This window comes from Aristolochia californica, unplaced genomic scaffold (assembly GCF_029961685.1).
Source record: "Aristolochia californica isolate CCGP_79_NKW_82.1479 unplaced genomic scaffold, dmAriCali1.0.hap1 SCAF_3, whole genome shotgun sequence".
NCBI classification, from domain to species: Eukaryota; Viridiplantae; Streptophyta; class Magnoliopsida; order Piperales; family Aristolochiaceae; genus Aristolochia; species Aristolochia californica.
In genome coordinates this window covers 33550767-33622855 of record NW_027181992.1, presented here as the reverse complement: position 1 = coordinate 33622855, position 72089 = coordinate 33550767, and the positions used below count along the sequence as shown (strand labels likewise).

General features: G+C 36.3%; 1 protein-coding gene across 1 annotated transcript; it reads right to left on the bottom strand.

Annotated features, from left to right (window-relative positions):
* Window positions 1–46539: 46539 nt before the first annotated feature.
* On the bottom strand, window positions 46540–52652 carry LOC137959527 (exportin-T-like). Its single transcript, XM_068806890.1, has 11 exons — window positions 50639–52652; window positions 50459–50548; window positions 50132–50221; window positions 49847–49951; window positions 49349–49408; window positions 48882–48944; window positions 48554–48791; window positions 47902–47917; window positions 47745–47784; window positions 47551–47622; window positions 46540–46932 (listed from the first exon to the last, which is right to left on the bottom strand). The coding sequence occupies exons 1-11, from the start codon at window positions 52358–52360 to the stop codon at window positions 46540–46542; spliced, it is 2889 nt and encodes a 962-aa protein (XP_068662991.1). The 5' UTR covers window positions 52361–52652.
* Window positions 52653–72089: the final 19437 nt, after the last annotated feature.

The following is a 72089-nucleotide window of genomic DNA, read 5'->3' as shown; positions in this document are numbered from 1 at the left end:
AAAAGTGGGTTGTTTGGCTCTGGTAAATATCCAACCACTTGAGAATATAATTTTTTCTACTCCCCCTAATTTTTGGCCACTTGCATCCTCAACATGCTTGTGGCATGCACACCCACCACACTTAAAGCATGTTGGGATCAGTTAGAAGTCCCTTTCCTATAAAATTCCACCAAGCTATTATTAGGGGGTTGTACCAGTGGAATTTCCCAATCATGGATTTTGGGGTTCATTTTTAGTGCGTGAAATAATTTTCTATTTAGTATAGTTTTCAAAATTCCCTTTACACATGAACTCTAAAATTTTCATTTTGTTGCGATCTTATATCTTTTTTGTTTACGAGGAAAAATGGGAGAGTAAAAACCCACAAGTTTGGACCTGAAAAAAAATAAAAGTTTGGACATCCAAAATGGGAATGCACAAATACAGGGAGAGATAATTCCAAAAAGTATCTGTGATTTTTAAGGATAGGCAAAAAGTGGGTTGTTTGGCTCTGGTAAATATCCAACCACTTGAGAATTTAATTTTTTCTACTCCCCCTAATTTTTGCCCACTTGCATCCTCAACATGCTTGTGGCATGCACATCCACCACACTTAAAGCATGTTGGGATCAGTTAGAAGTCCCTTTCCTATAAAATTCCACCAAGCTATTATTTGGGGGTTTTACTAGTGGAATTTGCCGAACATGGATTTTGGGGTTCATTTTTAGTGAGTGTAATAATTTTCTATTTATTATAGTTTTCAAAATTACCTGCACACATGAACTCGAAAATTTTCATTTTGTTGCGATCTTATATCTTTTTTGTTTGCGAGGAAAAATGGGAGAGTGAAAACTCACAAGTTTGCACCTGAAAAAAAAAAAGTTTGAAAATCCAAAATGGGAATGCACAAATGCAGGGAGAGATAATTCCAAAAAGTATCTGTGATTTTTAAGGATAAGCAAAAAGTGGGTTGTTTGGCTCTGGTAAATATCCAACCCCTTGAGAATTTAATTTTTTCTACTCCCCCTAATTTTTGGCCACTTGCATCCTGATCATCCTTGTGGCATGCACACCCACCACACTTAAAGCATGTTGGGATCTGTTCGAAGTCCCTTTCCTATATAATTCCACCAAGCTATTATTAGGGGGTTGTTCTAGTGGAATTTCCCAATCATGGATTTTGGGGTTCATTTTTAGTGCGTGCAATAATTTTCTATTTATTATAGTTTTCAAAATTACCGTCACACATGAACTCTAAAATTTTCATTTTGTTGCGATCTTATATCTTTTTTGTTTACGAGGAAAAATGAGAGAGTAAAAATCCACAAGTTTGGACCTAAAAAAAAAAAAAAGTTTGAACATCCAAAATGGGAATGCACAAATGCAGAGAGAGATAATTCCAAAAAGTATCTGTGATTTTTAAGGATAGGCAAAAAGTGGGTTGTTTGGCTCTGGTAAATATCAAACAACTTGAGAATTTAATTTTTTATACTCCCCCTAATTTTTGCCCACTTGCATCCTCAACATGCTTGTGGCCTGCACACCCACCACACTTAAAGCATGTTGGGATCAGTTAGAAGTCTCTTTCCTATAAAATTCCACCAAGCTATTATTAGGGAGTTTTACTAGTGGAATTTGCCGAACATGGATTTTGGGGTTCATTTTTAGTATTTGAAATAATTTTCTATTTATTATAGTTTTAAAAATTACCTGCACACATGAACTCTAAAATTTTCATTTTGTTGCGATCTTATAACTTTTTTGTTTACGTGGAAAAATAGGACAGTGAAAACCCACAAGTATGGACCTGAAAAAAAATAAAAGTTTGAACATCCAAAATGGGAATGCAAAAATGCAGGGAGAGATAGTTCCAAAAAGTATCTATGATTTTTAGGGATAGGCAAAAAGTGGGTTGTTTGGCTCTGGGAAATATCCAACCACTTGAGAATTTAATTTTTTCTACTCCCCCTAATTTTTGGCCACTTGCATCCTAACCATGCTTTTTAGTATGCACACCCACCACACTTAAAGCATTTTGGGATCAGATAGAAGTCCCTTTCCTATAAAATTCCACCAAGCTATTATTAGGGGGATGTACTAGTGGAATTACCCAAACATGGATTTTGGGGTTCATTTTTAGTGCGTGAAATAATTTTCTATTTATTATAGTTTTCAAAATTACCTGCACACATGAACTCTAAAATTTTCATTTTTTTGCGATCTTATATCTTTTTTGTTTACGAGGAAAAATGGGAGAGTAAAAACCGACAAGTTTGGACCTGAAAAAAAAAATATGTTTGAACATCCAAAATGGGAATGCACAAATGCTGGGAGAGATAATTCCAAAAAGTATCTGTGACTTTTAAGGATAGGCAAAAAGTGGCTTGTTTGGCTCTGGTAAATATGCAACCACATCAGAATTTAATTTTTTCTACTCCCCCTAATTTTTGGCCACTTGCATCCTCAACATGCTTGTGACATGCACACCCACCACATTTAAAGCATGTTGGGATCAGTTAGAAGTCCCTTTCCCATAAAATTCCACCAAGCTATTAATAGGGGGTTGTACTTTTAGAATTTCCCAAACATGGATTTTGGGGTTCATTTTTAGTGCGTGAAATAATTTTCTATTTATTATAGTTTTCAAAATTACCTGCACACATGAACTCTAAAATTTTCATTTTGTTGCGATCTTATATCTTTTTTTTTTACGAGGAAAAATGGGTGAGTGAAAACTCACAAGTTTGGACCTGAAAAAATAATAAGTTTGAAAATCCAAAATGGGAATGCACAAATGCAGGGAGAGATAATTCCAAAAAGTATCTGTGATTTTTAAGGATAAGCAAAAAGTGGGTTGTTTGGCTCTAGTAAATATCCAACCCCTTGAGAATTTAATTTTTTCTACTCCCCCTAATTTTTGGCCACTTGCATCCTCATCATCCTTGTGGCGTGCACACCCACCACACTTAAAGCATGTTGGGATCTGTTCGAAGTCCCTTTCCTATATAATTCCACCAAGGTATTATTAGGGGGTTGTTCTAGTGGAATTTCCCAATCATGGATTTTGGGGTTCATTTTTAGTGCGTGAAATAATTTTCTATTTATTATAGTTTTCAAAATTACCGTCACACATGAACTCTAAAATTTTCATTTTGTTGCGATCTTATATCTTTTTTTTTTACGAGGAAAAATGAGAGAGTAAAAACCCACAAGTTTGGACCTAAAAAAAAAAAAAAGTTTGAACATCCAAAATGGGAATACACAAATGCTGGGAGAGATAATTCCAAAAAGTATTTGTGACTTTTAAGGATAGGCAAAAAGTGGCTTGTTTGGCTCTGGTAAATATGCAACCACTTCAGAATTTAATTTTTTCTACTCCCCCTAATTTTTGGCCACTTGCATCCTCAACACGCTTGTGGCATGCACACCCACCACACTTAAAGCTTGTTGGGATCAGTTAGAAGTCCCTTTCCTATAAAATTCCACCAAGCTATTATTGGGGGGTTTTACTAGTGGAATTTGCCGAACATGGATTTTGGGGTTCATTTTTAGTGCGTGTAACAATTTTCTATTTATTATAGTTTTCAAAATTACCTGCACACATGAACTCGAAAATTTTCAATTTGTTGCGATCTTATATCTTTTTTGTTTACGAGGAAAAAAGGGAGAGTGAAAACTCACAAGTTTGCACCTGAAAAAAAAAATAAGTTTTAACATCAAATGGGAATGCACAAATGCTGGGAGAGATAATTCCAAAAAGTATATGTGATTTTTAAGGTTAGGCAAAAAGTGGGTTGTTTGGCTCTCGTAAATATCCAACCACTTTAGAATTTAATTTTTTCTACTCCCCCAAATTTTTGGCCACTTGCATCCTCAACATGTTTGCGGCATGCACACCCACCAAACTTAAAGCATGTTGGAACTTTTAGGAGTCCCTTTCCTATAAAATTCCACCAAGTTATTATTAGGGGGTTGTACTAGTGGAATTTCCCAAACATGGATTTTGGGGTTCATTTTTTGTATTTGAAATAATTTTCTATTTATTATAGTTTTCAAAATTACCTGCACACATGAACTCTAAAATTTTCATTTTGTTACGATCTTATATCTTTTTTGTTTACGAGGAAAAATGGGAGAGTGAAAACTCACAAGTTTGGACTCGATAAAAAAAAAAAATTTAAACATCCAAAATGGGAATGCACAAATGCTGGTGGAGATAATTCCAAAAAGTATCTGTGATTTTTAAGGATAGGCAAAAAGTGGGTTGTTTGGCTCTGGTAAATATCCAACCACTTGAGAATTTAATTTTTTCTACTCCCCCTAATTTTTGGCCACTTGCATCCTCAACATGCTTGTGGCATGCACACCCACCACACTTAAAGCATGTTGGGATCAGTTAGAAGTCCCTTTCCTATAAAATTCCACCAAGCTATTATTAGGGGGTTGTACTAGTGGAATTTCCCAAACATGGATTTTGGGGTTCATTTTTAGTGCGTGAAATAATTTTCTATTTATTATAGTTTTCAAAATTACCTGCACGCATGAACTCGAAAATTTTCATTTTGTTGCGATCTTATATCTTTTTTGTTTACGAGGAAAAATGGGAGAGAGAAAACCCACAAGTATGGACCAGAAAAAAAATAAAAGTTTGAACATCCAAAATGGGAATGCACAAATGCAGGGAGACATAATTCCAAAAAGTATCTGTGATTTTTAAGGATAGGCAAAAAGTTGGTTTTTTGGATTTGGTAATTATCCAACCAGTTGAGAATTTAATTTTTTCTACTCCCCCTAATTTTTGGCCACATGCATCCTCAACATGCTTGTTGCATGCACACCCACCACACTTAAAGCATGTTGGGATCAGTTAGAAGTCACTTTCCTATTAAATTCCACCAAGCTATTATTAGGGGGTTGTACTAGTGGAATTTCCCAAACATGGAGTTTGGGGTTCATTTTTAGTGCGTAAAATAATTTTCTATTTATTATAGTTTTCAAAATTACCTGCACACATGAACTCTAAAATTTTCATTTTTTTGCGATCTTATATCTTTTTTGTTTACGAGGAAAAATGGGAGAGTGAAAACTCACAAGTTTGGACATGAAAAAAAATAAGTTTGAACATCCAAAATGGGAATGCACAAATGCTGGGAGAGATAATTCCAAAAAGTATCTGTCATTTTTAAGGATAGGCAAAAAGTGGGTTGTTTGGCTCTCGTAAATATCCAACCACTTGAGAATTTAATTTTTTCTACTCCCCCTAATTTTTGGCTACTTGCATCCTCAACATGTTTGTCGCATGCACACCCACCACACTTAAAGCATGTTGGGATCTATTAGAAGTCCCTTTCCTATAAAATTCCACCAAGATATTATTAGGGGGTTGTACTAGTGGAATTTCCCAAACATGGATTTTGGGGTTCATTTTTGGTGTTTGAAATAATTTTCTATTTATTATAGTTTTTAAAATTACCTGCACACATGAACTCTAAAATTTTCATTTTGTTGCGATCTCAAATCTTTTTTGTTTACGAGGAAAAAAGGGAGAGTGAAAACTCACAAGTTTGGACAAGAAAAAAAAAATTATAACATCCAGAATGGGAATGCACTAATGCTAGTGGAGATAATTCCAAAAAGTATCTGTGATTTTAAAGGATAGGCAAAAAGTGGGTTGTTTGGCTATGGTAAATATCCAACCACTTGACAATTTAATTTTTTCTACTCCCCCTAATTTTTGGCCACTTGCATCCTCGACATGCTTGTGGCATGCACACCCACCACACTTAAAGCATGTTGGGATCAGTTAGAAGTCTCTTTCCTATAAAATTCCACCAAGCTATTATTAGGGGTTTGTAGTATTGGAATTTCCCAAACATGGATTTTGGAGTTCATTTTTAGTGCGTGAAATAATTTTCTATTTATTATAGTTTTCAAAATTACCTGCACACATGAACTCTAAAATTTTCATTTTGTTGCGATCTTATATCTTTTTTGTTTACGAGGAAAAATGGGAGAGTAAAAACCCACAAGTTTGGACCTGAAAAAAAAAATATGTTTGAACATCCAAAATGGGAATGCACAAATGCTGGGAGAGATAATTCCAAAAAGTATCTGTGACTTTTAAGGATAGGGAAAAAGTGGGTTGTTTGGCTCTGGTAAAAATGCAACCACATCAGAATTTAATTTTTTCTACTCCCCCTAATTTTTGGCCACTTGCATCCTCAACATGCTTGTGACATGCACACCTACCACATTTAAAGCTTGTTGGGATCAGTTAGAAGTCCATTTCCCATAAAATTCCACCAAGCTATTAATAGGGGGTTCTACTAGTAGAATTTCCCAAACATGGATTTTGGGGTTCATTTTTAGTGCGTGAAATAATTTTCTATTTATTATAGTTTTCAAAATTACCTGCACACATGAACTCTAAAATTTTCATTTTGTTGCGATCTTATATCTTTTTTGTTTACGAGGAAAAATGGGAGAGTGAAAACTCACAAGTCTGGACCTGAAAAAATAATAAGTTTGAAAATCCAAAATGGGAATGCACAAATGCAGGGAGAGATAATTCCAAAAAGTATCTGTGATTTTTAAGAATAACCAAAAAGTGGGTTGTTTGGCTCTGGTAAATATCCAACCCCTTGAGAATTTAATTTTTTCTACTCCCCCTAATTTTTGGCCACTTGCATCCTCATCATCCTTGTGGCATGCACACCCACCACACTTAAAGCATGTTGGGATCTGTTCGAAGTCCCTTTCCTATATAATTCCACCAAGCTATTATTAGGGGGTTGTTCTAGTGGAATTTCCCAATCATGGATTTTGGGGTTCATTTTTAGTGCGTGAAATAATTTTCTATTTATTATAGTTTTCAAAATTACCGTCACACATGAACTCTAAAATTTTCATTTTGTTGCGATCTTATATCTTTTTTGTTTACGAGGAAAAATGGGAGAGTAAAAACCCACAAGTTTGGACCTAAAAAAAAAAAAAAGTTTGAACATCCAAAATGGGAATGCACAAATGTTGGGAGAGATAATTGCAAAAAGTATTTGTGACTTTTAAGGATAGGCAAAAAGTGGCTTGTTGGGCTCTGGTAAATATGCAACCACTTCATAATTTAATTTTTTCTACTCCCCCTAATTTTTGGCCACTTGCATCCTCAACATGCTTGTGGCATGCACACCCACCACACTTAAAGCATGTTGGGATCTTTTAGAAGTCCCTTTCCTATAAAATTCCACCAAGATATTATTACGGGGTTGTACTAGTGGAATTTCCCAAACATGGATTTTGGGGTTCATTTTTAGTATTTGAAATAATTTTCTATTTATTATAGTTTTCAAAATTACCTGCACACATGAACTCTAAAATTTTCATTTTGTTGCGATCTTATATCTTTTTTGTTTACAAGGAAAAATAGGACAGTGAAAACCCACAAGTATGGACCTGAAAAAAAATAAAAGTTTGAACATCCAAAATGGGAATGCAAAAATGCAGGGAGAGATAGTTCCAAAAAGTATCTGTGATTTTTAGGGATAGGCAAAAAGTGGGTTGTTTGGCTCTGGGAAATATCCAACCACTTGAGAAATTAATTTTTTCTACTCCCCCTAATTTTTGGCCACTTGCATCCTAACCATGCTTGTGGTATGCACACGCACCACACTTAAAGCATGTTGGGATCAGATAGAAATCCCTTTCCTATAAAATTCCACCAAGCTATTATTAGGGAGATGTACTAGTGGAATTACCCAAACATGGATTTTGGGGTTCATTTTTAGTGCGTGAAATAATTTTCTATTTATTATAGTTTTCAAAATTACCTGCACACATGAACTCTTAAATTTTCATTTTTTTGCGATCTTATATCTTTTTTGTTTACGAGGAAAAATGGGAATGCACAAATGCTGGGTGAGATAATTCCAAAAAGTATCAGTGATTTTGAAGGATAGGCAAAAAGTGGGTTGTTTGGCTCAGGTAAATATCCAACCACTTGAGAATTTAATTTTTTCTACTCCCCCTAATGTTTGGCCACTTGCATCCTCAACATGCTTGTGGCATGCACACCCACCACACTTAAAGCTTGTTGGGATCAGTTAGATGTCCCTTTCCTATAAAATTCCACCAAGCTATTATTGGGGGGTTTTACTAGTGGAATTTGCCGAACATGGATTTTGGGGTTCATTTTTAGTGCGTGAAATAATTTTCTATTTATTATAGTTTTCAAAATTACCTGCACACATGAACTCGAAAATTTTCATTTTGTTGCGATCTTATATCTTTTTTGTTTCTTACGAAATATGGGAGAGTGAAAACCCACAAGTTTGGACCTGAAAAAAATTAAGTTTCAAAATCCAAAATGGGAATGCACAAATGCAGGGAGAGATAATTCCAAAAAGTATCTGTGATTTTTAAGGATAGGCAAAAAGTGGGTTGTTTGGCTCTGGTAAATATCAAACAACTTGAGAATTTAATTTTTTATACTCCCCCTAATTTTTGCCCACTTGCATCCTCAACATGCTTGTGGCATGCACACCCACCACACTTAAAGCATGTTGGGATCAGTTAGAAGTCCCTTTCCTATAAAATTCCACCAAGCTATTATTAGGGAGTTTTACTAGTGGAATTTGCCGAACATGGATTTTGGGGTTCATTTTTAGTGCGTGTAACAATTTTCTATTTATTATAGTTTTCAAAATTACCTCCACACATGAACTCGAAAATTTTCAATTTGTTGCGATCTTATATCTTTTTTGTTTACGAGGAAAAAAGGGAGAGTGAAAACTCACAAGTTTGCACCTGAAAAAAAAAATAAGTTTTAACATCAAATGGGAATGCACAAATGCTGGGAGAGATAATTCCAAAAAGTATCTGTGATTTTTAAGGTTAGGCAAAAAGTGGGTTGTTTGGCTCTCGTAAATATCCAACCACTTTAGAATTTATTTTTTTCTACTCCCCCAAATTTTTGGCCACTTGCATCCTCAACATGTTTGTGGCATGCATACCCACCACACTTAAAGCATGTTGGAACTTTTAGGAGTCCCTTTCCTATAAAATTCCACCAAGTTATTATTAGGGGGTTGTACTAGTGGAATTTCCCAAACATGGATTTTGGGGTTCATTTTTAGTATTTGAAATAATTTTCTATTTATTATAGTTTTCAAAATTACCTGCACACATGAACTCTAAAATTTTCATTTTGTTGCGATCTTATATCTTTTTTGTTTACGAGGAAAAATGGGAGAGTGAAAACTCACAAGTTTGGACCCGATAAAAAAAAAAAAATTTGAACATCCAAAATGGGAATGCACAAATGCTAGTGGAGATAATTCCAAAAAGTATCTGTGATTTTTAAGGATAGGCAAAAAGTGGGTTGTTTGGCTCTGGTAAATATCCAACCACTTGAGAATTTAATTTTTTCTACTCCCCCTAATTTTTGGCCACTAGCATCCTCAACATGCTTGTGGCATGCACACCCACCACACTTAAAGCATGTTGGGATCAGTTAGAAGTCCCTTTCCTATAAAATTCCACCAAGCTATTATTAGGGGGTTGTACTAGTGGAATTTCCCAAACATGGATTTTGGGGTTCATTTTTAGTGCGTGAAATAATTTTCTATTTATTATAGTTTTCAAAATTACCTGCACGCATGAACTCGAAAATTTTCATTTTGTTGCGATCTTATATCTTTTTTGTTTACGAGGAAAAATGGGAGAGTGAAAACCCACAAGTATGGACCAGAAAAAAAATAAAAGTTCGAACATCCAAAATGGGAATGCACAAATGCAGGGAGACATAATTCCAAAAAGTATCTGTGATTTTTAAGGATAGGCAAAAAGTTGGTTTTTTGGCTTTGGTAATTACCCAACCAGTTGAGAATTTAATTTTTTCTACTCCCCCTAATTTTTGGCCACATGCATCCTCAACATGCTTGTTGCATGCACACCCACCACACTTAAAGCATGTTGGGATCAGTTAGAAGTCACTTTCCTATTAAATTCCACCAAGCTATTATTAGGGGGTTGTACTAGTGGAATTTCCCAAACATGGAGTTTGGGGTTCATTTTTAGTGCGTAAAATAATTTTCTATTTATTATAGTTTTCAAAATTACCTGCACACATGAACTCTAAAATTTTCATTTTTTTGCGATCTTATATCTTTTTTGTTTACGAGGAAAAATGTGAGAGTGAAAACTCACAAGTTTGGACCTGAAAAAAAAATAAGTTTGAACATCCAAAATGGGAATGCACAAATGCTGGGAGAGATAATTCCAAAAAGTATCTGTCATTTTTAAGGATAGGCAAAAAGTGGGTTGTTTGGCTCTCGTAAATATCCAACCACTTGAGAATTTAATTTTTTCTACTCCCCCTAATTTTTGGCTACTTGCATCCTCAACATGTTTGTCGCATGCACACCCACCACACTTAAAGCATGTTGGGATCTATTAGAAGTCCCTTTTCCTATAAAATTCCACCAAGATATTATTAGGGGGTTGTACTAGTGGAATTTCCCAAACATGGATTTTGGGGTTCATTTTTAGTATTTGAAATAATTTTCTATTTATTATAGTTTTCAAAATTACCTGCACACATGAACTCTAAAATTTTCATTTTGTTGCGATCTTATATCTTTTTTGTTTACGAGGAAAAATGGGAGATTGAAAACCCACAAGTTTGGACTCGATAAAAAAAAAAAATTTGAACATCCAAAATGGGAATGCACAAATGCTGGTGGAGATAATTCCAAAAAGTATCTGTGATTTTTAAGGATAGGCAAAAAGTGGGTTGTTTGGCTATGGTCAATATCCAACCACTTGAGAATTTAATTTTTTCTACTCCCCCTAATTTTTGGCCACTTGCATCCTCAACATGCTTGTGGCATGCACACCCACCACACTTAAAGCATGTTGGAATCAGTTAGAAGTCCCTTTCCTATGAAATTCTACCAAGCTATTATTAGGGGGTTGTACTATTGGAATTTCCCTAACATGGATTTTGGAGTTCATTTTTAGTGCGTGAAATAATTTTCTATTTATTATAGTTTTCAAAATTACCTGCACACATGAACTCGAAAATTTTTAATTTTGTTGCGATCTTATATCTTTTTTGTTTACGAGGAAAAAAGGGAGAGTGAAAACCCACAGGTATGGACCTAAAAAAAAAATAAGTTGGATAATCCAAAATGGGAATGCTCAAATGCAAGGAGAGATAACTCCAAAAAGTATCTCTGATTTTTAAGGATAGGCAAAAAGTGGGTCGTTTGGCTCTGGTAAATATCCAACCACTTGAGAATTTAATTTTTTCTACTCCCCCTAATTTTTGGCAACTTGCATCCTCAACATGCTTGTGGCATGCACACCCACCACACTTAAAGCATGTTGGGATCAGTTAGAAGTCCCTTTCCTATAAAATTCCACCAAGCTATTATTAGGGGGTTGTACAAGTGGAATTTCCCAAACATGGATTTTGGGGTTGATTTTTAGTGCGTGAAATAATATTCTATTTATTATAGTTTTCAAAATTACCTTTACACATGAACTCTAAAATTTTCATTTTGTTGCGATCTTATATCTTTTTTGTTTACGAGGAAAAATGGGAGAGTAAAAACCCACAAGTTTGGACCTAAAAAAAAAAATAAGTTTGAACATCCAAAATGGGAATGCACAAATGCTGGGAGAGATAATTCCAAAAAATAATTGTGACTTTTAAGGATACGCAAAAAAAGTGGCTTGTTTGGCTCTTGTAAATATGCAACCTCTTGAGAATTTAATTTTTTCTACTCCCCTTAATTTTTGGCCTGTTGCATCCTCAACATGCTTGTGCCATGCACACCCACCACACTTAAAGCATGTAGGGATCAGTTAGAAGTCCCTTTCCTATAAAATTCCACCAAGCTATTATTAGGGGGTTGTACTATTGGAATTTCCCAAACATGGATTTTGGGGTTCATTTTTAGTGCATGAAATAATTTTCTATTTATTATAGTTTTCAAAATAACCTGCACACATGAACTCTAAAATTTTCATTTTGTTGCAATCTTATATCTTTTTTGTTTACGAGGAAAAATGGGAGAGTGAAAACCCACAAGTTTGGACGAGAAAAAAAAAATAAGTTTGAACATCCAAAATGGGAATGCACAAATGCTAGGAGAGATAATTCCAAAAAGTATCTATGATTTTTATGGATAGTCAAAAAGTGGGTTGTTTGGCTCTGGTAAATATGCAACCACTTGAGAATTTAATTTTTTCTACTCCCCCTAATTTTTGGCCACCTGCATCCTCAACATGCTAGTGGCATGCACACCCACCACACTTAAAACATGTTGGGATCAGTTAGAAGTCCCTTTCCTATAAAATTCCACCAAGCTATTATTAGGGGGTTGTACTAGTGGAATTTCCAAAACATGGATTTTGGGGTTCATATTTAGTGCGTGAAATAATTTTCTATTTATTATAGTTTTCAAAATTACCTGCACACATGAACTCTAAAATTTTCATTTTGTTACGATCTTATATTTTTTTGTTTACGAGGAAAAATGGGAGAGTTAAAACTCACAAGTTTGGACCTGAAAAAAAAATAAGTTAGAACATCAAAAATTGGAATGCACAAATGGTGGGAGAGATAATTCCAAAAACTATCTGTGATTTTTAAGGATAGGCAAAAAGTGGGTTGTTTGGCTCTCGTAAATATCCAACCACTTGAGAATTTAATTTTTTCTACTCCCCCTAATTTTTGGCCACTAGCATCCTCAAGATGCTTGTGGCATGCACACCCACCACACTTAAAGCATGTAGGGATCAGTTAGAAGTCCCTTTCCTATAAAATTCCACCAAGCTATTACTAGGGGGTTGTACTATTGGAATTTCCCAAACAGGGATTTTGAAGTTCATTTTTAGTGCGTGAAATAATTTTCTATTTATTATAGTTTTCAAAATTACCTGCACACATGAACTCTAAAATTTTCATTGTGTTGCGATCTTATATCTTTTTTGTTTACGAGGAAAAATGGGAGAGTGAAAACCCACAAGTTTGGACCTGAAAAAAAAAAGAAGTTTGAAAATCCAAAATGGGAATGCACAAATGCAGGGAGAGATAATTCCAAAAAGTATCTGTGATTTTTAAGGATAGGGAAAAAGTGGGTTGTTTGGCTCTGGTATATATCCAACCCCATGAGAACTTAATTTTTTATACTCCACCTAATTTTTGGCCACTTGCATCCTCAACATGCTTGTGGCATGCACACCCACCACACTTAAAGCATGTTGGGATCAGTTAGAAGTCCCTTTCCTATAAAATTCCACCAAGCTATTATTAGGGGGTTGTATTAGTGGAATTTCCCAAACATGGATTTTGGGGTCCATTTTTAGTGCGTGAAATAATTTTCTATTTATTATAGTTTTCAAAATTACCTGCACACATGAACTCGAAAATTTTCATTTTGTTGGGATCTTATATCTTTTTTGTTTACGAGGAAAAATGGGACAGTGAAAACCCACAAGTATGGACTTGAAAAAAAATAAAAGTTTGAACATCCAAAATGGGAATGCACAAATGCTAGGAGAGATAATTCCAAAAAGTATCTATGATTTTTATGGATAGTCAAAAAGTGGGTTGTTTGGCTCTGGTAAATATGCAACCACTTGAGAATTTAATTTTTTCTACTCCCCCTAATTTTTGGCCACCTGCATCCTCAACATGCTAGTGGCATTCACACCCACCACACTTAAAACATGTTGGGATCAGTTAGAAGTCCCTTTCCTATAAAATTCCACCAAGCTATTATTAGGGGGTTGTACTAGTGGAATTTCCAAAACATGGATTTTGGGGTTCATATTTAGTGCGTGAAATAATTTTCTATTTATTATAGTTTTCAAAATTACCTGCACACATGAACTCTAAAATTTTCATTTTGTTGCGATCTTATATTTTTTTGTTTACGTGGAAAAATGGGAGAGTTAAAACTCACAAGTTTGGACCTGAAAAAAAAATAAGTTAGAACATCAAAAATTGGAATGCACAAATGGTGGGAGAGATAATTCCAAAAACTATCTGTGATTTTTAAGGATAGGCAAAAAGTGGGTTGTTTGGCTCTCGTAAATATCCAACCACTTGAGAATTTAATTTTTTCTACTCCCCCTAATTTTTGGCTACTTGCATCCTCAACATGTTTGTGGCATGCACACCCACCACACTTAAAGCATGTTGGGATCTGTTTGAAGTCCCTTTCCTATAAAATTCCACCAAGATATTATTAGGGGGTTGTACTAGTGGAATTTCCCAAACATGGATTTTGGGGTTCATTTTTAGTGCGTGAAATAATTTTCTATTTATTATAGTTTTCAAAATTACCTGCACAGATGAACTCGAAAATTTTCATTTTGTTGCGATCTTATATCTTTTTTGTTTACGAGGAAAAATGGGAGAGTGAAAACCCACAAGTATGGACCTGAAAAAAAATAAAAGTTTGAACATCCAAAATGGGAATGCACAAATGCAGGGAGAGATAATTCCAAAAAGTATCTGTGATTTTTAAGGATAGACAAAAAGTTGGTTTTTTGGCTCTGGTAAATATCCAACCACTTGAGAATTTAATTTTTTCTACTCCCCCTAATTTTTGGCCACTTCTATCCTCAACATGCTTGTGGCATGCACACCCACCACACTTAAAGCATGTTGGGATCAGTTAGAAGTCCCTTTCCTATAAAATTCCACCAAGCTATTATTAGGGGGTTGTACTAGTAGAATTTTCCAAACATGGATTTTGGGGTTCATTTTTAGTGCGTGAAATAATTTTCTTTTTATTATAGTTTTCAAAATTACCTGCACACATGAACTCTAAAATTTTTATTTTGTTGCGATCTTATTTCTTTTTTGTTTACGAGGAAAAATGGGAGAGAGAAAACTCACAAGTTTGGACCTGAAAAAAAAATAAGTTTGAACATTCAAAATGGGAATGCACAAATGCAAGGAGAGATAATTCCAAAAAGTATCTGTGATTTTTTAAGGATAGGCAAAAAGTGGGTTGTTTGGCTGTGGTAAATATCCAACCACTTGAGAATTTAATTTTTTCTACTCCCCCTAATTTTTGGCCACTTGCATCCTCAACATGCTTGAGGCACGCACACCCACCACACTTAAAGCTTGTTGGGATCAGTTAGAAGTCCCTTTCCTATAAAATTCCACCAAGCTATTATTAGGGGATTGTACTAGTGGAATTTCCCAAACATGGATTTTGGGGTTCATTTTTAGTGCGTGAAAAAATTTTCTATTTATTATAGTTTTCAAAATTACCTTTACACATGAACTCTAAAATTTTCATTTTGTTGCGATCTTATATCTTTTTTGTTTACGAGGAAAAATGGGACAGTAAAAACTCACAAGTTTGGACCTAAAAAAAAAATAAGTTTGAACATCCAAAATGGGGATGCACAAATGCTGGGAGAGATAATTCCAAAAAGTATTTGTGACTTTTAAGGATAGGCAAAAAGTGGGTTGTTTGGCTCTGGTAAATATGCAACCACTTGAGAATTTAATTTTTTCTACTCCCCCTAATTTTTGGCCACTTGCATCCTCAACATGCTTGTGACATGCACACCCACCAAACTTAAAGCATGTTGGGATCAGTTAGAAGTCCATTTCCTATAAAATTCCACCAAGCTATTATTAGGGGGTTGTACTAGTGGAATTACCAAAACATGGATTTTGGGGTTCATTTTTAGTGCGTGAAATAATTTTCTATATATTATAGTTTTCAAAATTAGCTGCACACATGAACTCTAAAATTTTAGTTCTGTTGCGATTTTATATCTTTTTTGTTTACGAGGAAAAATGGGAGAGTGAAAACCCACAAGTTTGGACCAGAAAAAAAATAAAAGTTTGAACATCCAAAATGGGAATGCACAAATGAAGGGAGAGATAATTCCAAAAAGTATCTGTGATTTTTAAGGATAGGCAAAAAGTGGGTTGTTTGGCTCTGGTGAATATCCAACCACTTGAGAATTTAATTTTTTCTACTCCCCCTAATTTTTGGCCACTTGCATCCTCAACATGCTTGTGGCATGCACACCCACCACACTTAAAGCATGTTTGGATCAGTTAGAAGTCCCTTTCCTATAAAATTCCACCAAGGTAATATTAGGGGATTGTACTAGTGGAATTTCCCAAACATGGGTTTTGGGGTTCATTTTTAGTGCGTGAAATAATTTTCTATTTATTATAGTTTTCAAAATTACCTACACACATGAACTCGAAAATTTTCATTTTGTTGCAATCTTATATCTTTTTTGTTTACGAGGAAAAATGGGAGAGTGAAAACCCTCAAGTATGGACCTGAAAAAAAATAAACTTTGAACATCCAAAATGTGAATGCAGAAATGCAGGGAGAGATAATTCCAAAAAGTATCTGTAATTTTTAAGTATAGGCAAAAAGTGGGTTGTTTGGCTCTGGTAAATATCCAACCACTTGAGAATTTAATTTTTTCTACTCCCCCTAATTTTTGGCCACTTGCATCCTCAACATTCTTGTGGCATGCACACCGACCACACTTAAAGCAAGTTGGGATCAGTTAGAAGTCCCTTTCCTATAAAATTCCACCAAGCTATTATTAGGGGGTTGTACTAGTAGAATTTCCCAAACATGGATTTTGGGGTTCATTTTTAGAGCGTGAAATAATTTTCTATTTATTATAGTTTTCAAAATTACCAGCACACATGAACTCAAAAAATTTCATTTTGTTGCGATCTTATATCTTTTTTGTTTACGAGGAAAAATGGGACAGTGAAAACCCACAAGTATGGACCTGAAAAAAATAAAAGTTTGAACATTGAAAATGGGAATGCACAAATGCAGGGAGAGATAATTCCAAAAAGTATCTGTGACTTTTAAGGATAGGCAAAAATTGGGTTGTTTGGCTCTGGGAAATATCCAACCACTTGAGAATTTAATTTTTTCTACTCCCCCTAATTTTTGGCCACTAGCATCCTCAACATGCTTGTAGCATGCACACCCACCACACTTAAAGCTTGTTGGGATCAGTTAGAAGTCCCTTTCCTATAAAATTCCACCAAGCTATTATTAGGGGGTTGTACTAGTGGAATTACCCAAACATGGATTTTGGGGTTCATTTTTAGTGCGTGAAATAATTTTTTATTTATTATAGTTTTCAAAATTACCTGCACACATGAACTCTAAAATTTTCCTTTTGTTGCGATCTTATATCTTTTTTGTTTACGAGGAAAAATGGGAGAGTGAAAACCCACAAGTTTGGACATGAAAAAAAATAAAAGTTTGAACATCCAAAATGGGAATGCACAAATGAAGGGAGAGATAATTCCAAAAAGTATCTGTGATTTTTAAGGATAGGCAAAAAGTGGGTTGTTTGGCTATGGTAGATATCCATCCACTTGAGAATTTAATTTTTTCTACTCCCCCTAATTTTTGGCCACTTGCATCCTCAACATGGTTGTGGCATGCACACCCACCACACTTAAAGCATGTTGGGATCAGTTAGAAGTCCCTTTCCTATAAAATTCCACCAAGCTATTACTAGGGGGTTGTACTAGTGGAATTTCCCATACATGGATTTTGGGGTTCATTTTTAGTATTTGAAATAATTTTCTATTTATTATAGTTTTCAAAATTACCTTCACACATGAACTCTAAAATTTTCATTTTGTTGCGATCTTATATCTTTTTTGTTTACGAGGAAAAATGGGAGAGTAAAAACCCACAAGTTTGGACCTAAAAAAAAAAATAAGTTTGAACATCCAAAATGGGAATGCACAAATGCTGGGAGAGATAATTCCAAAAAGTATTTGTGACTTTTAAGGATAGGAAAAAATTGGGTTGTTTGGCTCTGGTAAATATGCAACCACTTGAGAATTTAATTTTTTCTACTCCCCCTAATTTTTGGCCACTTGCATCCTCAACATGCTTGTGCCATGCACACCCACCACACTTAAAGCATGTTGGGATCAGTTAGAAGTCCCTTTCCTATAAAATTCCACCAAGCTATTATTAGGGGGTTGTACTAGTGGAATTTCCCAAACATGGATTTTGTGGTTCATTTTTAGTGCGTGAAATAATTTTCTATTTATTATAGTTTTCAAAATTACCTGCACACATGAACTCTAAAATTTTCATTTTGTTGCGATCTTATATCTTTTTTGTTTACGTGGAAAAATGGGAGAGTGGAAACCCACAAGTATGCACCAGAAAAAAAATAAAAGTTTGAACATCCAAAATGGGAATGCACAAATGCAGGGAGAGATAATTCCAAAAAGTATCTGTGATTTTTAAGGATAGCCAAAAATTGGGTGGTTGGCTCTGGTAAATAAACAACCACTTGAGAATTTAATTTTTTCTACTCCCCCTAATTTTTCGCCACTTGCATCCTCAACATGCTTGTGGCATGCACACCCACCACACTTAAAAGCATGTTGGGATCTTTTAGAAGTCCCTTTCCTATAAAATTCCACCAAGATATTATTAGGGGGTCGTACTAGTGGAATTTCCCAAACATGGATTTTGGGGATTATTTTTAGTGCGTGAAATAATTTTCTATTTATTGTAGTTTTCAAAATTACCTGCACACATGAACTCTAAAATTTTCATTTTGTTGCGATGTTATATCTTTTTGGTTTACGAGGAAAATTGGGAGAGTGAAAACCCACAAGTTCGGATATGAAAAAAAATAAAGTTTGAATATCCAAAATGGGAATGCACAAATGAAGGGAGAGATAATTCCAAAAAGTATCTGTGATTTTTAAGGATCTGCAAAAACTGGGTTGTTTGGCTCTGGTAAATATCCAACCACTTGAGAATTTAATTTTTTCTACTCCCCCTAATTTTTGGCCACTTGCATCCTCAAAATGCTTGTGGCATGCACACCCACCACACTTAAAGCATGTTGGGATCTGTTAGAAGTCCCTTTCCTATAAAATTCCACCAAGATATTATTTGGAGGTTGTACTAGTGGAATTTCCCAAACATGGATTTTGTGATTCATTTTTAGTGCCTGAAATAATTTTCTATTTATTATAGTTTTCAAAATTACCTGAACACATGAACTCTAAAATTTTCATTTTGTTGCGATCTTATATCTTTTTTGTTTACGAGGAAAAATGGGAGAGTGAAAACTCAAAATTTTGGACCTGAAAAAAAAATAAGTTTGAAAATCCGAAATGGGAATGCAAAAATGCAGGGAGAGATAATTCCAAAAAGTATTTATGATTTTTAAGGATAGGCAAAAAGTGGGTTGTTTGGCTCTGGTAAATATCCAACCACTTGAGAATTTAATTTTTTCTACTCCCCCTAATTTTTGGCCACTTGCATCCTCAACATGTTTGTGGCATGCACATCCACCACACTTAAAGCATGTTGGGATTAGCTAGAAGTCCCTTTCCTATAAAATTCCTCCAAGCTATTATTAGGGGGTTGTACTAGTGCAATATCCCAAACATGGATTTTGGCGTTCATTTTTAGTGCGTGAAATAATTTTCTATTTATTATAGTTTTCAAAATTACCTGCACACAAGAACTCTAAAATTTTCATTTTGTTGCGATCTTATATCTTTTTTGTTTACGAGGAAAAATGGGACAGTGAAAACCCACAAGTATGGACCTGAAAAAAAATAAAAGTTTGAACATCCAAAATGGGAATGCAAAAATGGAGGGAGAGATAATTCCAAAAAGTATCTGTGATTTTTAAGGATAGGCAAAAAGTGGGTTGTTTGGCTCTAGGAAATATCCAACCACTTGAGAATTTAATTTTTTCTACTCCCCCTAATTTTTGGCCACTAGCATCCTCAACAAGTTCGTGGCATGCACACCCACGACACTTAAAGCTTGTTGGGATCAGTTAGAAGTCCCTTTCCTAAAAAATTCGACCAAGCTATTATTTGGGGGTTGTACTAGTGGATTTACCTAAACATGGATTTTGGGGTTCATTTTTAGTTCGTGAAATAATTTTCTATATATTATAGTTTTCAAAATTAGCGGCACATGAACTCTAAAATTTTTGTTTTGTTGCGATCTTATATCTTTTTAGTTTACGAGGAAAAATTGGAGAGTGAAAACCCACAAGTTTGGACCTGAAAAAAAATAAAAGTTTGAACATCCAAAATGGGAATGCACAAATGAAGGGAGAGATAATTCCAAAAAGTATCTGTGATTTGTAAGGATAGGCAAAAAGTGGGTTGTTTGGCTCTGGTAAATATCCAACCACTTGAGAATTTAAGTTTTTCTACTCCCCCTAATTTTTGGCCACTTGCATCCTCAACATGCTTGTGGCACGCACACCCACCACACTTAAAGCATGTTGGGATCAGTTAGAAATCCCTTTCCTATAAAATTCCACCAAGGTATTATTAGGGGATTGTACTAGTGGAATTTCCCAAACATGGATTTTGGGGTTCATTTTTAGTGCGTGAAATAATTTTCTATTTATTATAGTTTTCAAAATTACCTGCACACATGAACTCTAAAATTTTCATTTTGTTGCGATCTTATATCATTTTCGTTTACGAGGAAAAATGGGACAGTGAAAACCCACACGTATGGACCTGAAAAAAAATAAAAGTTTGAACATCCAAATTGGGAATGCACAAATGCAGGGAGAGATAATTCCAAAAAGTATCTGTGATTTTTAAGGATAGGCAAAAAGTGGGTTGTTTGGCTCTAGGAAATATCCAACCACTTGAGAATTTAATTTTTTCTACTCCCCCTAATTTTTGGCCACTAGCATCCTCAACATGCTTGTGGCATGCACACCCACCACACTTAAAGCTTGTTGGGATCAGTTAGAAGTCGCTTTCCTATAAAATTCCACCAAGCTATTATTAGGTGGTTGTACTAGTGGAATTACCCAAACATGGATTTTAGGGGTCATTTTTAGTGCGTGAAATAATTTTCTATATATTATAGTTTTCAAAATTAGCTGCACACATGAACTCGAAAATTTTCATGTTATTGCGATCTTATATCTTTTTTGTTTACGAGGAAAAATGGGAGAGTAAAAACCCACAAGTATGGACATGAAAAAAAATAAAAGTTTGAACATCCAAAATGGGAATGCACAAATGCAGGGAGAGATAATTCCAAAAAGTATCTGTGATTTTAAAGGATAGGCAAAAAGTGGGTTGTTTGGCTCTGGGAAATATCCAACCACTTGAGAATTTAATTTTTTCTACTTCCCCTAATTTTTGGCCACAAGCATCCTCAACATGCTTGTGGCATGCACACCCACTACACTTAAAGCTTGTTGGGATCTGTTAGAAGTTCCTTTCCTATAAAATTCCACCAAGCTATTATTAGGGGGTTGTACTAGTGGAATTACCCAAACATGGATTTTGGGGTTCATTTTTAGTGCGTGAAATAATTTTCTATTTATTATAGTTTTCAAAATTACCTGCACACATGAACTCTAAAATTTTCATTTTGTTGCGATCTTATAAATTTTTTGTTTACGAGGAGATAAGGGAGAGTGAAAACCCACAAGTTCGGATATGAAAAAAAATAAAAGTTTGAATATATAAAATGGGAATGCACAAATGAAGGGAGAGATAATTCCAAAAAGTATCTGTGATTTTTAAGGATCAGCAAAAAGTGGGTTGTTTGGCTCTAGGAAATATCCAACCACTTGAGAATTTAATTTTTTCTACTCCCCCTAATTTTTGGCCACTAGCATCCTCAACATGCTTGTGGCATGCACACCCACCACACTTAAAGCTTGTTGGGATCAGTTAGAAGTCCCTTTCCTATAAAATTCCACCAAGCTATTAATAGGGGGTTGTACTAGTGGAATTACCCAAACATGGATTTTGGGGTTCATTTTTAGTGCGTGAAATAATTCTCTATTTATTATAGTTTTCAAAATTACCTACACACATGAACTATAAAATTTTCATTTTGTTGCGATCTTATATCTTTTTTGTTTACGAGGAAAAATGGGAGAGTGAAAACCCACAAGTTTGGACCTGAAAAAAATTAAAAGTTTGAACATCCAAAATGGGAATGCAAAAATGCAGGGAGAGATAATTCCAAAAAGTATCAGTGATTTTTACGGATAGGCAAAAAGTGGGTTGCTTGGCACTGGTAAATATCCAACCACTTGAGAATTTAATTTTTTCTACTCCCCCTAATTTTTTACCTCTAGCATCCTCAACATGCTTGTGGCATGCACACCCACCACACTTAAAGCATGTAGGGATCAGTTAGAAGTCGATTTCCTACAAAATTCCACCAAGCTTTTATTAGGGGGTTGTACTAGTGGAATTTCCTAAACATGGATTTTGGGGTTCATTTTTAGTGCGTGAAATAATTTTCAATTTATTATAGTTCTCAAAATTACCTGCACACATGAACTCTAAAATTTTCATTTTGTTGCGATCTTATATCATTTTTGTTTACGAGGAAAAATGGAAGTGTGAAAACTCAAAAGTTTGGACCTGAAAAAAAAATAAGTTTGAACATCCAAAATGGGAATGCACAAATGCTGGGAGAGATAATTCCAAAAAAGTATCTGTGATTTTTAAGGATAGGCAAAAAGTGGGTTGTTTGGCTCATGTAAATAACCAACCACTTGAGAATTTAATTTTTTCTACTCCCCCAAATTTTTGGCCACTTGCATCCTCAACATTCTTGTGGCATGCACACCCACCACGCTTAAAAGCATGTTGGGATCAGTTAGAAGTCCCTTTCCTATAAAATTCCACCAAGCTATTATTAGGGGGTTGTACTAGTGGAATTTCCCAAACATGGATTTTGTGGTTCATTTTTAGTGCGTGAAATAATTTTCTATTTATTATAGTTTTCAAAATTACCTGCACACATGAACTCTAAAATTTTCATTTTGTTGCGATCTTATATCTTTTTTGTTTACGAGGAAAAATGGAAGTGTGAAAACTCACAAGTTTGGACCTGAAAAAAAAATAAGTTTGAACATCCAAAATGGGATGCACAAATGCTGGGAGAGATAATTCCAAAAAGTATCTGTGATTTTTATGGATAGGCAAAAAGTGCGTTGGTTGGCTCTGGTAAATATCCAACCACTTGAGAATTTAATTTTTTATACTCACCCTAATTTTTGGCCACTTGCATCCTCAACATGCATGTGGCATTGACACCCACCACACTTAAAGCATGTTGGGATCAGTTAGCAGTCCCTTTCCTATAAATTTCCACCAAGCTATTATTAGGGGGTTGTAGTAGTGGAATTTCCCAAACATGAATTTTGGGGTTCATTTTTAGTGCGTGAAATAATTTTCTATTTATTATAGTTTCCAAAATTACCTGCACACATGAACTCGAAAATTTTCATTTTATTGCGATCTTATATCTTTTTTGTTTATGAGGAAAAATTGGACAGTGAAAACCCACAAGTATGGACATGAAAAAAAATAAAAGTTTGAACATCCAAAATGGGAATGCACAAATGAAGGGAGAGATAATTCCAAAAAGTATCTGTGATTGTAAAGGATAGGCAAAAAGTGGGTTGTTTGGCTCTGGGAATTATCCAACCACTTGAGAATTTAATTTTTTCTACTTCCCCTAATTTTTGGCCACAAGCATCCTCAACATGCTTGTGGCATGCACACCCACTACACTTAAAGCTTGTTGGGATCTGTTAGAAGTTCCTTTCCTATAAAATTCCACCAAGCTATTATTAGGGGGTTGTACTAGTGGAATTACCCAAACTTGGATTTTGGGGTTCTTTTTTAGTGCGTGAAATAATTTTCTTTTTATTATAGTTTTCAAAATGACCTGCACACATGAACTCTAAAATTTTCATTTTGTTGCGATCTTATATCTTTTTTGTTTGCGAGGAAAAATGGGAGAGTGAAAACCCACAAGTTTGGACCAGAAAAAAAAATAAAAGTTTGAACATCCAAAATGGGAATGCACAAATGAAGGGAGAGATAATTCCAAAAAGTATCTGTGATTTTTAAGAATAGGCAAAAAGTGGGTTGTTTGGCTCTGGTTAATATCCAACCACTTGAGAATTTAATTTTTTCTACTCCCCCTAATTTTTGGCCACTTGCATCCTCAACAGGCTTGTGGCATGCACACCCACCACTCTTAAAACAATTTGGGATCAGTTAGAAGACCCTGTCCTATAAAATTCCACCAAGCTATTATTAGGGGCTTGTACTAGTGGAATTTCCCAAACCTGGATTTTGGGGTTCATTTTTAGTGCGTGAAATAATTTTCTAGTTGTTATAGTTTTCAAAATACCCTGCACCCATGAACTCGAAAATTTTCATTTGGTTGCGATCTTATATCTTTTTTGTTTACGAGGGAAAATGGGACAGTGAAAACTCACAAGTATGGACCAGAAAAAAAATAAAAGTTTGAACATCCAAAATGGGAAAGCACAAATGCAGGGAGAGATAATTCCAAAAAGTATCTGTGATTTTTAAGGATAGGCAAAAAGTAGGTTGTTTGGCTCTGGTAAATATCCAACCTCTTGCGAATTTAATTTTTTCTTCTCCCCCTAATTTTTGGCCACTAGCATCCTCAACATGCTTGTGGCATGCACACCCACCACACTTAAAGCATGTAGGGATCAACTAGAAGTCCCTTCCCTATAAAATTCCACCAAGCTTTTATTAGGGGGTTGTACTAGTGGAATTTCCCAAACATGGATTTTGGGGTTCATTTTTAGTGCATGAAATAATTTTCTATTTATTATAGTTTTCAAAATTACCTGCACATGAACTCTAAAATTTTCATATTGTTGTGATCTTATATCTTTTTTGTTCACGAGGAAAAATGGGAGAGTGAAAACTCACAAGTTTGGACCTGAAAAAAAAATAAGCTTGAACATTCAAAATGGGAATGCACAAATGCTGGGAGAGATAATTCCAAAAAGTATCTGTGAGTTTTAAGGATAGGCAAAAAGTGGTTTATTTGGCTCTCGCAAATATCCAACCACTTGAGAATTTAATTTTTTCTACTCCCCCTAATTTTTGGCCACTTGCATCCTCAACATGCTTGTGGCATGCACACCCACCACACATAAAACATGTTGGGATCAATTAGAAGTCCCTTTCCTATAAAATTCCACCAAGCTATTATTAGGGGGTGGTACTAGTGGAATTTCCCAAACATGGATTTTGGGGTTCATTTTTAGTCCGTGAAATAATTTTCTATTTATAATGGTTTTCAAAATTACCTGCACACATGAACTCTAAAATTTTCCTTTGGTTGCGATCTTATATCTTTTTTGTTTACGAGGAAAAATGGGAGAGTGAAAACTCACATGTTTGGACCTGAAAAAAAAAAGTTTGAAAATACAAAATGGGAATGCACAAGTGCAGGGAGAGATAATTCCAAAAAGTATCTGTGATTTTTAAGGATAGTTAAAAAGTGGGTTGTTTGGCTCTGGTAAATATCCAACCACATGAGAATTTAATTTTTTCTACTCCCCCTAATTTTTGGCCACTTGCATCCTCAACATGCTTGTGGCATGCACACCCACCACACTTAAAGCTTGTTGGGATCAGTTAGAAGTCCCATTCCTATAAAATTCCACCAAGCTATTATTAGGGGGTTGTACTAGTGGAATTTCCCAAACATGGATTTTGGGGTTCATTTTTAGTGCGTGAAATAATTTTCTATTTATTATAGTTTTCAAAATTACCTGCACACATGAACTCGAAAATTTTCATTTTGTTGCGATCTTATATCTTTTTTGTTAACGAGGAAAAATGGGACAGTGAAAACCCACAAGTATGGACCAGAAAAAAAGTAAAAGTTTCAATATCCAAAATGGGAAAGCACAAATGCAGGGAGAGATAATTCCAAAAACTATCTGTGATTTATATAGGCAAAAAGTGGGTTGTTTGGCTCTGGGAAATATCCAACCACTTGAGCATGTAATTTTTTCTACTCCCCCTAATTTTTGGCCACTAGCATCCTCAACATGCTTGTTGCATGCACACCCACCACACTTAAAGCTTGTTGGGATCAGTTAGAAGTCCCTTTCCTATAAAATTCCACCAAGCTATTATTAGGGGGTTGTACTAGTGGAATTACCCAAACATGGATTCTGGGGTTCATTTTTAGTGCGTGAAATAATTTTCTATTTGTTATAGTTTTCCAAATTAACTGCACACTTGAACTCTAAAATTTTCATTTTGTTGCGATCTTATATCTTTTTTGTTTCGAGGAAAAATGGGAGAGTGAAAACCCACAAGCTTGGACCAGAAAAAAAATAAAAGTTTGAACATCCAAAATGGGAATGCACAAATGAAGGGAGAGATAATTCCAAAAAGTATTTGTGATTTTTAAGGATAGGCAAAAAGTGGTTTGTTTGGCTCTGGTAAATATCCAACCACTTGAGAATTTAATTTTTTCTACTCCCCTTAATTTTTGGCCACTAGCATCCTCAACATGCTTGTGGCATGCACACCCACCACACTTAAAGCATGTAGGGATCAACAAGAAGTCCCTTCCCTATAAAATTCCACCAAGCTTTTATTAGGGGGTTGTACTAGTGGAATTTCCCAAACATGGATTTTGGGGTTCATTTTTAGTGCATGAAATAATTTTCTATTTATTATAGTTTTGAAAATTACCTGCACATGAACTCTAAAATTTTCATATTGTTGCGATCTTATATCTTTTTTGTTCACGAGGAAAAATGGGAGAGTGAAAACTCACAAGTTTGGACCTGAAAAAAAAATAAGTTTGAACATCCAAAATGGGAATGCACAAATGCTGGGAGAGATAATTCCAAAAAGTATCTGTGAGTTTTAAGGATAGGCAAAAAGTGGGTTATTTGGCTCTCGCAAATATCCAACCACTTGAGAATTTAATTTTTTCTACTCCCCCTAATTTTTGGCCACTTGCATCCTCAACATGCTTGTGGCATGCACACCCACCACACACAAAACATGTTGGGATCAATTAGAAGTCCCTTTCCTATAAAATTCCACCAAGCTATTATTAGGGGGTGGTACTAGTGGAATTTCCCAAACATGGATTTTGGGGTTCATTTTCAGTCCGTGAAATAATTTTCTATTTATAATAGTTTTCAAAATTACCTGCACACATGAACTCTAAAATTTTCCTTTGGTTGCGATCTTATATCTTTTTTGTTTACGAGGAAAAATGGGAGAGTGAAAACTCACAAGTTTGGACCTGAAAAAAAAATAAGTTTGAAAATCCAAAATGGGAATGCACAAATGCAGGGAGAGATAATTCCAAAAACTATCTATTAATTTTAAGGATAGGCAAAAAGTGGGTTATTTGGCTCTGGTAAATATCCAACCACTTGAGAATTTAATTTTTTATACTCCCCCTAATTTTTGGCCACTTGCATCCTCAACATGCTTGTGGCATGCACACCCACCACACTTAAAGCATGTTGGGATCAGATAGAAGTCCCTTTCCTATAAAATTCCACCAAGCTATTAGTAGGGGGTTGTTCTAGTGGAATTTCCCAAACATGGATTTTGGGGTTCATTTTTAGTGCGTGAAATATTTTTTTATTTATTTTAGTTTTCAAAATTACCTGCACACATGAATTCTAAAATTTTCATTTTGTTGCGATCTAATATCTTTTTGTTTACGAGGAAAAATGGGAGAGTGAAAACCCATAAGTTTCGACCTGAAAAAAAACTAAAAGTTTGAACATCCAAAATGGGAAGGCACAAATGAAGGGAGAGATAATTCCAAAAAGTATCTGTGATTTTTAAGGATCTGCAAAAAGTGGGTTGTTTGGCTCTGGTAAATATCCAACCACTTGAGAATTTAATTTTTTCTACTCCCCCTAATTTTTGGCCACTTGATCCTCAACATGCTTGTGGCATGCACACCCACCACACATAAAGCATGCTCGGATCAGTTAGAAGTCCCTTTCCTACAAAATTCCACCAAGCTATTATTAGGGGGTTGTACTAGTGGAATTTCCCAAACATGGATTTTGGGGTTCATTTTTAGTGCGTGAAATAATTTTCTATTCATTATTATAGTTTTCAATTTTTTTTTGCACACATGAACTCTAAAATTTTCATTTTGTTGCGATCTTATGTCTTTTTTGTTTACGAGGAAAAATAGGAGAGTGAAAACTCACAAGTTTGGACCTGAAAAAAAAATAAGTTTGAAAATCCAAAATGGGAATGCACAAATGCAGGGAGAGATAATTCCAAAAACTATCTATTAATTTTAAGGATAGGCAAAAAGTGGGTTGTTTGGCTCTCGCAAATATCCAACCACTTGAGAATTTAATTTTTTCGACTCCCCCTAATTTTTGGCCACTTGCATCCTCAACATGCTTGTGGCATGCACACCCACCACACTTAAAAGCATGTTGGGATCAGTTAGAAGTCCCTTTCCTATAAAATTCCACCAAGCTATTATTAGGGGGTTGTACTAGTGGAATTTCCCAAACATGGATTTTGTGGATCATTTTTAGTGCGTGAAATAATTTTCTATTTATTATAGTTTTCAAAATTACCTACACACATGAACTCTAAAATTTTCATTTGGTTGCGATCTTATATCTTTTTGGTTTACGAGGAAAAATGGGAGAGTGAAAACCCACAAGTTCGGATATGAAAAAAAATAAAAGTTTGAATATCCAAAATGGGAATGCACAAATGAAGGGAGAGATAATTCCAAAAAGTATCTGTGATTTTTAAGGATCTGCAAAAAGTGGGTTGTTTTGCTCTAGTAAATATGCAACCACTTGAGAATTTAATTTTTTCTACTCCCCCTAATTTTTGGCCACTTGCATCGTCAACATGCTTGTGGCATGCACACCCACCACACTTAAAGCATGCTGGGATCAGTTAGAAGTCCCTTTCCTATAAAATTCCACCAAGCTATTATTAGGGGGTTGTACTAGTGGAATTTCCCAAACATGGATTTTGGGGTTCATTTTTAGTGCGTGAAATAATTTTCTATTCATTATTATAGTTTTCAATTTTTTTTTGCACACATGAACTCTAAAATTTTCATTTTGTTGCGATCTTATGTCTTTTTTGTTTACGAGGAAAAATAGGAGAGTGAAAACCCACAAGTTTGGGCCTGAAAAAAAAATAAGTTTGAAAATCCAAAATGGGAATGCACAAATGCAGGGAGAGATAATTCCAAAAACTATCTATTAATTTTAAGGATAGGCAAAAAGTGGGTTGTTTGGCTCTCGCAAATATCCAACCACTTGAGAATTTAATTTTTTCTACTCCCCCTAATTTTTGGCCACTTGCATCCTCAACATGCTTGTGGCATGCACACCCGCCACACTTAAAAGCATGTTGGGATCAGTTAGAAGTCCCTTTCCTATAAAATTCCACCAAGCTATTATTAGGGGGTTGTACTAGTGGAATTTCCCAAACATGGATTTTGTGGATCATTTTTAGTGCATGAAATAATTTTCTATTTATTATAGTTTTCAAAATTACCTACACACATGAACTCTAAAATTTTCATTTGGTTGCGATCTTATATCTTTTTGGTTTACGAGGAAAAATGGGAGAGTGAAAACCCACAAGTTCGGATATGAAAAAAAATAAAAGTTTGAATATCCAAAATGGGAATGCACAAATGAAGGGAGAGATAATTCCAAAAAGTATCTGTGATTTTTAAGGATCTGCAAAAAGTGGGTTGTTTGGCTCGGATAAATATGCAACCACTTGAGAATTTAATTTTTTCTACTCCCCCTAATTTTTGGCCACTTGCATCCTCAACATGCTTGTAGCATGCACACCCACCACACTTAAAGCATGTTGGGATCAGATAGAAGTCCCTTTCCTATAAAATTCCACCAAGCTATTATTAGGGGGTTGTACTAGTGGAATTTCCCAAACATTTATTTTGGGGTTCATTTTTAGTGCGTGAAATATTTTTCTATTTATTTTAGTTTTCAAAATTACCTGCACACATGAAATCGAAAATTTTCATTTTGTTGCGATCTTATATCTTTTTTGTTTACGAGGAAAAATGGGACAGTGAAAACCCACAAGTATGGACCTGAAAAAAAATAAAAGTTTGAACATCCAAAATGGGAATGCACAAATGAAGGGAGAGATAATTCCAAAAAGTATCTGTGATTTTTAAGGATTGGCAAAAGGTGGGTTGTTTGGCTCTGGGAAATATCCAACCACTTGAGAATTTAATTTTTTCTACTGCCCCTAATTTTTGGCCACTAGCATCCTCAACATGCTTGTGGCATGCACACCCACCACACTTAAAGCTTGTTGGGATCAGTTAGAAGTCCCTTTCTTATAAAATTCCACCAAGCTATTATTATGGGGTTGTACTAGTGGAATTTCCCAAACATGGATTTTGGGGTTCATTTTAAGTGCGTGAAATAATTTTCTATTTATTATAGTTTTCAAAATTACCTGCACACATGAACTCGAAAATTTTCATTTTATTGTGATCTTATATCTTTTTTGTTTACGAGGAAAAATGGGAGAGTGAAAACCCAGGAGTATGGACATGAAAAAAAATAAAAGTTTGAACATCCAAAATGGGAATGCACAAAATGCAGGGAAAGATAATTCCAAAAAGTCTCTGTGATTTTAAAGGATAGGCAAAAAGTGGGTTGTTTGGCTCAAGGAAATATCCAACCACTTGAGAATTTAATTTTTTCTACTCCCCCTAATTTTTGGCCACTTGCATCCTCAGCATGCTTGTGGCACGCACACCCACCACACTTAAAGTTTGTTGGGATCTGTTAGAAATTCCTTTCCTATAAAATTCCACCAAGCTATTATTAGGGGGTTCTACTAGTGGAATTTCCCAAACATGGATTTTGTGGATCATTTTTAGTGCGTGAAATAATTTTCTATTTATTATAGTTTTCAAAATTACCTACACACATGAACTCTAAAATTTTCATTTGGTTGCGATCTTATATCTTTTTGGTTTACGAGGAAAAATGGGAGAGTTAAAACCTACAAGTTCGGATATGAAAAAAAATAAAAGTTTGAATATCCAAAATGGGAATGCACAAATGCATGGAGAGATAATTCCAAAAAGTATCTGAGATTTTTAAGGATAGGCAAAAAGTGGGTTGTTTGGCTCTGGTAAATATCCAACCACTTGAGAATTTAATTTTTTCTACTCCCCCTAATTTTTGGCCACTTGCATCCTCAACATGCTTGTGGCATGCACACCCACCACACTTAAAGCATGCTGGGATCAGTTAGAAGTCCCTTTCCTATAAAATTCCACCAAGTTATTATTAGGGGGTTGTACTAGTGGAATTTCCCAAACATGGATTTTGGGGTTCATTTTTTGTGCGTGAAATAATTTTCTATTCATTATTATAGTTTTCAATTTTTTTTTGCACACATGAACTCTAAAATTTTCATTTTGTTGCGATCTTATGTCTTTTTTGTTTACGAGGAAAAATGGGAGAGTTAAAACCTACAAGTTCGGATATGAAAAAAAATAAAAGTTTGAATATCCAAAATGGGAATGCACAAATGCATGGAGAGATAATTCCAAAAAGTATCTGAGATTTTTAAGGATAGGCAAAAAGTGGGTTGTTTGGCTCTGGTAAATATCCAACCACTTGAGAATTTAATTTTTTCTACTCCCCCTAATTTTTGGCCACTTGCATCCTCAACATGCTTGTGGCATGCACACCCACCACACTTAAAGCATGCTGGGATCAGTTAGAAGTCCCTTTCCTATAAAATTCCACCAAGTTATTATTAGGGGGTTGTACTAGTGGAATTTCCCAAACATGGATTTTGGGGTTCATTTTTTGTGCGTGAAATAATTTTCTATTCATTATTATAGTTTTCAATTTTTTTTTGCACACATGAACTCTAAAATTTTCATTTTGTTGCGATCTTATGTCTTTTTTGTTTACGAGGAAAAATAGGAGAGTGAAAACTCACAAGTTTGGACCTGAAAAAAAAATAAGTTTGAAAATCCAAAATGGGAATGCACAAATGCAGGGAGAGATAATTCCAAAAACTATCTGTTAATTTTAAAAATAGGCAAAAAGTGGGTTGTTTGGCTCTGGTAAATATCCAACCACTTGAGAATTTAATTTTTTATACTCCCCCTAATTTTTGGCCACTTGCATCCTCAACATGCTTGTGGCATGCACACCCACCACACTTAAAGCCTGTTGGGATCAGATAGAAGTCCCTTTCCTATAAAATTCCACCAAGCTAATATTAGGGGGTTGTACTAGTGGAATTTCCCAAACATTTATTTTGGGGTTCATTTTTAGTGCGTGAAATATTTTTCTATTTATTTTAGTTTTCAAAATTACCTGCACACATGAAATCGAAAATTTTCATTTTGTTGCGATCTTATATCTTTTTTGTTTACGAGGAAAAATGGGACAGTGAAAACCCACAAGTATGGACCTGAAAAAAAATAAAAGTTTGAACATCCAAAATGGGAATGCACAAATGCATGGAGAGATAATTCCAAAAAGTATCTGTGATTTTTAAGGATAGGCAAAAAGTGGGTTATTTCGCTCTGGTAAATATCCAACCACTTGAGAATTTAATTTTTTCTACTCCCCCTAATTTTTGGCCACTAGCATCCTCAACATGCTTGTTGCATGCACACCCACCACACTTAAAGCGTGTTGGGATCAGTTAGGAGTTCCATTCCTATAAAATTCCACCAAGCTATTATTAGGGGGTTGTACTAGTGGAATTACCCAAACATGGATTTTGGGGTTCATTTTTAGTGCGTGAAATAATTTTCTATTTATTATAGTTTTCAAAATTACCTGCACACATGAACTCAAAAATTTTCATTTTGTTGCGATCTTATAAATTTTTTGTTTACGAGGAAATATGGGAGAGTGAAAACCCCCAAGTTTGGGCCTGATAAAAAACGAAAAGTTTGAACATCCAAAATGGGAATGCACAAATGAAGGGAGAGATAATTCCAAAAAGTATCTGTGATTTTTAAGGATAGGCAAAAGGTGGGTTGTTTGGCTCTGGGAAATATCCAACCACTTGAGAATTTAATTTTTTCTACTCCCCCTAATTTTTGGCCACTAGCATCCTCAACATGCTTGTGGCATGCACACCCGCCACACTTAAAGCTTGTTGGGATCAGTTAGAAGTCCCTTTCTTATAAAATTCCACCAAGCTATTATTATGGGGTTGTACTAGTGGAATTTCCCAAACATGGATTTTGGGGTTCATTTTAAGTGCGTGAAATAATTTTCTATTTATTATAGTTTTCAAAATTACCTGCACACATGAACTGGAAAATTTTCATTTTATTGCGATCTTATATCTTTTTTTGTTTACGAGGAAAAATGGGAGAGTGAAAACCCAGGAGTATGGACATGAAAAAAAATAAAAGTTTGAACATCCAAAATGGGAATGCACAAATGCAGGGAGAGATAATTCCAAAAAGTATCTGTGATTTTAAAGGATAGGCAAAAAGTGGGTTGTTTGGCTCTGGGAAATATCCAACCACTTGAGAATTTAATTTTTTCTACTTCCCCTAATTTTTGGCCACAAGCATCCTCAACATGCTTGTGGCATGCACACCCACTACACTTGTAGCTTGTTGGGATCTGTTAGAAATTCCTTTCCTATAAAATTCCACCAAGCTATTATTAGGGGGTTGTACTAGTGGAATTACCCAAACATGGATTTTGGGGTTCATTTTTAGTGCGTGAAATAATTTTCTTTTTATTATAGTTTTCAAAATTACCTGCACACATGAACTCTAAAATTTTCATTTTGTTGCGATCTTATATCTTTTTTGTTTACGAGGAAAAATGGGAGAGTGAAAACCCACAAGTTTGGACCAGAAAAAAAATAAAAGTTTGAACATCCAAAATGGGAATGCACAAATGAAGGGAGAGATAATTCCAAAACCTATCTGTGATTTTTAAGGACAGGCAAAAAGTCGGTTGTTTGGGTCTGGTTAATATCCAACCACTTGAGAATTTAATTTTTTCTACTCCCCCTAATTTTTGGCCACTAGCATCCTCAACATGCTTGTGGCATGCACACCCACCACACTTAAAGCATGTAGGGATCAGTTACAAGTCCCTTTCCTATAAAATTCCACCAAGCTTTTATTAGGGGGTTGTACTAGTGGAATTTCCCAAACATGGATTTTGGGGTTCATTTTTAGTGCGTGAAATAATTTTCTATTTATTATAGTTTTCAAAATTACCTGCACACATGAACTCTAAAATTTTCATTTTGTTGAGATCTTATATCTTTATTGTTTACGAAGAAAAATGGAAGTGTGAAAACTCACAAGTTTGGACCTGAAAAAAAAATAAGTTTGAACATCCAAAATGGGAATGCACAAATGCTGGGAGAGATAATTCCAAAAAGTATCTGTGATTTTTATGGATAGGCAAAAAGTGGGTTGTTTGGCTCTGGTAAAATATCCAACCACTTGAGAATTTAATTTTTTATACTCTCCCTAATTTTTGGCCACTTGAATCCTCAACATGCTTGTGGCATGCACACCCACCACACTTAAAGCATGTTGGGATCAGTTAGCAGTCCCTTTCCTATAAATTTCCACCAAGGTATTATTAGGGAGTTGTACTAGTGGAAATTCCCAAACATGGATTTTTGGGTTCATTTTTAGTGCGTGAAATAATTTTCTATTTATTATAGTTTTCAAAATTACCTGCACACATGAACTCGAAAATTTTCATTTTATTGCGATCTTATATCTTTTTTGTTTACGAGGAAAAATTGGACAGTGAAAACCCACAAGTATGGACATGAAAAAAAATAAAAGTTTGAACATCCAAAATGGGAATGCACAAATGAAGGGAGAGATAATTCCAAAAAGTATCTGTGATTTTAAAGGATAGGCTAAAAGTGGGTTGTTTGGCTCTGGGAAATATCCAACCACTTGAGAATTTAATTTTTTCTACTTCCCCTAATTTTTGGCCACTAGCATCCTCAACATGCTTGTGGCATGCACACCCACTACAGTTAAAGCTTGTTGCGATCTGTTAGAAGTTCCTTTCCTATAAAATTCCACCAAGCTATTATTAGGGGGTTGTACTAGTGGAATTACCCAAACATGGATTTTGGGGTTCATTTTTATTGCGTGAAATAATTTTCTTTTTATTATAGTTTTCAAAATTACCTGCACACATGAACTCTAAAATTTTCATTTTGTTGTGATCTTATATCTCTTTTGTTTACGAGGAAAAATGGGAGAGTGAAAACCCACAAGTTTGGACCAGAAAAAAAATAAAAGTTTGAACATCCAAAATGGGAATGCACAAATGAAGGGAGAGATAATTCCAAAAAGTATCTGTGATTTTTAAGGATAGGCAAAAAGTGGGTTGTTTGGCTCTGGTGAATATCCAACCACTTGAGAATATAATTTTTTCTACTCCCCCTAATTTTTGGCCACTAGCATCCTCAACATGCTTGTGGCATGCACACCCACCACACTTAAAGCTTGTTGGGATCAGTTAGAAGTCCCTTTCCTATAAAATTGCACCAAGCTATTAATAGGGGTTTGTACTAGTGGAGTTACCCAAACATGGATTTTGGGGTTCATTTTTAGTGCGTGAAATAATTTTCTATTTATTATAGTTTTCAAAATTACCTGCACACATGAACTCGAAAATTTTCATTTTATTGCGATCTTATATCTTTTTTTTTTACGAGGAAAAATGGGACAGTGAAAACCCAGGACTATGGACATGAAAAAAAATAAAAGTTTGAACATCCAAAATGGGAATGCACAAATGCATGGAGAGATAATTCCAAAAAGTATCTGTGATTTTTAAGGATAGGCAAAAAGTGGGTTATTTCGCTCTGGGAAATATCCAACCACTTGAGAATTTAATTTTTTCTACTCCCCCTAATTTTTGGCCACTAGCATCCTCAACATGCTTGTTGCATGCACACCCACCACACTTAAAGCGTGTTGGGATCAGTTAGGAGTTCCATTCCTATAAAATTCCACCAAGCTATTATTAGGGGGTTGTACTAGTGGAATTACCCAAACATGGATTTTGGGGTTCATTTTTAGTGCGTGAAATAATTTTCTATTTATTATAGTTTTCAAAATTACCTGCACACATGAACTCAAAAATTTTCATTTTGTTGCGATCTTATAAATTTTTTGTTTACGAGGAAATATGGGAGAGTGAAAACCCCCAAGTTTGGGCCTGAAAAAAAATGAAAAGTTTGAACATCCAAAATGGGAATGCACAAATGAAGGGAGAGATAATTCCAAAAAGTATCTGTGATTTTTAAGGTTAGGCAAAAGGTGGGTTGTTTGGCTCTGGGAAATATCCAACCACTTCAGAATTTAATTTTTTCTACTCCCCCTAATTTTTGGCCACTAGCATCCTCAACATGCTTGTGGCATGCACACCCACCACACTTAAAGCTTGTTGGGATCAGTTAGAAGTCCCTTTCTTATAAAATTCCACCAAGCTATTATTATGGGGTTGTACTAGTGGAATTTCCCAAACATGGATTTTGGGGTTCATTTTAAGTGCGTGAAATAATTTTCTATTTATTATAGTTTTCAAAATTACCTGCACACATGAACTCGAAAATTTTCATTTTATTGCGATCTTATATCTTTTTTGTTTACGAGGAAAAATGGGAGAGTGAAAACCCAGGAGTATGGACATGAAAAAAAATAAAAGTTTGAACATCCAAAATGGGAATGCACAAATGCAGGGAGAGATAATTCCAAAAAGTATCTGTGATTTTAAAGGATAGGCAAAAAGTGGGTTGTTTGGCTTTGGGAAATATCCAACCACTTGAGAATTTAATTTTTTCTACTTCCCCTAATTTTTGGCCACAAGCATCCTCAACATGCTTGTGGCATGCACACCCACTACACTTAAAGCTTGTTGGGATCTGTTAGAAATTCCTTTCCTATAAAATTCCACCAAGCTATTATTAGGGGGTTGTACTAGTGGAATTACCCAAACATGGATTTTGGGGTTCATTTTTAGTGCGTGAAATAATTTTCTTTTTATTATAGTTTTCAAAATTACCTGCACACATGAACTCTAAAATTTTCATTTTGTTGCGATCTTATATCTTTTTTGTTTACGAGGAAAAATGGGAGAGTGAAAACCCACAATTTTGGACCAGAAAAAAAATAAAAGTTTGAACATCCAAAATGGGAATGCACAAATGAAGGGAGAGATAATTCCAAAAACTATCTGTGATTTTTAAGGACAGGCAAAAAGTCGGTTGTTTGGGTCTGGTTAATATCCAACCACTTGAGAATTTAAGTTTTTCTACTCCCCCTAATTTTTGGCCACTAGCATCCTCAACATGCTTGTGGCATGCACACCCACCACACTTAAAGCATATAGGGATCAGTTACAAGTCCCTTTCCTATAAAATTCCACCAAGCTTTTATTAGGGGGTTGTACTAGTGGAATTTCCCAAACATGGATTTTGGGGTTCATTTTTAGTGCCTGAAATAATTTTCTATTTATTATAGTTTTCAAAATTACCTGCACACATGAACTCTAAAATTTTCATTTTGTTGAGATCTTATATCTTTATTGTTTACGAAGAAAAATGGAAGTGTGAAAACTCACAAGTTTGGACCTGAAAAAAAAATAAGTTTGAACATCCAAAATGGGAATGCACAAATGCTGGGAGAGATAATTCCAAAAAGTATCTGTGATTTTTATGGATAGGCAAAAACTGGGTTGTTTGGCTCTGGTAAAATATCCAACCACTTGAGAATTTAATTTTTTATACTCTCCCTAATTTTTGGCCACTTGCATCCTCAACATGCTTGTGGCATGCACACCCACCACACTTAAAGCATGTTGGGATCAGTTAGCAGTGCCTTTCCTATAAATTTCCACCAAGCTATTATTAGGGAGTTGTACTAGTGGAATTTCCCAAACATGGATTTTGGGGTTCATTTTTAGTGCGTGAAATAATTTTCTATTTATTATAGTTTTCAAAATTACCTGCACACATGAACTGGAAAATTTTCATTTTATTGCGATCTTATATCTTTTTTGTTTACGAGGAAAAATTGGACAGTGAAAACCCACAAGTATGGACATGAAAAAAAATAAAAGTTTGAACATCCAAAATGGGAATGCACAAATGAAGGGAGAGATAATTCCAAAAAGTATCTGTGATTTTAAAGGATAGGCTAAAAGTGGGTTGTTTGGCTCTGGGAAATATCCAACCACTTGAGAATTTAATTTTTTCTACTTCCCCTAATTTTTGGCCACAAGCATCCTCAACATGCTTGTGGCATGCACACCCACTACACTTAAAGCTTGTTGGGATCTGTTAGAAGTTCCTTTCCTATAAAATTCCACCAAGCTATTATTAGGGGGTTGTACTAGTGGAATTACCCAAACATGGATTTTGGGGTTCATTTTTAGTGCGTGAAATAATTTTCTTTTTATTATAGTTTTCAAAATTACCTGCACACATGAACTCTAAAATTTTCATTTTGTTGCGATCTTATATCTCTTTTGTTTACGAGGAAAAATGGGAGAGTGAGAACCCACAAGTTTGGACCAGAAAAAAAATAAAAGTTTGAACATCCAAAATGGGAATGCACAAATGAAGGGAGAGATAATTCCAAAAAGTATCTGTGATTTTTAAGGATAGGCAAAAAGTGGGTTGTTTGGCTCTGGTGAATATCCAACCACTTGAGAATTTAATTTTTTCTACTCCCCCTAATTTTTGGCCACTAGCATCCTCAACATGCTTGTGGCATGCACACCCACCACACTTAAAGCTTGTTGGGATCAGTTAGAAGTCCCTTTCCTATAAAATTGCACCAAGCTATTAATAGGGGTTTGTACCAGTGGAATTACCCACACATGGATTTTGGGGTTCATTTTTAGTGCGTGAAATAATTTTCTATTTATTATAGTTTTCAAAATTACCTGCACACATGAACTATAAAATTTTCATTTTGTTGCGATCTTATATCTTTTTTGTTTACGAGGAAAAATGGGAGTCACAAGTTCGGACCTGAAAAAAAAAAAAAATTTGAACATCCAAAATGGGGATGCACAAATGCTGGGAGAGATAATTCCAAAAAGTATTTGTGATTTTTAAGGATAGGCAAAAAAGTGGGTTGTTTGGCTCTGGTAAATATCCAACCACTTGAGAATTCAACTTTTTTCTACCCCCCCTAATTTTTGGCCACTTGCATCCTCAACATGCTTGTGGCATGCACACCCACCACACTTAAAGCATGTTGGGATCAGTTACAAATCCCTTTCCTATAAAATTCCACCAAGCTATTATTAGGGGGTTGTACTAGTGGAATTTCCCAAACATGGATTTTGGGGTTCATTTTTAGTGCGTGAAATAATTTTCTATTCATTATTATAGTTTTCAAAATTTTTTTCCACACATGAACTCTAAGATTTTTATTTTGTTGCGATCTTATATCTTTTTTGTTTAGGAGGAAAAATGGGAGTCACAAGTTTGGACCTGAAAAAAAAAAAATTTGAACATCCAAAATGGGGATGCACAAATGATGGGAGAGATAATTCCAAAAAGTATCTGTGATTTTCAAGGATAGGCAAAAAAGTGGGTTGTTTGGCTCTGGTAAAAATCCAACCACTTGAGAATTCAAGTTTTTTCTACCCCCGCCACCCCCCCCCCCCCCCCCCCCCCCCCACCCCCCCTAATTTTTGGCCACTTGCATCCTCAACATGCTTGTGGCATGCACACCCACCACACTTAAAGCATGTTGGGATCAGTTACAAGTCCCTTTCCTATAAAATTCCACCAAGCTATTATTAGGGGGTTGTACTAGTGGAATTTCCCAAACTTGGATTTTGGGGTTCATTTTTAGTGCGTGAAATAATTTTCTATTCATTATTATAGTTTTCAAATTTTTTTGCACACATGAAATCTAAAATTTTCATTTTGTTGCGATCTTATATTTTTTTTGTTTACGAGCAAAAATGGGAGTCACAAGCTCGGACCTGAAAAAAAAAAAAAAATTTGAACATCCAAAATGGGGATGCACAAATGCTGGGAGAGATAATTTCAAAAAGTATCTGTGATTTTTAAGGATAGGCAAAAAAGTGGGTATTTTGGCTATGGTAAATATCCAACCACTTGAGAATTCAACTTTTTTCTACCCCCCCTAATTTTTGGCCACTTGCATCCTCAACATGCTTGTGGCATGCACACCCACCACACTTAAAGCATGTTGGGATCAGTTACAAGTCCCTTTCCTATAAAATTCCACCAAGCTATTATTAGGGGGTTGTACTAGTGGAATTTCCCAAACATGGATTTTGTGGTTCATTTTTAGTGCGTGAAATAATTTTCTATTCATTATTATAGTTTTCAAATTTTTTTGCACACATGAACTCTAAAATTTTCATTTTGTTGCGATCTTATATCTTTTTTGTTTACGAGGAAAAATGGGAGTGACAAGTTCGGACCTGAAAAAAAAAAAAAAATTGAACATCCAAAATGGGGATGCACAAATGCTGGGAGAGATAATTCCAAAAAGTATCTGTGATCTTGAAGGATAGGCAAAAAAGTGGGTTGTTTGGCTCTGGTAAATATCCAACCACTTGAGAATTCAACTTTTTTCTACCCCGCCTAATTTTTGGCCATTTGCATCCTCAACATGCTTGTGGCATGCACACCCACCACACTTAAAGCATGTTGGGATCAGTTACAAGTCCCTTTCCTATAAAATTCCACCAAGCTATTATTAGGGGGTTGTACTAGTGGAATTTCCCAAACATGGATTTTGGGGTTCATTTTTAGTGCGTGAAATAATTTTCTATTCATTATTATAGTTTTCAAATTTTTTTGCACACATGAACTCTAAAATTTTCATTTTGTTGCGATCTTATATCTTTTTTGTTTACGAGGAAAAATGGGAGTCACAAGTTCGGACCTGAAAAAAAAAAAAAATTTGAACATCCAAAATGGGGATGCACAAATGCTGGGAGAGATAATTCCAAAAAGTATTTGTGATTTTTAAGGATAGGCAAAAAAGTGGGTTGTTTGGCTCTGGTAAATATCCAACCACTTGAGAATTCAACTTTTTTCTACCCCCCCTAATTTTTGGCCACTTGCATCCACAACATGCTTGTGGCATGCACACCCACCACACTTAAAGTATGTTGGGATCAGTTACAAATCCCTTTCCTATAAAATTCCACCAAGCTATTATTAGGGGGTTGTACTAGTGGAATTTCCCAAACATGGATTTTGGGGTTCATTTTTAGTGCGTGAAATAATTTTCTATTCATTATTATAGTTTTCAAAATTTTTTTCCACACATGAACTCTAAGATTTTCATTTTGTTGCGATCTTATATCTTTTTTGTTTAGGAGGAAAAATGGGAGTCACAAGTTTGGACCTGAAAAAAAAAATTTGAACATCCAAAATGGGGATGCACAAATGATGGGAGAGATAATTCCAAAAAGTATCTGTGATTTTCAAGGATAGGCAAAAAAGTGGGTTGTTTGGCTCTGGTAAAAATCCAACCACTTGAGAATTCAACTTTTTTCTACCCCCCCCCCCCCCCCCCCCCCTTCCCCCCCCCCCCCTACCCCCCCTAATTTTTGGCCACTTGCATCCTCAACATGCTTGTGGCATGCACACCCACCACACTTAAAGCATGTTGGGATCAGTTACAAGTCCCTTTCCTATAAAATTCCACCAAGCTATTATTAGGGGGTTGTACTAGTGGAATTTCCCAAACTTGGATTTTGGGGTTCATTTTTAGTGCGTGAAATAATTTTCTATTCATTATTATAGTTTTCAAATTTTTTTGCACACATGAAATCTAAAATTTTCATTTTGTTGCGATCTTATATTTTTTTTGTTTACGAGCAAAAATGGGAGTCACAAGTTCGGACCTGAAAAAAAAAAAAAATTTGAACATCCAAAATGGGGATGCACAAATGCTGGGAGAGATAATTTCAAAAAGTATCTGTGATTTTTAAGGATAGGCAAAAAAGTGGGTATTTTGGCTATGGAAAACATCCAACCACTTGAGAATTCAACTTTTTTCTACCCCCCCTAATTTTTGGCCACTTGCATCCTCAACATGCTTGTGGCATGCACACCCACCACACTTAAAGCATGTTGGGATCAGTTACAAGTCCCTTTCCTATAAAATTCCACCAAGCTATTATTAGGGGGTTGTACTAGTGGAATTTCCCAAACATGGATTTTGTGGTTCATTTTTAGTGCGTGAAATAATTTTCTATTCATTATTATAGTTTTCAAATTTTTTTGCACACATGAACTCTAAAATTTTCATTTTGTTGCGATCTTATATCTTTTTTGTTTACGAGGAAAAATGGGAGTGACAAGTTCGGACCTGAAAAAAAAAAAAAATTGAACATCCAAAATGGGGATGCACAAATGCTGGGAGAGATAATTCCAAAAAGTATCTGTGATCTTGAAGGATAGGCAAAAAAGTGGGTTGTTTGGCTCTGGTAAATATCCAACCACTTGAGAATTCAACTTTTTTCTACCCCGCCTAATTTTTGGCCATTTGCATCCTCAACATGCTTGTGGCATGCACACCCACCACACTTAAAGCATGTTGGGATCAGTTACAAGTCCCTTTCCTATAAAATTCCACCAAGCTATTATTAGGGGGTTGTACTAGTGGAATTTCCCAAACATGGATTTTGGGGTTCATTTTTAGTGCGTGAAATAATTTTCTATTCATTATTATAGTTTTCAAATTTTTTTGCACACATGAACTCTAAAATTTTCATTTTGTTGCGATCTTATATCTTTTTTGTTTACGAGGAAAAATGGAAGTCACAAGTTCGGACCTGAAAAAAAAAAAAAATTGAACATCCAAAATGGGGGATGCACAAATGCTGGGAGAGATAATTCCAAAAAGTATCTGTGATTTTTAAGAATAGGCAAAAAAGTAGGTTGTTTGGCTTTTGTAAATATCCAACCACTTGAGAATTCAACTTTTTTCTACCCCCCCTAATTTTTGGCCACTTGCATCCTCAACTTGCTTGTGGCATGCACACCCACCACACTTAAAGCATGTTGGGATCAGTTACAAGTCCCTTTCCTATAAAATTCCACCAAGCTATTATTAGGGGGTTGTACTAGTGGAATTTCCCAAACATGGATTTTGGGGTTCATTTTTAGTGCGTGAAATAATTTTCTATTCATTATTATAGTTTTCAAATTTTTTTGCACACATGAACTCTAAAATTTTCATTTTGTTGCGATCTAATATCTTTTTTGTTTACGAGGAAAAATGGGAGTCACAAGTTTGGACCTGGAAAAAAAAAAAATTTGAACATCCAAAATGGGGATGCAAAAATGCTGGGAGAGATAATTCCAAAAAGTATCTGTGATTTTTAAGGATAGGCAAAAAAGTGGGTTGTTTGGCTCTGGTAAATATCCAACCACTTGAGAATTCAACTTTTTTCTACCCCCCTAATTTTTGGCCACTTGCATCCTCAACATGCTTGTGGCATGCACACCCACCACACTTAAAGCATGTTGGGATCAGTTACACGTCCCTTTCCTATAAAATTCCACCAAGCTATTATTAGGGGGTTGTACTAGTGGAATTTCCCAAACATGGATTTTGGGGTTCATTTTTAGTGCGTGAAATAATTTTCTATTCATTATTATAGTTTTCAAATTATTTTGCACACATGAACTCTAAAATTTTCATTTTGTTGCGATCTTATATCTTTTTTGTTTACGAGGAAAAATGGGAGTCACAAGTTTGGACCTGGAAAAAAAAAAAATTTGAACATCCAAAATGGGGATGCCCAAATGCTGGGAGAGATAATTCCAAAAAGTATCTGTGATCTTGAAGGATAGGCAAAAAAGTGGGTTGTTTGGCTCTGGTAAATATCCAACCACTTGAGAATTCAACTTTTTTCTACCCCCCCTAATTTTTGGCCACTTGCATCCTCAACATGCTTGTGGCATGCACACCCACCACACTTAAAGCATGTTGGGATCAGTTAGAAGTCTCTTTCCTATAAAATTCCTCCAAGCTATTATGAGGGGGTTGTACTTGTGGAATTTCCCAAACATGGATTTTGGGGTTCATTTTTAGTGCGTGAAATAATTTTCTATTCATTATTATAGTTTTCAAATTTTTTTGCACACATGAACTCTAAAATTTTCATTTTGTTGCGATCTTTTATCTTTTTTGTTTACGAGGAAAAATGGGAGTGACAGGTTCGGACCTTAAAAAAAAAAAATTTTGAACATCCAAAATGGGGATGCACAAATGCTGGGAGAGATAATTCCAAAAAGTATCTGTGATTTTTAAGGAAAGGCAAAAAAGTGGGTTGTTTGGCTCTGGTAAATAGCCAACCACTTGAGAATTCAACTTTTTTCTACCCCCCTAATTTTTGGCAACTTGCATCCTCAACATGCTTGTGGCATGCACACCCACCACACTTTAAGCATGTTGGGATCAGTTACAAGTCCCTTTCCTATAAAATTCCACCAAGCTATTATTAGGAAGTTGTACTAGTGGAATTTCCCAAACATGGATTTTGGGGTTCATTTTTAGTGCGTGAAATAATTTTCTATTCATTATTATAGTTTTCAAATTTTTTTGCACACATGAACTCTAAAACTTTCATTTTGTTGCGATCTTATATCTTTTTTGTTTACGAGGAAAAATGGGAGTCACAAGTTCGGACCTGAAAAAAAAAAAAATTTTGAACTTCCAAAATGGGGATGCACAAATGCTGGGGGAGATAATTCCAAAAAATATCTGTGATTTTTAAGGATAGGCAAAAAAGTGGGATGTTTGGCTCTGGTAAATATCCAACCACTTGAGAATTCCACTTTTTTCTACCCCCCCTAATTTTTGGCCACTTGCATCCTCAACATGCTTGTGGCATGCACACCTACCACACTTAAAGCATGTTGGGATCAGTTACAAGTCCCTTTCCTATAAAATTCCACCAAGTTATTATTAGGGTGTTGTACTAGTGGAATTTCCCAAACATGGATTTTGGGGTTCATTTTTAGTGCGTGAAATAATTTTCTATTCATTATTATAGTTTTCAAATTTTTTTGCACACATGAACTCTAAAATTTTCATTTTGTTGCGATCTTATATCTTTTTTGTTTACGAGGAAAAATGGGAGTCACAAGTTCGGACCTGAAAAAAAAAAAAATTGAACATCCCAAATGGGGATGCACAAATGCTGGGAGAGATAATTCCAAAAAGTATCTGTGATTTTTAAGGATAGGCAAAAAACTGAGTTGTTTGACTCTGGTAAATATCCAACCACTTGAGAATTCAACTTTTTTCTACCCACCCCTAATTTTTGGCCACTTGCATCCTCAACATGCTTGTGGCATGAACACCCACCACACTTAAAGCATGTTGGGATCAGTTAGAAGTCCATTTCCTATAAAATTCCACCAAGCTATTATTAGGGGGTTGTACTAGTGGAATTTCTCAAACATGGATTTTGGGGTTCATTTTTTGTGCGTGAAATAATTTTCTATTCATTATTATAGTTTTCAAATTTTTTTGCACACATGAACTCTAAAATTTTCATTTTGTTGCGATCTAATATCTTTTTTGTTTACGAGGAAAAATGGGAGTCACAAGTTCGGACCTGAAAAAAAAAAATTTGAACATCCAAAATGGGGATGCACAAATGCTGGGAGAGATAATTCCAAAAAGTATCTGTGATTTTTAAGGATAGGCAAAAAAGTGGGTTGTTTGGCTCTGGTAAATATCCAACCACTTGAGAATTCAACTTTTTTCTACCCCCCCCCTAATTTTTGGCCACTTGCATCCTCAACATGCTTGTGGCATGCACACCCACCACACTTAAAGCATGTTGGGATCAGTTACAAGTCCCTTTCCTATAAAATTCTACCAAGCTATTATTAGGGGGTTGTACTAGTGGAATTTCCCAAACATGGATTTTGGGGTTCATTTTTAGTGCGTGAAATAATTTTCTATTCATTATTATAGTTTTCAAATTTTTTTGCACACATGAACTCTAAAATTTTCATTTTGTTGTGATCTTATATCTTTTTTGTTTACGAGGAAAAATGGGAGTCACAAGTTTGGACCTGAAAAAAAAAAAATTTTTTGAACATCCAAAATGGGGATGCACAAATGCTTGGAGAGATAATTCCAAAAAGTACCTGTGATTTTTAAGGATAGGCAAAAAAGTGGGTTGTTTGGCTCTGGTAAATATCCAACCACTTGAGAATTCAACTTTTTTCTACCCCCCCTAATTTTTGGCCACTTGCATCCTCAACATGCTTGTGGCATGCACACCCACCACTCTTAAAGCATGTTGGGATCAGTTACAAGTCCCTTTCCTATAAAATTCTACCAAGCTATTATTAGGGGGTTGTACTAGTGGAATTTCCCAAACATGGATTTTGGGGTTCATTTTTAGTGCGTGAAATAATTTTCTATTAATTATTATAATTTTCAAATTTTTTTGCACACATGAACTCTAAAATTTTCATTTTTTTGCGATCTTAGATCTTTTTTCTTTCTCAGTTCTTGCTGAGCACATTGCTGGCCAAGTCTCCACCTAGCTCCTCAGGCAAAAAGAATTCCTCCACTTTAGCAACTCTTAACTTTCGTAGGATTTTGGCGCTTGGTTGCAACCATAGTGGGATCCTCATGCCCTCCAAACATGATTGTTTGGTCTCCTCCCCCTCCTGGTCACGTCACGTTGAGCTTCAATGGAAACGCCTTTGGTTGTCCTAGGCCTACCGATTTTGGCGAAGTAATTCATAACTATAATGACAGCCTCCTTCTCTGCTTCGCCGGTCCTTTGGGTATATCCGACTCCACCTCCACTGAACTTGTCGGGTTGCTTCATGGCCATACGATCTTTCGGGACCGATTCTCGAATCCACTCATCATTGAAGGGGATTTCAAAGTTGTCATTGATTGGTACGCCAAATTCAAGAAACCACCTTGGCAGCACTGGGATGTCTTCCTCGATATCTGTATCATCTCCTCCTCCCTCAATTGTACTTGGGTGCATGCACTCAGATCCGCCAATCACCTTGTGGACTTACATGCTAAACGGGGATCCTCCCTCCAAACCCTTTTTATGGAGGGTAGCCCCACCTTATAGGTTATATCTTTCCTCTCTTTTTCTTTTTATAAAATTCACTCATTCCATAAAAAATAAAAAATAAAAAGAATAGAAGAGATTTGGGAGAGAAATAAAAGAGAATAATAGAGAAAAGAGAGAAGGCGGAAAGCAGCTTTCCTGCATTGGAGTTTTGTGCTCAAGAAAGATCGAGCTTCCCTCTTTAATTCATGACTTAATTGAAAGATTTACAAAAGGAAAAAAATGCCCCTAGTGACATAAAAAACTATAAAACATAAAATACAATTCAGAATAAGGTGAAGTGTGGAATATAAGATCTTAACTAAGATATCTATCTAGTAGAGCTAAGTAGAGAATAATCAGGGTGAATAAAATGACCAAAATACCCCTATACTGATTTTCACACGAAGTTTATTTCTCATGAATCAAATGATAATAACAATAATAATTAATAATTACTGGATCTTAAAGAATTGAAATTTATACTGAAAACAGTCAAATGCTTAGCTAATTGGTTCTTTTCAACAAACTCCAAAATTATAAATAAAATAAAATAAAATAACTCGCTTGACGAGGTGAAATGTTCTCAACAGACCACTTGGTAACCAGCAAAACAGTAACCCCAAGTGTTCCAACAGACTAATTTCATGTCCCATGAAATCTGCAAAGCCTAGAATAAACCTAGAATAAGTCATTTTTTTTTAGTGTTTGAATGATACTAAAGTAAATCCATTGAACTACATCTAAGCATCAAATCTCACACTTCTAATTCTAATAGTCCCTAAAGCAGCTGCTTTGCATCTAATCAGGGAAACAGAATGTGAAACAAAATACTAAAGGTAGTATGGTTCACCAGCCTTATTCTTTCATAAAGCTCCCCAATTTCTCCACTACCAAAATAATGGAGTATAATCAAACAGATTGTATTTGTTCGCTACATTACAGATAATGAAGACATTAGAGGGAAAGCAAGACTTACAGAGCACCTAATTTCTGCTCTGGCTAGGAAGGCAAATTATTTCAGATAAAAGGGAAAACAAAAAAGAATAAGGAATTCCAAGCCATCACCTATTTCTAACACTAGAAAGATAGTATGAAGTAATGACACATGTTTTTTTTTTTTAAATAACACATGTTGAAGAGCAAATAGGGAAGAGTCTTACATAACTCTCACAAAAAAAAAGTTTCACAGAAAAATAATTAATATGGCAGAATCTTACAAGAATCTCATGGGAGGAAGTCTCTCAGTTAAAATTATTTTAGTTATGTTAGTCTTATATTCTTGTTCAGTTGTTTAATTACTCTAAGACTTATCTTGAAGTGTTTGACTTTGGGTATAACTAGGATATGGGTAGTTTAATCGTAATTTGATTTTACTTGTTTCTTCTATTATAAATAGAAGTTCATTGTACTCAGTTATAATCAAATCAACGAATCATTTCTCTTTTCCAGAAAATCAACAAGACAATTTGATATTAGTAAAAAAATCATATCAATGAGATTTTTTTATTTTTTTTTTTTGAAATGATGCTAAATTTTATTAAGAGATAGCTCAAACGAGCAAAATTACAAGGGGGGAAGTCTTCCCAAACAATGAGAGATTGTTGGGAGGTTTCGAATTTTGCCAATTTATCAGCCAAAAAATTGGCTGATCTTAAAAATGCACAAGAGAACAAGACAAAATATATGTTATAGGATAGAAGATAATTTACCTCACTCGCAACAAGCAGCTGCTCCAATGCCTTCGGAAGATAAGGAAACACAGATGCTCCTAAAGTTTCAACCATGGAGTGCAAAAATGATGTCACCTACATTTGACAAAAATATTTAGTTTTGGTAATAGCTAGTGCAGCCTACACAACAAAGGAAAAAAGAAAGATGCAAATCTACCCACTTACCTTATTTCGCACAGGTTCAACCTTGGGAAAAACCACAAGAATTTGTAGTAGAAGATCCAGTGTCTGTTTAACAAAGTGGATACCAGTTAAGAACTTTTATATCAATAGATACAAACCGCTAAAATGCTGCTACAGATTCTCAACACGCTTCAAATTGGTTCAAAGGAAACATCAATACTAGAAAACGAGAACATGTTAAGCTGAAAGCAGACCAGCATTACAGTGTTCAGTGATGATAATCTCAATTGCCTTGAATAATTTATAGCTAGTACACATGGACCTTTCTTTGAAAGGAATTAATACAGATTGACTAAAATAATAATTCAGATTCAAAGTTACAATCAATATTTTGATAGTACATACATACATACATATATCTTTATCAAAAAAAAAAAAATATATATATACATACATATATCTAGAATAAATGTTGTTCATCCGACAATAAAGGTGTGGCACTATCTTACTCGCTTGAACATGACACCAATTGCAGGACGTGTAGCAGTGACAAGCCGCTCACTGAAACCCTAAATCCCAGTGAAAAAGACAAAACAGCTAAAATTCATATTCTTAAAGTGCAAGTCGATGATAAAATGCATCAAATGACCAGTTTTAGAACTGGACTAAGAATAATATGCATTTAGGAAAAAAATACAGCTCCCTGGCGGTCATACTTCAAATATGTCCTCTTAAATGTGTATTCCCAAATAGCCATGACGATTACTTATCTTTACGAAATTTAAAATTACTAAAATACCCTATATTTCAAATTTTCTCATCACCCCCTTTGTCACTACAGGGAGGGGGCAGCTCCCAGTGCAGAAAGAAGAGGGAGGCCCAGCATCCCCAGAGGAAGCCCTTGTATCAGAAGGGCCAAGAGAAAGCAACCTCAAACCTGCCAATCACATAGAGATAAAGAATATTTCAAGAAGTAAAATCATTTCCATAGAGTAGAAAGAGGAAACCTTGCTTAATGAATTTATAGCCATGATTATTTGCTGGATATTTGCAGTTCTTGTGTTAGAATCATTGGAATTCTGATCTTTGGCTTCAGCAAGCAGCAATTCAACCTGAATAGAACAAACATGGGAAACTATGTCAATCACCAATTACTGAACAGCATCGAGTCAAAAGTCCAAAAACCCCCACATAAGCCAAAAATTTATAAAACGATTTTTTTCTTGTTTGAAAATCACTTGAAACAGGGAATAATTATTCATTGTAAGGAATACGACAATTTACACCCTAACCTGTTGATGCAGAGGTATAAGCAATGATGATAGGTACTCCGACTGTTTTTCAGGGGGCACATCCTCCATCCCAATCAGTAAACCAATTGCCTAAAAAATGCAAATTAAAAATTCCATAACCCAAATGTAATGGTTCAAAAAGATAAACAAATAGGGAAAGAAGTAAATCATTATTAAAAACAAAACTGAAACATAACTAGTAAACGATAGAGCGAAGAGAGGAAGATTCATATGGCACACACCGACATAGCTGAGACAAGGCTTTCTAAAACATGATGATGAATCAAGCTGAAAGAAACTGCAGACAAGCAATAAATAGGAATATACCTCAAATGTATGAGAACCATCTTCAGATCCTGAGTATTTAGGCTCCTTCCAATCAACACTGGTGAATCTCGCAACTGTATCTTGCAAACTCTAACAGCCACGAAACACAAACATGAAAAATAAGAAAAAATGAAATATAATGGCAACATACACATGATCAAGGCAAAATGCTCTGAGTACCTGCAGAATCATCTCAATAAAAGGAACAAGCATTGCTTTCATCAATTTTACGACTCTCATGAAGAGATAGCTAGCCCTTTGGCTCACATTGAGATTTGGGTGATGTATACCTCTGTCATCTAGAAACGCTGCCAGCACAAGAGGTATATACTGAGTATTCACTTGCACAAATTTCATATATCGGGCTAATGTCTCCAAGTAGACAAGTGCTACCAGCCGATGTGAATGGCAAGAAAAGCGGGCAGACAAGAGCAATGGAACCAATTCTGTCAAAACCCCAGCACCATTTCGCAGTCCTTCTTCGCTTAGCGACTCCCCAAAAACATAGAGAAGTGAAACAGCAGCTTCTACATCTTCGACGTTTCTCTCAGGAGACCCAAGTGCACTAGCTACCGAGTTCCGGATAAACATCTGGGTGACATCTGGTGCAACCCGACCCACAGTACGAAGCAATACAAAGAAATCCTTACGATATTCAGCCATTCGATCCTCCTCTTCCATACCAATTTTATCAGGTAAATTAAGATTCTCTCTGTACATTGGATCAAACAAAATGCGTGTGCGAACCACCTCCAATATCTGGCTCACGTGCATGATTTGTTTCTCCCTCAAAGCAGAAAAAGTTTTCATAGTAGAAACATAGCATGAAAAGAATTGGACAACATTGAATGTAATGTCCACTTCACAGTTCTGCATAACATAAAAGACAGAAGGAAGAACTTCCTCCAAGAGGTCCAATGAAAACCCTTTTACATACTCAGAATCCAAATGCCTGGAACATTCCAGAGCCTCCATTGCATAGCCCGTAATTAATACCCCCAATTTCAAAACTAACTCTGAATCACTGTCACCAACTACTAAATGAAATACCTGACTAATCTGAAGGCTTCGGAGAAGTGATAGCTTGGAAGCCGAATCCATCCGCTTAGAAATAACAGATAAAACACAACTCACTGCAGCTCCTCTTACATGTTCGGAGTTCCCATCAACTAAAATAAGTTCAAAAAACAAAGGGATAAAAGCATTATTTGCAACTAATCCAATGTCAATCCAAGTAATATATCTCCGCATTGTGTCTAACACCAAAGTAGCCAGGTCTGGATCAGATTTCCTGTATAAATCAACAATGTCGTACCACGCTCGAACAATCTGAGGAATACACTGTTGTCTCATAGAGTCCTTAACCCTTCTGGCAATAGAGATTTCATCTGAATTTCTAGGGTAGTCTAAGCTGATAAGCTCATCATCTAAAGCAGTTAAAACCCTACAGAACATGTCAATCACAAGTGAGCTGCGGTCGAGATGTTGGAGGAAATCAAGAAACACTGACGACCAAATAAGAGGATACTCAAAGTAGATTAGCGTGACAACCACTTGAGCTAATTTGTTTTTTATGAAGGTTGGTCCCTCTAAAATCCTAGAGGAATTCGCACCATCAGGGGTATCATGGCAAGCGACTGAGAAGATAGATTTCCGAATATAGGAAACTTCTTCAGGATTTATTGAAGAGTAGTGGAGACGAAGGACTTCATGGACAGTTTGAATGCACCAGAACTGAACTTGGACAAATTTAGTGTCCGAGAGGCGGTCTATACAAACACGAGCTATCGAAGTAGTATCTTTTACTTGCTCGCAATACGAGATGGCTCGGGATTTTAAGAGATGATCGACAGTGCCGGATTCGTCAAAGCTGATAAGTATAGCTTTCTCAAGGTCATCCATGATGGCAGATGAACTCTGAAAATAAGCTTAAATCCCTCACAAGAACAGCACTAAAACCCTTAACGAACAAGACTAAGCAGTACGAAACTGAAGAATCAATGACAAGAAAACTCCAATTTTTTTATTTATTCGGGAATGGTATCCCGGTAACGACTCGAATTAAGCGAAGAAAATAATAATGAATAAACACCAAAAACAAAAGCCGCAGAAAGGGAGATGGTGGCCCAATACGGTAGTAATAACGAAAGAATGCTGCGTGAGAAAGATCGACACTTGCCTCGATCGATTAAGAAACAGGTTCAGTTGAATGATCTTTATTCCAGAGTTTCGAGGAATTGATTTGAATATAGAGAGGAAACAGTTTTAAACTTAATTTGGTTTGTGTTTTTGCTTTTCTAATATGGCCACTTCACACCCTAGTCCACGAAGACCGCGAAGGGTAGCGGCAACATGGAAGACATGATTTGTTCAGTTGTGTGTTTAGTTATTTTACCTGTTAGTTGTATGGTTATATATAACTTGACTGAATTCGATAAAGGATATGATTTAATTCTAAAACAGTTTCTCCTTACCTCTATTCCTTATCCTAAATTTTTCATATCAATGGTATAAGAGCGGTTACACCACTCGGTAAGATATTCCGTTTCGCAACCTCTCGTTCCATCTCTGAAGATAGAGTTCCACTTCATATGTCGCCGTAGACCTTCTTCTGTCCTTCCTGACTCTCTATTTCTCTCTGCCGTGAATTTTTTTTCTTCTCTCTACTGTCAATTCCCTACTTCCTCTCTTCCGTAGCGTCGCTTAGAAATAATTTTCCTTTCTTTGCAGCTACATCTTCTCTAATCTCGCCAGAATAATCTCCTTCCTCTGTCGTGAAGAAATTCCGAATTCAAAGTCGCAACTCTTTGTTCGGGAAAAAACGGGAAAAAATCAAAACAGGTTACGCCACTCCAAGAAGAAATCCCGAAATCAGAGTCGCCGGGAAGAACCTCTCTCACCGCATACCTTCCTTTGTCGCTGGGAAGAAATCCCGAAATCAAAGTCACCGCAGACCTCCCTCTGTCGTCGGGAAGAAATTTCGAAACCTTCCTCGCAAATCTCTGTTCAGGAAGAAATCAGAGCACTTTCCTTGCCGCTGCAAATCAGAATTCTCGTTCGCTACTGCATCCTCGTCCGAAATCGACGAAAGCTTCCTCTGAAGCTTTTCGAAACCCAGAGACGATCGCCCAAAAAAAAAAAAAAGGTTCTGACCACGGACACTCGTGACAAAACGAATACAGAATTCCGCAACAAGGTCAATGAAATCTTGGCACGACACGAGTCAAGTTTCGATTAGGAAAACACAGCATTACAAGCGGTGTTAACCGAGCTCCAAGCTCTTCGAGCCTTCTGTAACCAAAATACTAGCCCTTCCGAAACCAACCCATTTGCACGTGACGAATCTTCACACCCACATACTTCCCGTTCTAACACTATAAATAACCACTCCCATCAACACCTTAAGTTGTCCTTCCCAAAATTTAACGGAGACGACCCCACTGGATGGATTTACAAGGCAGAACAATACTTTGAATTCAAACACATTGCACCAGAACTACAAGTTCAACTAGCCTCCTTCCATTTAGAAGGCATCGGCCTGCAATGGCACAGGTGGTTGACGAAATTTCGTGGACCATTCACATGGGATGAGTTCACCAAGTTTGTACAACTTTGATTTGGTCCAACCTACTATGAGGACCCGTCAGAAGCTTTGAATCGCCTTAAACAAACCACAACCATAGCAACTTATCAAGAAACTTTTGAAATGCTTCCCATCGAGTGGACGGCCTGCCCGAAAGGTTCCTAATTGGTTGTTTTATTGCAAGACTCCGAGACGACATTCGCATAGACGTTAAAATTAAACAATCTAGAACATTGGCAGATACAATAGGGGTGGCTCGGCTAATTGAGGAACGCAACTAGCTGCAAAGGAGCTCAATCCAGCAACTCCATTCCCAACCAATTTTTGCAACACCAACGGCCTCGTCAAACCCAATAGTTGGTGTGCTAGGACCTCCACCAACCCAGCGCATAAACCAAAGCTCCAATACTCAACCAGCAACCTTCCACCGAATCACCAACCAAGAGGCACGTGAACGTCGAGCGAAGGGGTTATGCTATTATTGTGACGAGAAATTCGTTCTAGGCCATTGTTGCGAATGACCACAATTATTTATGATCGAGGATTCACCCCATACAGACATCGAGGATGTTGAGGGCGATCACCCAGAACCAGAACCTCCATGAAGCTTGCCCCACGTTTCTTTGGTCCCTACAAAATCATTGAGCGGGTTGGTCCGGTGGCTTAAGCTGTGGGGAGAATGAGTGGTGTTTCACCTGGTCCTATCCTGATTTCATCCTTGAGGACCAGGATTCTTAAGCGGTGGGGAATGATATGGCCACTTAACATGCAGCAGTCCACGAAGATTACAAAGGGTAGTGGCAAGATGGAATATGTGATTTGTTTAATTGTGTATTTAGTTATTTTATCTGTTAGTTGTATAGCTATATATAGCCTGACTGAATTCAATAAAGGATACGATTTAATTCTCAAACAGTTTCTCCTTACCTTTATTCCTTCCTTATCCTAAATTTTTCGTATCATTTTCTTTTCTTTCATACCTAAGAGGAGAGAATGGTCGAGGCGAGAGACACCACTGCTAAGGATTGTGTGAGGCGATAGGAAGTAGAAGAAGCTAATGAGAAAATTTTATAAGGAGAAAAAAACTACTCTCACTCACCCTAATTGTTAAGAAATTGTCGAGGAGCCATCGGCTTCAACTTTCCACGAGAAGCGAGGGTAACCATGGAATGACGAATCTACTTCAAAGTTGATAATGACGTATTTGGACTGATTAATTCAAAGTATAGAAGTTAAGAGACCATGCACTTTTGTAACAACGGCTTGTTTGAAGTTTTAAACTTTTAAAGATGAAATAACATCCAAGATGTCCAAGTAACATTGGCAAAAAACGCTACATTATATTATAGGGGCATAATGCTCTTATAAAAGTAAATAAAAGGTAAAAATTTTACAAAAAATAAAGCATATGGTGGACAATTAATTTAAAAAAATATTTTACCTATTTTGAGGGATAAAATATGGATAAGTTTATATACTACATGGAGAAAACTCCTAGAAATCATACACATGATATACAATAGGCCAGATTTCTCTCCTTTTTACAGTTGCATCACATACATATTCACTCAAGTTCTTCATCAACTTCTTTGTAGGCTTTGAGAATGGATTGACCTTAGAAGTTTCACATCCTTAATACATCCACTCTACTATAAGTCGAAGTTCCACTCTTTAATTTTTCCACTTTTCTTCTCACTAGTTAGAAGAAGACGGTAATAGATTGAACATCGAAGCCAATTGAAGTTGTCAGGTAAAATTCTTCCTTTCCTCCTCTCCGCATCAAGTGCCTCTATTTTTCATCATTCATTTTTGCTTTTAGATACTAAGCTCCTTAGGTGAAGAATATTTTCAATTTCAAAATGGAAGAAAGAGTATCGACTACTCCATTTGAGATAGTAAGCACTTCTTCTTATTATTATTCTATATTTCCTATTTTTTTACCTATAATTTGTAGAAAGAAAGAAATCTTTTATAGTATGTGTTTTCCTTCATATTTTATTTTCATATAAAACAAGCATATTTTCATCCATTGCCACCTTCCATCTTGGATGTTGCAGAGCCTCCTGATACGATAGTGGAATGGCAGTAGAAGAAAGAGAAGCAAGGAACTGAAAACACTTAAAAGACAAGAGATAGTGAGACATAAAATTTGAGATAGGATGCAAAGTAGTACAGGAACGACGTTCCTTTCTTAAAGAAATAGGCCTAGTATCAAATTCAGGCCCAAACATAGGAGGAAAAGGACTTACCTCTAGTGAATCCGACAACTCCACAGGTAAAGGTACGGCCAGTGCGTCAGGGGGTGGATTAATATCAACATTGAAAGGCACAAGCGGTCATGGAGTGGTAGAAAGAAATGTCCATCCTGGAGGAGCATCATGGGAGGAGTAGATGGAGGTATCCTCAAAGAAAGTCACATCCCGAGAAACAAGCATCCTCTGGAGGGTAGGATTGTAACAGACATAACCTTTCTGGGTGCGAGAGTACCCCTAAAAAATACACCTCATAGACCAGGATCAAGTTTATTTTTTTGTGGGGAAGTAACTTGTTACAATGTGGGACCCACCATGGTGCTCGAGCTGGTGGGACCCATCATGAGGATGTGGGACATCAAGAAGAGTCATAGAGGACGTGGGACACCAAGAAAAGTCCTCACCCAAAGCAAGCACGCGTTAAGGAATCAAGAAGCACAAACTGAATTGAGTTAGAAGACTTGAAGATCAAGTGGGACCCAAAAATATCTCACGAGCTGGCACTCTTATCAAGATGCGTTGGGAGATCATGAGGGACCCAAAAGGATAAGGCTACGAGTGGCTTATCCCTTATATTCACTTGTATGAAGGACTCCTAGTTCAACTCAAATTAGTCTTCTAGTAGTTTAGTTTGAATAGACTTACATTAAAGAGTTAGAGTTGGAATGTAATTAGGATTGAAAGACAAGTTGTATAAGGACTTCCTCCTCTACTATAAATAGAGGTGTTTTAATTCGGAATTAATCAAGTTGCACATCTCAATTTCGAGTTACCCTCTCTCTCACTCCCTTGCTTGGCGCAACCTCTCTTTACTCTTCTATTTTTTCTTCTCTCTACCCGAGAGCTCTTCTTCCCTTTTCTCTTTTTTCTTTCTTATTTATCTTGCTCAGAATTGTGGAAAAGGAATCCTAAATTTAACATGGTAATAGAGCATTATATTTAGGATCCCTCGTCAAAGGAATGCTCTAGAGAAGTGATGATCAACACCACTCAAAGAAGGCTCTTTTATGAAGGAAGAACACAAGCCGAGAGATAAGTGTTCAATTTTTTTTTTTTATGCTACTGGTTTTCGAATTTAGAAGATGATTCAAGGATGAATATGTGAATATTTTCATCTTATTATGTTATGGATATGCATGCCTCTCGATCTAGGAGTTATCAAAACATTTTTTTTGGTTTAGAAATTCTGTTTACCGAGACCAGTCCATTATCAGATTATGGAATATTGTTTTCATGGGATAAGAGTTCCCTGATATAGAAGATTGTTATTGAGCCTCTTATGAGTGGTTTTTGAAAATAAAAAAAGACGAATAATAATTTAGCATTTTTGCTAAATTTTTCCCATACATCGAGTTGATTAAAGAAGTGCTACTTGGTGTTATTATTAGAATTTTTTTTAAGAAGGGCCTATCATGGCTGACGAAAATATGAATATCAAAGGTGATATACTGAGAATCACCACCATACCCTTACGTTGGGTATCAAATTTTATGAGTTGGTCCACATCGCTTCGGAGGTTTCTTATAACAAAAGACCTACTTGGTCACCTCACTACCCGAGGACCCCCTGTTGATGAAGATAATATTTTGTATATGAAATGGCTGAAGAATGATACTTTGGTAATTGGTTGGCTAATAAATAATAGCATGGAAGAACATGTCTCTAGTAATGTTATTCATCTTGACACTGCTAAACAAATTTTGGAGACATGCGCTAAACTATACTCATGCCCGGATACACTACATAGACCCTATGATATTCTCCAAAGAATGTTGAATACTAAACAAGGAGAGAATATTCATGAGTACTTGGCCCGCTTTAGAGGCTTTCTTCAAGAGTGGAAGTTAGCTCAGCCCTGCACCACTAATATTTCTATCCAAGACAAACAGAAGGAAGCATTAATTACTGCTATTTGTCTTGCAAATGTTAAACCTCATCTTGAGATTGCCAAGAATCAACTTTTGAGTGCTTTTGCTATCCCAAAGTTTGATGACGTGTATGCGACGCTACTTCATATTCCAGACACTTCTTCCTCCACTACTGATATATCATCTGCTATGTATTATGATCATAGAGGATCATCCTCTGACCGCGGCCGAGGACGAGGTAGAGGTTATTGAGGGGGCAGAGGAAGAGGTGGACTAGTGCTGGCAGAATAGATGGTACCAAATGTACTCATTGTAAATTTTTTGGCCACACTATAGATCAGTGTCGTTACAGGGCATGCACTTACTGTGGAAACTATGGTCATTATAAATAAATATGCTATAAAGCAAATGAAAAATCAGAATTGACAAGGGCTAATCAAGATTTTATGAGTGAGACAAAAGAAGAACATCTCACAACAATAGTTGCACAGAAAAATATTACTAACGAAGAGTATGAGCTATTTGAGAAAATGAAGACAATGCTAGGATCTTCTGCCAGTTCCTCTACAACTACTGTTGCCACTACTGCTTCAGGTATGCTATCTACCTCATCTTCATTATGGATAATTGATTCAGAAGCCTCCAAGCATCTTACAGGTAACAAAAATTTATTACATTCTCTATCTTCGAGTCTTTCACACAAGTTTGTTACCATAGCTGACGGTTCTCAAACCAAAGTCCAAGGGAAAGGTTCCACTTATGTCACCCTATCGCTTCCACTCACTGATATTCTTTTTGTTCCTACTTTTCCTTTGAACATATTATTTGTTAGTTCGCTCACAAAATATTTTAATTGCTCGGTTACTTTCTCACCCACTTCATGTGTTTTTCAGGATCTTGTAACGAAGCAAGTGATTGGTGGAGGCCATGAACAAGGGGGGCTTTACTACTTGGACTTGCCAAAAATCAATATGGTTTTGACTACTAAAAATGAGACAAGTTTATGGCACAATCGGTTGGGACATTCTTCTGCACAGTCTCTTCATTATATGTTTCCATCTCTTAAAGTCAGGTCAAAATTTTGCTGTGAGGTCTGTCAATTGAGTAAACATCAAAGGAGTACATACTCTCCTCATCCAGAAGTCAAAAGTGATACTCCATTTTCGTTAATACATATTGATGTATGGGGGCCCTTGAGTATCTCTAATATTTCTCAAGAAAAATATTTTATTACTTTTATTGATGATTTCATTTGCACAACTTGGTTATTTGTCTTTAAGGAGTGTTCTGAGATACCATAAATTTTAAAATCATTTCATGCTATGGTACTCACACAATTTGGTTAGAAAATAAAAATTCTCCGGTCTGATAATGCCAAATAATACATTTCCAAAGACCTTGACTCTTTTTGTCAAGAAAATGACATTATCCATCAAACATCATGCGCCTACACTCCTTAGTAAAATGGTGTAACTGAACGAAAAAATCATCATATTCTTGAGGTAGCTCGAGGTTTATTATATGCTATGAAAGCTTCATACTTTTATTGGCCTCATGTTGTCCTTACGGCTTGCTTTCTTATTAATCATCTGCCATCTACTATTTTTGATAATAAATCTCTCTACTCTAGATTATTACCGAATGATGATCCATTTTCATTACCGTTGATAGTCTTTGGATGTCAATGTTTTGTTCATAACTCATTACCTAGACACAACAAACTTGATCCTAAATCTATCAAGTGTATTTTTTTGGGATACTCTCGCACACAAAGGGTTATGTTTGTTATATTCCTACTCTTCAACGTTTATTTGTGTCCCGGGATGTAACACTTTTTGAAGACTACTCATATTATTACGATAGCTTTCCTCCTGGTCTATCCTTAGTACCAAGTTCCCCTAGACCGGTTGTGCCTCATGATACAGAAATCATTCAACCCCCAGAGCAAGTGGCCGACACCACACCTACTGAGTTAACAGATCCACCAGAGGAAAGCCCTTCGTCTCCAGTTCTTTTTGGTCCTCAATATGATACTCTCCTTATTGCTATATGAAAAGAACCTCGATCATGCACTCAACCTTCTACTTCTCATGCTAGTTCGAATTTTGTGTCTCATCATCGCCTCTCACCTTTTTGTTGTCAGTTTTTTTCTTCTATTTCCTCTATATCTGTTCCACAGTCATATTAGGAGGCTCTACAACATCCAGGATGGAAGGCAGCAATGGATGAAGAAATGAAAGCCCTTAATGACAATCATATTTGGTCACTAGTTCCTCTTCCCACAGATAAAAAACCCGCTGGTTGCAAGGGGGTCTATACTATCAAACATAATCCGGATGGGTCCATTGTATGCCTGAAGGCTCGACTAGTGGCAAAGGTTATACTCAGTGCTATGGAATTGATTATGAAGAAACATTCTCTCCGGTGGCCAAAATGAACTCGGTACGTATATTATTATCTCTGGCAGCCAATTCATCATGGCCAATTTATCAACTGGATGTCAAAAATGCATTTCTTAACGGTGATATTAAAGAAGAGATTTACATGCAACAACCACCTGGGTATGTGGTTGAGGGGGAGTCTATCTGCCGCCTTAAAAAATCTCTATATGGTCTAAAGCAATCCCCTTGGGCATGATTTGAGAAATTTAGTCAAGCCATCAGACGGGCCAATTTTCACAGATGTTCTGCAGATCAATCAGTATTTATTGAAAATACAGTGAGAGGTAGGGTGATTCTAGTTGTATATGTTGATGATATTATTATAACTGGGAGTGATTCCGAGGGCATTCAGAAAACAAAGGAGAGAATATGTGCTGAATTCAAGATGCAAGATCTTAGATTACTCAAATATTTTTTGGGTATTGAAATATTACAATCCAGTCATGGGATTGTCCTATCCCAAAGGAAGTATGCCCTTGATCTACTGGAAGAAATAGGAATGATGGGATGCAAACCAGTAGACACTCCTATGGATGCAAATACGAAATTATGTGGAGGCACTGGAGAAGATGTAGATATTGGAAAATATCAAAGACTAGTGGGATGATTTATTTATTTTTGTGTAACAAGGCCGGATATTTCATACGCAGTAAGTGTGGTAAGTCAATACATGCTCAAGCCACAACTTAGTCATTGGCAGACACTTGAAAGAATACTACGATAACTGAAAGGAGCTCTTGGAAGGGGACTTCTCTATAAAAACCATGGTCACTTCAACATCGAAGGATTCTCAGATGTAGACTAGGCCGGATCTCCAGATGACAAAAAATCTACTTCGGGAATTTTTACGATGGTTGGAGGGAATTTGGTTACAAGGAAAAGCAAAAAACAAAATATAGTAGCATGGTCGAGTGCAGAAGCAGAATACAGGGCCATGGCACACACTGTCAGTGAACTCATATGGATAAGATCCCTTCTCACTGATTTGGGATTCTACAAAGAAACTCCAATAGATTTGTACTGTGACAGTAAAGCAGGTATACACATTACATTGAATCCAGTTTTCCATGAAGGACAAAACATTTTGAGGTGGACTGCCATTTTATACGAGAAAAGTTCCAAGCTGGTTTCTTATCTCTGAAGCATATTTCATCACAAAATCAAGTTGTAGACATTCTCACCAAACCATTCACTCACAAGATTATGTCTACCATATGCAGCAAGCTGGGAATTTATGATGTGTTCTCACCCCCAGCTTGAGGGGGAGTGTTACAATGTGGGACCCACCATGGTGCTTGAGCTGGTGGAACCCACCAAGAGGACGTGGGACATCAAGAAGAGTCCTAGAGGACGTGGGACACCAAGAAGAGTCCTCACCCAAAGCAAGCAAGAGTTAAGGAATCAAGAAGCACAAGCTGAATTGAGTTAGAAGACTTGAAGATCAAGTGAGACCCACAAATATCTCACGAGCTGGCACTCTTATCAAGATGCATTGGGAGATCATGAGGGACCCACAAGGATAAGGCTATGAGCTGCTTATCCCTTATATTCACATGAATGAAGAAGGACTCCTAGTTCAACTCAAGTTAGTCTTCTAGTAGTTTAGTTTGAATAGACTTATATTAAAGAGTTAGAGTTGGAATGTAATTAGGATTGAAAGACAAGTTGTATAAGGACTCTACCTCCTCCTCTACTATAAATAGAGGTGTTTTAATTCAGAATTAATCAAGTTACACTTCTCATTCTCTAGTTACTCTCTCTCTCTCTCTCTCCCTTGCTTGGCGCAACCTCTCTTTGCTCTTTTATTTTTTCTTCTCTCTACCCGAGAGTTCTTCTTCTAGTCTCTCTTTTCTCTTTATTTTTTTTCTTGCTCGGAATTATGGAAAAGGGATCCTAAATTCAACATAACATTAACAAAACATGTACATCCAAACACTCTAAGAGGAAGAGAAAATGGATCTTCACCATGAAATAAAATAGAATAAGGAGTTTTATTATGTAGAACCGATGAAGGTAACCTATTAATAAGAAAGCATGCTATAAGTATAGAATGAGGCCAATAAAAATAGGGTACCTTCATGGAGTAGAGGAGGCCCCGAGCAACTTCAAGAAGGTGACGGTTCTTCCTTTCAGCAACACCATTTTGTTGAGGGGTATAGGCACATGATGTTTGATGGATAAGCCCATTACCCACACAAAATGATTTGAATTCTTTAGACAAATATTCCTTAGCATTATCAGACCTAAGGATTTGAATTTTCTTTCCAAATTGTGTCAATACCATAACATGAAAATTTTTAAACAGAGGAAGAATTTCTAAACGTTCTTTAAATAAATATAACCAAGCCACTCGGGTAAAATTATCAACAAAAATGACAAAATATTTAACTTGGGAATTATTTGAGACACATAAAGGTCCCCATACATCAGAATATATTAACTCGAAAAAAGCAGCACTCGTAGTTGTAAGACGAGGAGAATATGTACTCCTAATGTGTTTACTTAATTGACAAACCTCACAACTGAAACTAGAAAGTACTTTTAAAGACGGAAGCAAAGAACGAAATGAAGAGCTAGATGGATGACCAAGCCGGTTGTGCCAAAATTGGGCCTCAGATGTAGTGGATGATAGGGCAGCTAATGGTGGAAGAGTAAAGTAATACAGGCCCCCCTTTTCATGGTTGCCACCAATCACCTGCTTCGGAGTGAGATCCTAAAATATACAAGAAGACGGTGAGAAGGTGACAGAGCAATTCAACTGTTTTGTTAATTGATTAACAAAAAGCAAATTGAAAGGAAATTGAGGGACAAACAAAACATGTTGAAGAAGAATGGACGAGGTAAGAGAGGTGGAACCTTTGCCAAGGACCTTGGTTCTGGTAACATTAGCAATAGTAACAAATTTATGAGAAAGACAAGGAGATAATGACTGAAACAAGTGTTTGTTACCTGACAAATGTTCAGAGGCCCCAGAGTCGATGATCCAAGAGGAAGAGGATCATGAGGAAGAAAGCATACCTGAGGCAATAATGGTAGTGATAGTAGATAAGGGAGGAATGGAGGATTCAATTAAGGACTTCATCTTTTGAAATGCAACATAGTCTTCAGTAGTGAGAGTCATATTTCCAAACTAGGAGTCAACCTTTTCTACACATTTCTCAATATTAACAAAGACTGGGTTAGTCGTGGCCCAATCAGGCTTGCCATGAAGTTTCCAGCATGTTTCTATAAGGTGGTTCTGATCATCACAGTAACTGCAAAGTTGAGGCTCAGTACGGTAATTATTCGGACCCGTTTGACCACCTCTATGTTTTGCCCCCTTTATAGTTCTACCCCTTCTCATATTTCTGCCCCATCCTCAGTATGAGGATGATGTACCCCGATTACCAGAGAACATAGCCGATGGAGCATCAATAGGAGAAGGAGGGGATGGATCAGGTATCAGTAGTAACATAACACTGATGTCATCAAAGGATGGAAGAATGGAGGAACTTAAAATCTGGGTCTTTGCAACCTCAAGGTAAGGCTTAAATTTGACAAGCAAATAGCTACGGCCAAGGCCTCTTGTTGTCATTCTTGAACAACAATGTCAATTGAGAATAGCTGAACTATTTTCCATTCTTGGAGAAGGCACTAAAATTGGGCAAAAAATTCATGAATGTTATCTTCGTGTGTATGCAACATACTTTGTAAGACATCATATACTCTTTGTAACGAGGCAGTACTCAAGTAAATCTTAGCACAAGTGTCCCAAATGTCCTTGGCTATTTCCAAGTGGACCACATTGTTAGCTACATACTCTTCCATGCTCTCGATGAGCCAACTAATAACCATGTTATCATTTTTAACCTACTTGTGGTAGGCTTGATCTTCTTCTTCAATCGGAGGAGTGATTTTGATAACATGACTTAGAAGGTCACAAGTAATGGGAACCCTCCGTACCAATTGTGACCAGCTAAGGTAATTGGAGAGACCTCTTAATGGAATCGTAGTAATGCGGAGTATGTCACTCTTATTACTTGTGTTTCCACTCCTCATGATGAGGCAAGGCAAATGTGGAGGTCAAGGGGCAGAGGCCTTCTTCAAATAACAATTACACAATGGAATTTGAAGAACCTGTGGACCAAATCAGTGACCAACAATAGAGGGAAAAGGAGGACAAAATTTCTTCATGAGAGTTAGCACCAAATTATCAACAAATTTGTGCTTTTGGCAAGTGAGAATAAGATCCAGCCATCACTCAATTCCTCTTATATTCTTAAAGGAAAAATAAAGAGGAGAAGGTAGATGCAATCACTTAGGACTTAATCCAAACTCCAACATAAACTGAGAGCAAAAAAATATTTAGAGAAAATTTAGAGGCAAATCAAGGCGTTCGGAAGAAAATTTATCTTCAGCTCTTGGGAATACTTCAACATAAAAAAATGTAATTTTTGAAGTTCAAGAGCAACAAAAATAATAGGGGTAAGTGAGTGCTGGAATTTCATCAAACATATAACGGGCATCCAACAACATAACACAATCCCATTAGCAACATCAAGTGGGAGAATTTATAGCAACATGTGCTGGAATTCCACCTCGAATGAAATTGATCCAAGTTACATAAAGGTAACTGGATCTCAAACATCAATCTTGATAAGACACAAGTAGCAATTGATCTTGATCAAGCTTGTAATTGATCTACAAGAAGATCAAAATTATAACATCATTTTACTTATAAAAATAAATCTTCACAACATAAGAAGATTATCTTGACACGATGTGATTCAAAGTTCAAGAAGAAGAAAAAAATGTAAAGGAGTATGTAAATAAGAAGAAAAAAAATGTAAAGAAGAAGAGAATTAACTTATCTCTTCATAGCTGAACTCCTTCTTTTACCAACTTCTTGGACAAATTTCATAACTACTTCATCAAGTGAGATCCTAAACTCCTTGCTCTGATACCATGTAAAATTTAGGATCCCATGAGAAGAACTTTAGATCAACAAGGAAGAAGAAGAAGAAGAGAGAAAGAAGAGGTGAAGAAGAAGAACGTACAAGGAGAGAGTTTGGATTAAGGGAAGAAGGGTTTGTGTCAAATAAGAAAGAGGAGGGTTGGACGAATTTGTGGAAAGAGAGGAGAGGGCTTCAATGCTCTCTACCTTTAAGCCAATGCCTTTATTTATAGTTTTACAATGCCCTTAGGGCTACAACTTGATAAAAAAAGACATAAAAGGAACACATATTTACACCTCTATGCCATCTTTATAGAAAATTCCATATTTTACACATATGCCACTCCTTTTACGCATGAGCTTCTTGTCTTGAGCTTGTGGGCTTTAGCCCATCTTCCAATAGTTCTTTCATGCAAGATTGGATTTGAGTTGATATGTATTGCCGCCTGATTATCGCAATGTAGATATATATGGGCTTCTTTATAGAATCCTAGTTCAGTAAGAAGGGATATGATCCATAGATGCTCACTAACTATGTGTGTCATGGCCCTGTATTCTGCTTCTGCACTTGACCTTGCAACTACATTCTACTTCTTGCTTCTCCATGTAACCAAGTTCCCTACAACCATTGTACAATATCTAGAAGTAGATTTTCTGTCATTTTGGGATCCGGCCCAGTCTGCATCTAAGAATCCTTCTATGTTGAAGTGACCATGGTTTTTATAGAGAAGCCCTCTTCCTAGAGCTCATTTCAAATATCGCAATATTCTTTCTAGTGCTTGATAGTGACTAAGTTGTGGTTTGTGTATATATTAACTCACCACACTTACTGCATATGATATATCCGGCCTTGTTACACAAAAATAAATGAGTTTCCCCACAAGTATTTGATATTTTTCGATATCCACATATTCTCCAGTGCTTGCAGATAATTTTGTATTGGAATCCATAGGGGTTTCTACTGATTTACACCCCATCATTCTTGTCTCCTCCAATAGATCAAGAACATACTTCCTTTGAGACAGTACAAAGTACAATCCCATGTTTGGACTGTAGTACTTCAATTCCTAGAAAGTATTTAAGTAGTCCAAGATATTTTGTCTTGAATTTTTCACATATATTTTCCTTGGTTTCTTGAATACCCTCGGGATCACTGCCGATTAAGACAATATCACCAACATACACGACCAAAATCACTTTACCTTTAGGTGTGTCTTTAAGAAATATGGACTGATCTACAAAATATATGTGAAATTCGGCTTGTATGAGGGCTTGGCTAAATTTATCAAACCATGCATGAGGGGATTGTTTCAGACCATAAAGGGATTTCTTCAATCGACATACCGACTCCCCCTCAACCACAAATCCAGGTGGTTGTTGCATAGAAATTTCTTCCTTTATATCCCCATTGAGAAAACATTTTTTACATCAAGCTGATAGACCGGCTAGGAAGAATTTGTAGCAAGAGACAATAAAATACGTACTGAGTTCATTTTGACCATTGGAGAGAATGTTTACTCATAATCGATCCCTTAACACTGCGTATAGCCTTTAGCAACAAGGCAAGTATTAAGGCAAGCAACGGACCCCTCCAGATTGTGTTTAACAGTAAAAACTCACTTACAACTGACAAATTTTTAATCTGATGGAAGAGGAACTAGATCCCATGTTTGATTCTCAGTGAATGCATGCATCTCTTCGTCCATTGCCGCCTTCCACCTTGGATGTTTCAGAGCCTCCTGTGGGATTGAGATGGAGGAGATAGATGAAATAAATTGACAATATGAAGAGGATAAATGATAGTGAGATACAAAATTGGATATGGGTGGGGTGAGAAGTAGAAGGCCTAGTACAAGTTCTAGGTTATTTTCTTAAGCCAATAGGTCTGAGTATCATATTGTGGTCCAAAAACAATAGGAGAAGATGGACTTACCTCGATGGGATCCACAAACTCTGCAGGTGTGGTGCTAGCCAGTGCTTCTGGGGGTTGAACAGTTTCCGTAGCATGGGGAACAACCGGTCGAGGAGAGGCTAGTAATGAAGAGAGACGTGAAGGAGCATTGTCAGAGTAGAATGAAGAGTCTTCAAAAAAAGTTACATCCCGGGATACAAGTAACCTTTGGAGAGTGAGATTATAGCAAATCTTCTGTGTGCGAGAGTATCCTAAGAAGATACACGTGACAAATTTTGGATCAAGTCTACTATGTTGAGGGGAGGTAATATGAATAAAGCATGTACAACTGAAGACTTTCAAGGGAAGCAAACAAGGATAATCATGTGGAAACAATAAGAAGTATGATGATTTATGATTTAGAACGGAAGAGGGTAGCCTATTTATAAGAAAGCATGTAGTAAGGATGGCATGAGACCAATAAAAATATGGGATTTTCATGGTATACAATAAACTGCGAGCTACCTCATGAAGGTGATGGTTCTTCCATTATGCTACACCATTCTATTGGGGGGTTTAGGCACACGATGTTTGATAGATAATGTCATTCTCTTGGAAAAAAAAATGTCAAGGTCTCTGGAAGTATATTCTTTGGCATTATCAGACCGAAGTACTTTGATTTTTTGACCAAATTGAGTGACAACCATAGCATGAAAGGATTTAAATATGGATGGTATTTCAAATCATTTTAAAAAAAAATAAATATCCATGTGGTATGAGTAAAATCATCAATACATGTAATAAAGTACTTGACTCGGGAAATATTCGAGACGCTCAAGGGTCCTGTTATGGTCCTAGGGTTAAGTACCTATGCCTTCCGCTCCAAACAGGCCGGTCTTTTGGGTAGTATTAGCTAGGTGCTTAACATTTGGTATCAGAGAGGGCTCCTACGTCACGAGTTCGAATCCTCGAGGGGAGTTTCCCTGGCGCGGGTGTTGCGAGCCCCGGACGATGTGGGTGTAAGGGATTATGGGATCTTGACCCGTCCTCCATCGTTGAGTGTTAAGCCATCGTGGGCGTTGGCTCACGAAGGTGGTGTGTGATGTTATGGTCCTAGGGTTAAAAATACCCATGCCTTCCGCTCCTAATAGGCAGATATTTTGGGTATTATTGGCTAGGTGTTTAATAGGTCCCCATACATCTGTATGGATCAATGAAAAAGGAGCAACATTTTTAAGTTCTAGACGAGGTGAGTATATGGTCCTCTGATGTTTGCTCAGTTGACGGACTTCACAATTTAAATTTGATGTATCTTTAAAAGTAGGGAAAATATGATGAAGAGATTGTGCGGATGGATGTCCCAACCGATTGTGTCATAGACTTGTCTCAGTTTCCTTGGTGAGATGGTATTTATTTTAGGCATGTCCAGGTAGTAGAGCCCCCCTTGTTCACTGCCTCCACCAATCACCTACTTCGTTATAAGATCCTGAAACACACAAGAAGTGGGTGAGAAGGTAATTGAGAAATTAAAATGTTGTGTTAGCTGACTAACAGATAAAAGATTCAATGGAAAGGTAAGAACAAAAAGAATATCTATGAGCAGAAGTGATGATGTAACAGAGGTGGATCCTTTCCCTAGAACTTTAGTTTGGGAGACGTAAGCTATGGTAACAAATTTATTAGAGAGACAACGAGAAAATGAGTGGAGTAGATTTTTGTTACTTGTGAGATGCTCGGAGGCCCTCGAGACAATTATCCAGGATGAAGAGGAGGAAGTGGCAGAGAGCATACATGAAGCGGTGGTGGCAGCAATAGTTGAGGCAAAACTTGGAGGAGAGACTATCAGTGTTTTCATTTTCTGGAATAAGTCATACTCATTTTTGGAAGATGGACCCAAGCCCACCCCACCAAGGAAGACCCATATATCTAAGAATGTTGGAAGATGTGATATGAACCACGTCAACCCGTGACGAAACCCGATACCAAATCTGGTAATCGTCCCTTAGACCTTTCAAGTTTGATGGAAAACCGCAACCCGTTGCTTAGCAAAGCAAGAACCTTGGTATGGTGAAGACGCAACAAACGGGGATGAAAAATCCGTTTGATAAGTCATTTGAACGCCACAGGAAAAACCCTAATAAGTTCAAAAAGTTTTTTGAAGAACACAAGAAGAATAACTCTGAATATGAATAAATCAAAGGTCCCTCATCCGTGTACAAGTCCTCTATTTATAATGGAGGACATGGTAAATCCACGTAGAATAAATCCCCTCCCCTAATTACATTCAATTAAAGGAAAACTTAAGGTAACTTGGCATAAGTTGAAACCTAATATAATTCCCCGTGATCTTCTAGAATAAGTTGCCAACTCATGGATATCCTTGTGGATTCCACAAGATCTTCTAAGATAAGTTACCAACTCATGGATATCCTTGTGGATTCCACGAGATCTTCTAACCACATGCCCTTCTAGGATAAGTTGCCAACTCGTGGATATCCTTGTGGGTCCCACGAGATCTTCTAACCACATGGCCTCCTCAATGCACGTGTATTGCTGTTGGGCCCTCTTCCAGATCAACTTTGATGAGTAAAAACAACCTTTGTTCACCCTCCAAAGTGATCACACTCTCTTCTTTTTGTAGAACTCTCTGGACTAAGTTATTTAGCATTTCTTTGAATCTTTTATCTCATGCCCTCATCATTGGACCAACTGGAACATGAATTGGTTCGTGAGTAGTCTGTGCAACCTCGATGTCCTCATCAAGATGGGCCCAAGCCCATAAGATATGGACCCACAAAAGAGTTTCAGTTTAAAAGTGTTTTAGTCATGTTAATCTTCTATTTATATTGGGTTATTTTACTATTCTAGGACTTATCTTTAAGTGTTAGAGTTTGGGTGTAATTGGGACAAGGGTAGTTTAATTGTAATTGGACTCCACTACTTTCCTCTATTATAAATAGAGGTTCATGTACTCTGGTTATAATAAATCAATGAAGTATTTCTCTTTTCCTTAAATTCAACACTCATCATCGGTAATGGTTTTTTTTTCTGTTGATGGGGTAGACTGGTCCTCCTTTGTATCACTTACTAAGGCTTTATTAGCCTTGATCCAATTTGGTTTGCCATAGATTTTATGACACTTATCTATAGTGTGGCCATATTTCCCACAATGGGTGCATTCCCTTTTGAAGCACATATCTATAGTGTGACCATATTTCCCACAATGGATTCCCTGCTATCTGTTCTGATAAAACCATTCCCTCCACCTCTTCCTTGTCCTCCTCTATAATTTCTTCCACGGCCTTAGTCGTGGTCGATTGATGTTCCCCTATGCTCGGAGTACATAGCGGATGACACTTCAGTAATAGAAGGAGAAGAAGAGTCTAAAATACGGAGTAATGTGGCATATACATCATCAAAGGTGGGAATAGTAGAGGCGCTAAGGAGTTGATTTTTAGCAAGTTCGAGATATGGCTTAATGTTTTCAAGGCAAATGGCAGTGGCTAAGGCTTTCTTCTACTTGTCTTGGATAGAGTCATCGATGGAGGTAGGCTGAGCTAGCTTCCATTCTTGAAGAAGGCTTCTAAAATGAGCCAAATATTCATGGATATTTTCTCCTTGTTTAGTGTTGAACATTATTTGGAGAATATCATATGGCTTGTGTAATTTGTTAGAGCTAGAGTACAACTTAGCACATGTCTCCCAAATTTGTTTGGTGGTGTTGAGATGAATAACATTGTTGGAGATAGGTTCTTTCATATTGTGGATGAGCCAACTAATAACCAAAGTGTCAATAGGCGGCCAAAGTTTGGTGAGGTGACCAAGTAGATCCTTTGTTATAAGGAACCATCGAACCGATGTGCACTAGCTCAAGAAATTTGATATCCCTTGCAAGGGTATGGTAGTAATCTTGAGAATATCATTCTTGTTACCCATGTATTCTTCAACCATAAGAGGCAATTCAAGGGTAATAATGTACTAAAACATCAAAATAATAATCACAAACTGAGTAGAGTTATTCAAACAACTCGGTTAATGGAGAAGCATAGCATAGAAGTTAAGTAGTTTTATTTCTGAAATCCAATGGCTAAACCACCAACTCGGGGTCAATGGAGAAGCATAGCATAGAAGTTAAGTAATTATATTTCTGAAATCCAATGGCTAAACCACCACTCATGATAGACTCAAGAACAATTTTATTTATCAGGAAAATATTGTTCCCACAAAATTATAACCTTTTATGTAGAAAATATCAACATAAACCGATTTTCAGTCAAGAATTTGCAAACTGACAAAACTGCTTTGGTAAACTTCTTCTAATCTGAGATGCATAAATCTCAATAATTTCATAAGATGAAGACAACAATAAAATTATCTCTGAACCATCTTCTAAAAATCCAAAAAACCAAGAGCATGAAGTAATAATAACAAGAATGAAATCACCCAAGCTTCAATCTTGCTTCACAAAGAGCCTTCTATGAGGAGTTTTGATCATAAATTCTTTGAGCATTCTTTTGATGTGGGGATCATAAATTTGATACTCTGATACCATGTTGAATTTATAACCTCATGACTGAAATATCTAACAAGGTGAGAGAGGGAGAAAAAAAAGAGAAGAGAGAGAGAGAGAGAGAGAGAGCTCGGGTAGAGAGGAGAGAAGAGA

What these genes read in the sequence shown, in the direction of transcription:
- LOC137959527 (XM_068806890.1), bottom strand. Translation starts at nt 52,360, where the DNA reads ATGGATGACCTTGAGAAAGCTATACTTATCAGCTTTGACGAATCCGGC. An exon ending in TTATTGAGATGATTCTGCAG is followed by an intron (nt 50,549 to 50,638) that starts GTACTCAGAGCA and finishes CGTGGCTGTTAG; the next exon opens with AGTTTGCAAGATACAGTTGC. An exon ending in TTGAACCTGTGCGAAATAAG is followed by an intron (nt 48,792 to 48,881) that starts GTAAGTGGGTAG and finishes TGTCAAATGTAG; the next exon opens with GTGACATCATTTTTGCACTC.